At 37.4% G+C, this 72,089-nt stretch overlaps 3 protein-coding genes and 1 long non-coding RNA gene across 10 annotated transcripts; 2 read left to right on the top strand and 2 right to left on the bottom strand.

Annotated features, from left to right (window-relative positions):
- Window positions 1-6,258: 6,258 nt before the first annotated feature.
- Window positions 6,259-11,186, bottom strand: LOC113302069. 7 transcript variants are annotated; one of them, XR_003336640.1, is made up of 8 exons: window positions 10,827-11,179; window positions 10,654-10,723; window positions 10,482-10,537; window positions 10,307-10,347; window positions 9,980-10,118; window positions 9,742-9,784; window positions 8,249-9,525; window positions 6,259-7,179 (listed from the first exon to the last, which is right to left on the bottom strand). It is a non-coding gene; the product is annotated as an uncharacterized LOC113302069 (long non-coding RNA). The 7 variants fall into 7 exon arrangements; XR_003336635.1 differs by having other exon boundaries at window positions 9,980-10,100; XR_003336636.1 differs by lacking the exon at window positions 10,482-10,537 and having other exon boundaries at window positions 9,980-10,100; window positions 10,827-10,959; window positions 11,056-11,168.
- A 5,823-nt stretch (window positions 11,187-17,009) lies between these two features.
- LOC113302068 (pyruvate kinase isozyme G, chloroplastic-like) lies at window positions 17,010-23,202 on the top strand. The gene is made up of 12 exons (XM_026550912.1): window positions 17,010-17,457; window positions 18,270-18,551; window positions 19,074-19,239; window positions 19,426-19,560; window positions 19,741-19,851; window positions 19,944-20,032; window positions 20,845-20,907; window positions 21,162-21,337; window positions 21,746-21,845; window positions 22,123-22,271; window positions 22,650-22,758; window positions 22,863-23,202. The coding sequence occupies exons 1-12, from the start codon at window positions 17,221-17,223 to the stop codon at window positions 22,974-22,976; spliced, it is 1,731 nt and encodes a 576-aa protein (XP_026406697.1). The 5' UTR covers window positions 17,010-17,220; the 3' UTR covers window positions 22,977-23,202.
- A 199-nt stretch (window positions 23,203-23,401) lies between these two features.
- Window positions 23,402-27,504, bottom strand: LOC113302067 (protein NRT1/ PTR FAMILY 7.3-like). The gene is made up of 5 exons (XM_026550911.1): window positions 27,354-27,504; window positions 26,699-26,861; window positions 25,464-25,681; window positions 24,820-25,382; window positions 23,402-24,688 (listed from the first exon to the last, which is right to left on the bottom strand). The coding sequence occupies exons 1-5, from the start codon at window positions 27,387-27,389 to the stop codon at window positions 23,815-23,817; spliced, it is 1,854 nt and encodes a 617-aa protein (XP_026406696.1). The 5' UTR covers window positions 27,390-27,504; the 3' UTR covers window positions 23,402-23,814.
- A 36,631-nt stretch (window positions 27,505-64,135) lies between these two features.
- LOC113305781 (intracellular protein transport protein uso1-like) lies at window positions 64,136-65,623 on the top strand. Its single transcript, XM_026554784.1, has 4 exons — window positions 64,136-64,189; window positions 64,278-64,545; window positions 64,619-65,308; window positions 65,382-65,623. The coding sequence occupies exons 1-4, from the start codon at window positions 64,136-64,138 to the stop codon at window positions 65,621-65,623; spliced, it is 1,254 nt and encodes a 417-aa protein (XP_026410569.1).
- The last annotated feature ends 6,466 nt before the right edge of the window (window positions 65,624-72,089 follow it).

The raw sequence follows: 72,089 nt of genomic DNA, 5'->3' as shown, positions 1-72,089 counted from the left end.
CTCGAAAAATGAAGACTGAAGATCAAACGAAGACATTTAAGAACTTCATCGACAAAGAGGTATGTGAAGACTAAACCATTACTCACGGCATTTATATTTTATCTTATGAGACTTGTCATACAATTTTAGTAGATTTAATTAATAGTGCAAAGAAGAAATTTCAAGCCAAACTTGTCTTGATAAATCTATCTAAATATGATTCAAGTAATGGATGTTCATAGGTCCTTAACAATCTTGGTTAAAAACAATTTATTGTTTATGAATTTTTTTTGTTTCAAGTTGGTCATTTGGAAATTTCCCAGACAATAATATTTATTAACTATGGCGATTGAGAATGTTTTAAATTTATCAAAGAGAATTTTCAGAACTTACTGAAATTATGGACACAAGTAAGTACGCATACCTACCCTAGGGTTATGAGTTCGTGAATGGGAGGAAGGTACGCATACCCAGTACGCGCACCCCTATGATTTAAGTTAGAGAATGACTAAGGGTACATATAACCTCCGCGCGTACCTCAACAACCAGAGTTCACGAAATGGTCCATAGGTATGCATACCCCTATACATACCTCCATAGTACACAACTAAGCATATGCTCATAAACTATTTTTCATAAATACGTTTGGCGTTGCTATAACTCTCATATATAATCTACGACAACTTTGTTCACTAAATCACTTTGTGTTTGAAAATCATGGTTTAAGTCTTGAGTGTTAATGACACGACTTATGCTTGAAAGTTAAAAGGGTATTATTTCCAATACGTACTATTACTATACACAGTTTCAGAACCGTGGACCATAATGTATATAATTTTGTGTAATTTCAAGGAGAACTTCTCACATGCTTAGATGAATTCCTAATAAGAATTTCATGTAAACTGAAAAAGTATTTGCTTGGATGTCAAGTTATCTTAGCTTGAATTCGAAACTACCTAGATCCTTGAAAATATATAAGTAAAGAGACTCATGCAACATGACTTCTTGAACCCTGGTACTTCTGTGTCCTGATTACTTGCTAGAGTCATCCTATAAAAACATAGGTTTCATATGAGAAACACAATTAGGTTAAGAACTAAATATTTTACTTAGGGATTCATGAAGCCCGATCTAACTATCTTTTACCTGATAGTTCGTGTATTCGGATCTTGTTCTTATTGATCTTCGAGATTCTTGTTATCTCAGGTCAAGAACGAGATAGATAGAAATCACATAGGTTCTCTTCGTCTCAAACTTTTGTGATTCCCCAAGATAGATATCTCAACTCTTCTTTGATTTTTTTGGATTATTCTTGAGAAGTCGTTAATAATCCAGGCTCTCAACTAACTGAGTGTAAGTATTTTGGATTCGTGAGGTTTGATAAAATTTGATTATTACAAATAGATTTCCAAACCTAGATCTAAAGATCAAAAAGGAAATCAAATGGGCTTGTTTGTTAAAGTAATGTTGGTATCAAAAGTCTTCACTTGGGTTGGAGAAACTCTTAGGTTGTAAAAGACGTCAACTAAGGGAATCTTGCGAGGTTCAAGAAGCACGACTGCAGTTGAATTAATTGGAGGGTTAACTCGGCTTCCACTACACTCCAATATGAAGTCTGATAGTAGAATATTGTCTGTAGCGGCTTAATACACTTTGGTGTTCAAATCTGAATGAGGTCCTTTTTTTTATTTATGCAGGCGCAGTTTCCTCATTAGCAAGACTTCTGATGTCTCGTGCTTTTCCTTTTCTGCATTATATCGTTTTATCTTTATAATCGTAATAACACAAGTAATAACTATTCAACCTGGGTAGTCTAGTCCTTATTACTTGTGATCAATAATGAGACTTGTTCTTGTTGAATTCATATCTTGAAAGAAATATCGCAAATTTCATACTTGTTAGAATTTGGATCCTCTTGATTTGGATATGACTAGGTTGATCTTGGATATTGATTTGTAAGATCGTCCAAGAATTATTCTGCACAATTAGGTTCATGGATTTGTTAGTCTAGATATATCTATCATGGAAGAGACAAGAAAAAATATATATACACGTATTGTTCCATGATCTTTAAATTAGATCTACTTGCAATTATATTAGGTTTTATTTATACAGGTTGACGAACAAAAAAGTTGGTGGTGCACTGGATAACCTCTTTTTTATCAGGTATGCTCCCATATTAGCTATTGCATCATTAATAAATCATTTGGTCCATATGATGTTTGAATTTTACTTGCATGATATTTTTCATGTACATGGAAGTAGGTGTAAAACCGTATATTCAACCTGGAAGGTAAAACACACTTGTTGTACTCCCGCTTTAAACACTGTACGTAGGTAGTACTTGCCGCATGTTTGATGGGTGTTTACCTCCCTCCATCCGTCTAAACAGTCCAATCTTAAGAAGGTGACCCTAACGTTTATGTTCTCATTCCTCTTTTGGCTGGTAGCACCACTTCGATTTCGTAGGTCAATGTGATAAGTGACTCTCCCTTTATAAAAGATGGGAGAAGAGGTAAATCAATTTTTTTTGTGGACAACGTATTAGTTAGGCATGAATGAGAAAACAAATTTAAATATAATAAATTGTAAATATATCCCAAACACCAATAAAGAAAACAAAATATACCTAAGCAGTTGGTTGACATACAAGACCCTTATATTTACCAATTAATATACTAGAAATAACCCCTATTCCAGCTGGTTCTTGATGCCTAATAAAAAAGAGAAAGAGTAATTTTGCATTCATCTAATTTATTTTTTCTCTAGTGGTAAATAATTGACCCTCTAATGTATCCGTAGAATCTAGTCATGCCGAATTTCACATATTTTGTTTGAAACTTTGGGAATGATGCTGAAAATTCGAGATCATGATAGTCTTATCTAGATAATTTATAAATTTGTTTTAACTGAAGGTAAGTTTATAGAGTAGTTACTGAAATTAAATTGTGCAGTTGTGCTAGCTAGGTTTTCTTTATTTTATTATTATGATTTTTTTTTTGATTTTTATTTTGCAGGAAATCCCCAATCACAGGTCATTTTTGAAACTAATAATTGTTGAGTACGGACCATGCCAGATGAGCAATGAATATAATTTATTCCATTAAGGAATTCTTCCTCAATTACATGTATTATTTTATGTGTTCTTCAGCCATATGGTGATTCCATTTTGGTAATATTTCAATTCAAGTCCACCGTCTTAATTCGTCGAGGCCTCAAACGTATCTTTCATTATTTTCTCGAACCATCAATATTCTGGCGTGCATGTGATGCATGAAATACGATTTTTCCACTGAGTAATTTTTATTTAATGGAGCTTACTCAATTTATTTTGATGTTTCTTACATGTATTTTTTTATTGTATTTTTAACACAGTGAAGCAACCTCTGAAGAGTTAATATTGAGTGACTTTTCAAATCCAATTGTTGTGTAAAGGATCAAATTTTAAATTTTTACGTGATAAAATGCGGGCCTTTGTCCCTCCCAAAGTATATTAATTCTAATGTAAACATATATTGTGGCGGTATTACAACTTTTCATTATTGTTTTTTCTTTTTCCTTCTAGAATCAATTCCATTATTGTTTGGTTTTTGATTTATAATGGTTCCGTAACAATTACAAATCCAACTAAGTAAAAGTGTAAGACTCTTTTCTTTAAATGCATTTTGACGGTGAAATATAACTGAGAAGTCATTCAAAAAATTTATATTTGAAAGCCTCCTCCTACTAAATAGTGTTATCTTATCATTAAGTTTTGTTATGGCATCCATTGATATGTTTGACGGAAGCGGGTAAGCCTTTGTAAACCCTAAGAAATTTTTATAGGCTTCTCTTAAATATAGCCCATGCTTTTGGTCAATAGAAACTGACTGTAACTTTAACTTTGACATTTTTCTATTATTAATGATAGCCCAAAAACTCGGTGAGAAAGTCACTCCATCGATGAGTTCAGAAATCGGTCACGCGTATGAACAATTTAAACTCGAGTGAGATATAAAGCATCAACATCCAGATTATCAACAATACTTATTTAACTTCAGATAGATTTATGATGTCATGAAAATTAACTTGACCCTGTCACACGGAAGAACACTTCGACCATGAATATTTCCCAAACTGAGTTTTGCATCTAATGTCAGCAGTTTAGATAATCAATCGAATATTTATGAATGTATACTAACAGATTTAATAAGTAAGATTAGTGGTGGGTGTATGATGATCAATTGCTTATAAGTGACAGAGAATTTGTCTATGTTTGTTTTGCTATATAACTTAATATTTAAAAGATTTCTTTGGCGTTAATGTTTTCAAGATGAAAAATTCGATCACTGCACTTGCGAATTGCGATGATATCTTGAGAGATCTTGATTTAAATTTTTTAATCGGGGTCATAATATCTTGATTAATTAATTTTAGATCACTGCCCTTGCTATGGTTCTTTTAACCTATCCGGATCTAAAATCGTGATATTTTAGGATTTTTTTTAAAAAACATTTTAGGGTTTATTTGTGTTGGAGAAGAAGAAGAAAGGGAAAAGAAGTTAAATGTTTAAATCGGTTACTCTTGACTCCACTCGCCTAACTGGTTATGGGTCTCCTACAAACTCAGTAAATATATCATGAGTTATGATTTGGGATATGGTTAATAAATCAAGTTTTTTATGTAGGTTATACATAAAATGGGCTATGGTTAATAAAAGCATGGGCTATATTTAAGAGAAGCATTTTTATAATATTTATTATTTTTACCTCGTAATAGACTAACAGGGTGTTTGGATACCAGAAGCGCAATTTTGCTTCTCCAGAAGTAGAAGTCAGAACAACAACATTTTGCTTTACAAAAAGTTAATTTTTTTGCTTCGAGGAGCTATTCTGGAATTGTGTACCAAACTAACTTCTGATTATTATTTTTTGTTTTTAGAAGTCAAAAAGAAACTTCTTAAGTGGAGGTATGTGGTTAATTTTAATTTATTTTATGTTATTTTTGTAACCTCCAGTGATATGGTTGTTGTAGTTTAGCTAGATTTCGTAGATGATCAATCAGTTTTTATGTATTAGATGTTTGATGCTTTGCACCAAATAATTGCTGGAGTTTGGAAAATGTGTACAAAATCCGGAGAAATTTTAATCTATTGAAAAGTTATGCACCAAAAAATATTGTGTAACTTTTTTCATCTTATCCTATAGTCAGTAAATACTTTTAGCGTAGCTTATTGTATGAATAATTATCTTCTTATTGACATCCTTCGGTTGTTATCTTTTCCTCTTTGTGATTTACATGAGTTATGCACATGATTTACCGTCTAACCTCGGTGAATATGTACCTTTAAGACCAGAAAAAATTCATTTGATGAGGTTATTTACTGAATAAATTGTTCATTTATCAATAAATAAATTTATTCAGAGAGTATATTTAGGACTTTACATCATAAATTATTTTAATATTTTTGAACCAAAAATTGGTAATTTAGAAGAAGATATTTAAGATTTAACTGATGTCATTTCTCACTTACACTATAAAAATGTGATGGATGTCAAACATCTTTTGAACTATCCTAACGAGAATCATGCAGTTATGAATCGCCGATGGCCGAATAAGTTATCAAGTCGATATTAAATGATAAAAATAATCCTGAACTAGAAGTTAGTAGTGCCATACTAAAAACATTGAGATTGGTGATCTATTATGGTTTAAGAGGAAGGAAAACAGTGAACTTTAAATGCATATTTTGATAAGAATTGACTTCATATACGAACGCTGTTGATTGGATGAAATATTTTGGTTTAATTATATATGTTGTTTGTGTTAAACTTAGTGATTATTCGTTTATATACTCATAAGGCCTTATAAGGACTCAAAAAAATTGATCTATAAAGGTATTTGGCGAGGTTATTCATTTAGCCCCTTGTGGGATCGAAGAAAATTATTCATTTAACGAGATTACTAATTTACCGAGGTTAGACTATACATGGGCTTTCATAGTTTTTCTTTACATGGTTCTTCAATAACTACAGATAACGATTTAGTTTTAATTTTATTTTATGGATATAAGTAGAGTTTAACCCGTGCCGTAACTACACGACCTCCATAATAAATTACTTTTTCTTGCTTGGTAGTTTTGACCCGTGTCATTCATTTGTTATTATTTTACATACTAGGATATGACCTGTCCCGTAACGGCTCAGGATTTTGTTGGACGCTAGAATATTTACCTCTTTCTGCGCCCAACATGCAAACTTAAGTTAAAGAACCATGAAGCAATATCAAAAAATTCAAAAATTCAAAAAAAAAACCAATAAATCAAAGAATTGCTCAGAAGAAAAATTACATCATATTATTTGTAAAAGATAACTCTGAACAACAAAATCAAAGAACCTATTCATCAAAATACCAAACTGGATACACTTGTATCTGAACAGATATACACTGATCCATTTGAGTCATCATGGCAGCTCTATTTTTGCCTTCCTTACCAAGTAAGTTGTTGCGCTCCGGTTCATGTACTTTTGCCTGTCTTACCAAGTAAGTTGTTGTGTAGACAACTTTGGAAAATACAAACAGCCCATCTTTCATTTTTCTGAATGATTGAGGACGAAAAAAATATTTCAAGGCCTCCGAGTCTTCGGGTAACTTCGTCTTGTAGATAAGTAGGTATCCTCGTACATTATCCAACTTTGGAACAACAAAAGTACACACAAAGCATGACTATGGGCAGAACCTCAAAGGCAAGAACATGCACCTGGTATGAGATAAGTCCTAAAAAACAATAAATAAATACAGTAATGTGTCCTCCTTCGACTTACAAAAAATAAAAGTACTAATCTAATGAAATTCATATTAATCTAGTGTACTTGATCTAAGTGCTTCTTGCACTCTTTCTTAAATCCCATCTAGTCTAGTTATAAATAGCTTATGCTACTCCACAATCCAAAAGTTGGGATTAGGGTATCATTCAGTTTATGTATGACTTTTAGCTCTTCCTGTTAGGGTCAAATAGTGACATACATAGAATGCTATAAACAACTCATGGTGATGCTATAAACAACTCCTGGTGAAAATATTGCTCTATATGGATGAGTGAAGAAAGTTGTCTCACTGATGGAAAATTAACCCCGTGATGTTTTTCGCAGCCAAGAGCCCCACCATATATTAGCTCCTCAACATCATCAGCATACACCTCATACGACACTTCTGTTGCTCCTGGAAAAAAATAAATTGAAATCCCAATTAGTCAAAAATGGAAATTAGTAGATATTATCAAATGAATGGGTAAACAACTTCAACTATTTGGAACCGAAAAAATCCAAACACCCGTCAGATATAACTGATTTCAGACTTTCTTTAGGCATTTTAAGACCCAAGGAGACTGAAGAGAATCACTTTCCATGTCTTGAAGGAGAATAAAATCAAGACCTCTATGTATGGCCATTTGGACATTATAACGGAAATCTATCCCAGAGTGAAGGCTTAAAATTTCAAGATAGATCATTTTCAAATATATCAAGAACCATGATAACTGATTAATTATTGCAATATCACAAAACAGTCTAGGGTAGATGAGATAGATAATCTATGCATAAATTTGAATGAAAACCACTATATTTTCCACACAAAATACAATGTAAAGAAGCAAAATTTCTAGGATGATTTAAGTCGTAAGAACAAAAGCTTGGTCAGTCAAATAATCATATTCAAGTGTTCATGTATTAGAAACCATATTCAAGTAGTGAATCTAGGGATGATGCTAAATATGAATTTTCAGAAAACTGTAGAAACGAAGGCCATCTCCAAGGTCAAATAATCATCCATGTATTTGCTGATAAATTATAATTGTCATGCTAAAGCACTAAATGATACTAACCTGAACAATGATCTGCATTGTTTTTTACAGTGTCAGACCTGAGAAACACTTGGTTGATTCAATTTACCAAATGCCTCCTTCTTTTGATAACTTTAAGAGCTCTTTTTAGACTTTTGGTCATCATTGTTAATTTATAGTTCACTACGTCGCTAATCAATCACTATGAGCCTATCCCAAATTGAGTAGTTTGGTGGCGACTGGATTCTAGATATGCACACATTACTTGGCTAATCAATCTAATAAAGTCGCATGTTCCCTGCAACATGGCATATAAAAACATCTAGTTCGGGTCCTTGAGAGAAAATTTGACCCCATCAAACATGTTAAATTATAACCATGGGACAAAAAGCTATTTTTAGTTTGTGGCTTGTTTTAAATGGAAGCTTGCATGTCGGAATGACTTTTTACCTCTGTCACCTCCTTCAAATTTTCCATATTCGTGACTCATATGCAACAAAAACAGCCTTTCCATTGTAGTCGAGCCATGTACCTGCAAAACATGTTTCACTAATATAGGTTTCTCAACCTATATTAATTCCCTTGGTTATCTGTCTAACCCTGTCATGGGTTTCTCAACCTCCACTTTGCAGGTATACCACCATTTTTGCAACTATGGGTACAAAATTATTTCCGTGTTTTAAGAGGTCATCCGTTAGCTGGTTTGACGCAACCTCCCAAACAGATATCCTTAGAAATATTTCCCAAAGTATTTACTGTTCACTTGTCACAACTGACAACAAAAAATAAGATTAAATCTGTTTTGTTTTCATTTTATCTCTCATTTTTTATGTTTATTTCTCTGATCTTGCATTAGCAATCGTTCTTCTTTCTATTGATTTCATTCTCCAGCATAGATACCCTCCAATCAGGTCTCCATGAACACATGAATTAATAATTGATTTTTAACTTTGCATATATCTATTTCTTTTTAATTTAACTTTGTACTGATATGTGTACTTATCTTAAACATGGAATGCAGATTCCCCAGTCCCACGAATGAGAAATTTGTACCTCAAAAATTTTCTTTGATTGAGAAAATTGTCTGAAAATTTGCTTTGTTTGTCTTTCAACTTGTAATTCTGTCAGCTTGATAGAAAGAATAAATGCAAGTATATCTATTTTAATGCATAACACTCTCAGATTCTGAATAAAAACTTAAAACAGATTACTTATGAGCATAAGACAAATTTTAATTGAAATAGATGCAACTTATAGTCTTATATTTGATAGGAGCTTCAACGCCAATCAAAGAACTCTTTAAAGTGGAAGTATTTGAAAGGCTATCTTCTAAATTCTACAATACGTTTCAGTGAACCACGTAGCAAGACCTATACTACTTGAGGGTAATCAGCATTAGTGTTTACAAAAATTACTAACTTATCTTCTTAAGATTAAAATGGCATCAAGATTCTCGAGGGTGACCAATTGAAAGCCACCATTACCTAGAACAACAGAGTTCAAAACTTGCTCGGGAGACTGAAGTTCATGGAGATAGAACCACTAAATACTTGCCATTCCGAGGTAGAATAGAAAGCCCCATATTAAGTTAACACAACATAAAATTTAAACCCCATATTAAGAGACAATAATGTAATTCTCTAAACACAAATGATAAAGGGGTCACCTTGTAAAACGAAGAGAAAGTATTCAGTCAGACAACACTTTCCATCTTAACCTTCTAGCCTCTGCAGTTATGCAACCAAAATCAAGTCAAGCATGTACAACAATGATTTATACCAAAAGAAAAAATACACTAAAAAATGAAAGGAAAAAAGTTAAAAAAAAACATTAATAGATATATGCTGGATTAAGTTCTTGAGAAAACCTTTCCGAGCTACCAAAGCAATTTCTTATACAATATTGTCTGCCAAAATTGTCGAAATCAGCATATCCATATTTACCTCTTAATGCTTGATCTCCACCACTACAAAATTCTTGGGTGTCCTACACAACACACCCAAAGTATCACGAAACTGAAACAGGCACTCATCCATATATTAGTATGGCAGTTAAAATGAAATTTCACCTCTCACATCTAATAATAGAGAAAACCAATATTTTTAAGCACTACAAATATACCAAGTCTAGCATATATTCATTAGAAAATGACTTAATTAATATCATTACGATGAATCTTACCATATCTAATCCGGTCCATCCTCTTAAATCATGTCTGCCTATCACCATCAATATCATATCCATGTTAGTGGTGCCATGCCATCCAGATGCGTCACTCATTTACCACTGACATCTTGGTAATCTGCAAAGAGCCTCTTGACTGGTAAGAATTTATGGAACAAATGTATTAGACCTTCACATTAAGCCTAAAATTGATCGAGTTTATTAGCTACGACAAATATATACAGTTTTTGTTTAGACAAATACATAAAAAACCAAGAAAAGAAGAGAACCGAAGAGTAATAGAATCAAATAAAAAGAGAACCAAAATTAAATTTTGATATTAACCTTATAAATCTTGCTATTGCTATGATTAACCGCATAAGAATCTGCAAAAATAAAAATAAAAACACATTAGGTTTTGAATCAAATAAAAACATTACTCCTTCTTCCTGCTCCTCTAGTTGCAGAGATTTAACGCCTAAACCCAAAAATCCAACTACCAAGCAACAAAATCACAAACCTAACAAAATTCTTCAGTTCTTCAATTATCTCAATACATTCATCAGCTTTACTTACCTTATTAGAAAAATAAGTTATAAGCATCGGGTTTACTTACCCTATTAGAAAAATAAGTTATAAGCATATAAAAGAAATTATATTTGACAACAAATTAAAAAACAATAGGAACTTACCTGTGTTGTGAAACAACAAAATAATTTTCTACAATCCTCACCAATTTTCACCAATTTTTCCTGGAAAGATCTGTGATTGAAAACAAAAACAATCAAATTGGTTTGAACAAAGCATCACACCATTTCACGTAAACCAAACATGACAGAAAAAACTGAAAAGAAAACTTTGAAACCTAGATTGTTGCTGCTTCAATCACCAATATAATATTCCATTCCACTAATTGCAAATAAAAAGAAACGGCTTCAATTCTATGCCGAGAAATTACTGAGCCTTTAATCCCATTGATGACAAACAATTCGAAACGGCTGGTCTTTTCATCGAGGAAATAATGAGAAACAGTAATGGAAAGTAATTATTATGCCGAGAGAATAATGGAAATCCAAGGTGGATCGATCACGTACGTTGAATTAGAGCACGAAGAACGGAATCATTCTAAGCCCGATTTGTCTCTTGCACTTTCAGACTAATAGGAACCGTCGACAAGTGGAGAAGGCCAATTCAGAGCGATCACACAAAACACATTTGTTTTTGCAAGATAGATATAGTGACGATTATTTCTCATACTTTTATGTTCTTTTTTATACTGTAAAAGAGTTTATTTTAACACTAAAGTAAATCAACCCTACTTCTATAATAATAATATTATGTGTGTTATAAAGATATAGAATAAACTATGCCTGCTACCGCCACCTGAACCACCTATTATCACTACTTTTTCCACCTTCACCGCCCACCATCACTACCTCCACCAGCTCCATCACCACCCTAACCGCCCCCATCTCGCTTTTTTCCATGTGTCCCCTGTCCCACCATTCATGGGATGCCACGACAATTAATGTGACTTCTTTTTTTTTTAACGTCTTAGGGTAAAATAAAATTAAACATTCTAATTAAGAATATTTGTCGAATTTGAAATATACTTTTTGAAAAAAAAAGTTAATTGATTTTTGTCATTTAATTAAAGTGTAGTTTATTTGGAGATGAACCCAGTATTTTGTCTTTAGGTTTATTTTTCTAATCCTCATTTTCTTGTTTAGATTTACAAATAAATTTTAGGTCATCTGAAATTGTCAACGTTTCAAGTCTTTAAAATGAAGATCAAAGATTTGTTTATTCAGATTTAAAAATAAATTTCAGGTTATCTAAAGTGGTCAATGTTTCAACTCTTAGACACGAAGATCAAAAATGTTATTTAGAGATTTAGTAAGAATTAAGAGGATCAACATTGGATTTTGTCAATACTTGAAGAACATAAAAGGAGAGATTTTCTTCCATGATCATCGTCACAAAAGCCGCTCTACGAGGTCGTATCGATTGGTTGAAAGGTATGAAAGAGAACGTTGTTCTGGGTGTGTGTGTGTGTGTGGGGGGGGGGGGGGGGGGGGGGAATGATACCTGTTGGTACCGGATTCAAAGGAAATATGATTTTATTTGTTATTTTAAATGAAATTTTTACTTAAATGAAGTATTAAAAATAAATTTCGGGTCATCTAAAGTGGTCGCGTTTTCAACTCTTGGATATGAAAATCAAAAATATTATTTAGAGATTTAGTAAGAACTAAGAAGATCAATATTGGATTTCGCCAATACTTGAAGAATATAAAAGGAAAGACTATCTTCCATTACCATCATTTTAAATACGATTTTGTTTGTTATTTTAAATAACATTTTTACTTAAATGAAGTTGTAAAATGTAAAAATAACACAAAAAATAAATTATACTGATATCGAACAAAAAAAAACCCAAAAAGGAAATGATAGATTCTCAACTCTCGACAAAGAAGATGATGAGATGAGTTTCGGTTCTAATTTTATTTTAAATTATCAATTAAATAAATAGTAGAGTCGAACATGGGAGAAAAAAAAGATGAAATGCGGCATCCAATAAATGGTTGGGAAATTGGCACAAGGAGAATTTATATTATTAAAATTATAATGAAATAGGCACCCTAAGGTTATTTTATTGAGAAGAAGGATCAAGGTTACAAGAGATGGTGGGTAGCCTAGCCACAAGCTGGGCGCCAGCACATTTTTGAATAACGATCCTAGCCTATGAAAACAACCACAACCTCAGATTTAGCTTAAATTATAAATCTTAACAAAATTATTATTTATTATAAATATTATTATATTATTGGATAACGATTATTACATGAAACTAGTTGGAAGCCTAACAATCTAAGCTCCAACGACATACTACTACATTAATTGAACATGTTGATGTGCTAGCCTACTAGCGACCACAACAACTATTATTGAAATTATATTTATTATGATGATTAATTAAACTTATATCACGAGAAGTTAATAAAACATTTACTAAGAAAAATTAATGAGCCAATAATGAGGTTAATAAATTAAGACCGTTGGATGTGTTTCTAACTTTCAATCACATACCTCATTTATAAAAATTCATGTGCACAACCACAACCTTAGATTTAGATTTTCCAATAATGAATCTAGAGCGTTCATTATCTTTCCTAACTTGTCCAAACTATGTTTTACAAGCTTGACTATAATGTTAGGATTCTTAATTTTAAGAATTTTTGGTGTTTATTTGTAGATGGAGAATACAATATAATAATCGAATGCTCATGTAGTTGTAGTTTGTAATTGTGAAACTGGTAAATCGTAATTGGTCACCCGACCCACCTTTAGTTTTTTGCTCGTTATGGTTCACAGATTATATAAGAGCTATGTTATTATAAGGATTTTATTAACATTTAGGTTTTTAACATGAAGAATGGTTGTTTTTTTATGACCATAATTACGAAGAAATCCAAGATGTTCTCTGTCTGTCCAAAGTTCAAAAAACCATGTTATTTTGTATTTTTGCATTTAACTTTTTTGATGATCCTAATTATCATCATATTTAATATATATTTATAATGAAAAAAGATTACAATTCTTACATCCGACACACGTCTTTGACTGAGATGAGATTAAGATGATCGGATGTGATATTTGTCTCTCGATACCCATCTATTCAAAGGTCAATACACTTTTGTATAATAGATACGCCCAATCCGAATCATTTGGGGGATTTGATCCTAAGACCCAATCCTCCGAAATGCAATATGTGTATATAAGGCGTATATCCAAAATTATTTTAACTAGTTTGATCAAGCGATTAACCTTCCCACAAATGGATATGGATACTATAATATGAAAATCAAACACTCCTTTTGTTTATAGTTGGTGACCGCGAAGCTGGTAACCTGTGGTTGGTTATTTGATCCTACATTTTTTCCCCTCATTATGGTTCACTGGTTATAATTAAGATCTCTATTAGCATAAGGATTTTATTAGCATTTAGGTTTTAGCATAAAGAATGGACTTAGATTTTTTGTGCATTATTTTTTTTTTTGCTATGGTACTAATTATGAGGAAATCAAATCAATGCACATATATAATGAAAAGTAGCAATTTCCATATTTGCCGGATATATTTGACTGGGATGAGACTGAAATGGTTGGATGTAACGTTTCTTTCAAAATATTACCATTCCACCCAGAGCTAATAAAACCATGCTCTTCTATGTATCATTGATTTTTTTTTGAAAACAATCGTGCTACACTGGCCGAGGACTGGATCCACATGACACAGTTCTGAAACCCGTATAGGAAATACATTATGGAGTTGTATAGGTTCCAAATATGTGTTACGCAGAAAACCCGCAAAACCCAACCCTAGGTAAAACTAGCATTTTTATTTTGAATTACAAGATCCTGCATCCCTGCCACAGTGCCACTCAGAATGATTTTCAGCAAAAGAATTTTAATTCTTTCATCATATGAATAACCACAGTTCAAATGTGATCGTCTGAAGGTATTATCTAGAATGTTAAGAGTTCAACGAATCTCAAAAGATGAAAAATACTTGGGAACACCTCTGATTTTTTAATTTAATAGACAAAAGGATTTAAATTTCGAACCTCTACTTGAGAAAGCTTACAAAATTTTACATGAATGGAAAGCTAAACTTTTATCTCAAGATGGACATATAGTTTTGATCAATTCAACTATTTCTGCATATCTTTATATGCAGTGTTTTAATTCCCATCAGCTGTGTTAGACAGGTTTGATAAAATTCAACGAGATTTCTGGTGGAATAAGAGTAATTCCCAAAAGGCATATTATCCAAAGGATTGGTGTACAATTTGCACGCCTAAAACTTGTGGGGGTTTAGGAATACGTAATCCACACAGAATGAATGTCTCATCATTGAGTAAGCTGGCTTGGAGATTGTTAAATAACCCAAATGATATTTGGGTTAGGTTGCTTAAAGAGAAATATTTTTCGAGAAATCATCCTTTTCACAAATCCAGTTACTACAATGCTTCATGGATCTGGAAAAGTATAAGGAAGGGGTTAGAAGTTATCAAATTAAACAATAGCATATGGGAAATTGGTAATGAGAGAAACATACAAATTGCAAAAGACAATTGGATACCAAAAACGGGGATTCTGAATAACTGGCAACATGAGGAATTAGTTTATGTGTCAGATCTCATTTATATTGAGGGTCATTGGAAAAATGACCTCATTGACTCTGTGTTCTCTAGGGATGTAGCTGCTAAAATTAAAACCATATACATAAATACATAGAATCATGATAGATTAAGATGGTTAGGCACAAAAGAGGGGGAATTTTGTACTAGGCCAGCTTATAGAATTTTGTCTCATGAGGAAAGTAACAGTAAGGATAAAGTTTAGAAACAAATTTTGCACTTGAAAACTATTCCCATAGTTACTTTGTTTGTCTGGAAAATGGTAGCCGATGTATTACCATTAAAAGCCAAGATCAATGCGGTCCTAAAACATGTAGAACCTATATGTGTGTTGTGTAGCTCTGCTCAGATGGAACATCTGCTCATCTTTTTACATCATGCAACTTCACGAGAGCTGTGTGGTTTGGGATTGGCATTTCAATGCCGAGATATAATGGAGACTTTTATAATTGGTGGTCAAATCTTGGTTTACATCTGACTTATGTGAGTGAAAAGAAATTTTTAGCATTATATGCTGGAAGATATGGAATCACATGAATGATTTTAATTTTAACAGGGCTAAACCAAATCCCGTGGAATGCATAAAAGACATCCAATCTTTCTTAGAAGAATGGAAAAAGCATTCGGATATAACAGTTTCTAAAAGGAAAAAAATATAAATGTGAAGGACAACAAAATAAGGAGGTTCTTATAGATTTGAAACATGAAATTTTCTTTGTTGACACATCTAATGATGAGGATGATGGATCTTATGGGGTTGAGATAATTTACTGGTTACAAAATTTTAATTCTGATAATTTGTTTTTTTTCTTAAGGATATACAACATGACTAGCAACAACAAAAGCCTTAGCCATTCAAAGAACAATTCAATGGGCTCAGAATTTGAAAAGTAACATAAATATAAGGACGAATTATAAGCAGTAAATTTTCTAAACGACATTTCTGACCGGAGAACAAAGCTTATCTTAAAGGATGTGTCAAATTTTTTGGGTAACAATGTTGATGTAAATATGAAATATGAAATATGTACACAGGGATTATAACGGGAAAGCAACTGGCGAAATAGAGTCGGATAAAACATAAATCTTTTGATGGGAATGACTAATAATATAATTATAAAAGGTTAAATTTTTAACATCATACTGTAAATCGGCCAATAAGTCTAGATTCACCGGGGATGAAATCCCGTGGATCTCACCGCGTGACACAAAAAATTAAAAACCCATCCCCTATTGTTTCCTGGTGGGTCCTAGGAATTTCTCTCTTTCCGTGTTTTTTTATTAATTATAAAGTTAAGGGATATACGTGATACATAATCTACTAAATTAATTTAATCCACTCCCAAGACCAGGAAAGGGCTTCTAAGGCCTTAGTGAGATAGTTAAGCTTAAAGTAGCAGATCTCAAGCAGTGCCTCCTCAGATCCCACTGTCACTGTGTGTCTAGCACAACCGTAAATCGGCAGAATATTTTGGCCTACAATTCCTAGTTTTCTAATAAAACATCAGTTTATTAGAAGAAAAAAATAATGTGACCATCGACTAAACCTCACAAAACCACAGTTCAAATATTCTGAATGGAATTTTTCTTTTTATTTGGGGACACTAAAGGGAAGTCATGTACCTCCACACGTTCCACGTATATTCGAATCCACCTATAATGTATAATAAAATCACAAAAACCAACAAAGGACATATCTGTCCTGATAAGCACATAAGTCATTTCTAGGGCATGTTAGATGACACGTATAGCACGTGCCGTTAAACTTCGATCTAGCAGTCGATCGATCGACATTCACAAGAAAGAATCATAAGCAGTCTCTTCTCCCTGAACAAGGCTCCAAAAACACAAATACTACTTTCTTGCACCACCCGCTTTAGACGGACTGACACCAATAAGAGCCCGTCCACAAATCTCTCCTCTTTTGTATCGAAACACCTCCTATAAGTCGCACCACCTGAATCCAAACCCTTTTCACTCTCTCTCTCCACATAAGCTTTCTCTCGCCCTTCTTTCTCTGACTCTCTATATTATTCTCTCTGTTTTTGGATCTGTAATGGCGACTGCAGGAGGAGCAATCATGGAGTTGATCAATCTACCAATGAAATGTGAGAATAAAGATTTAGGTTGGTTTAGACAGTTGAATGGATTTCCAAATGGAGGTATTATTAAAAGAAGAATGGGAGCTAATAACAATAAAGCTTCTTCTTTTAATACTATTTCCATGAGGGTTTCTGAAACTACTAATAATATTACTAGTAGAAGAGGATCTGATAATGGCTCTCCCAATCTCGTAAGTTCTTCCGTCTCTCCTTCTTTTGTTCTTATAATCATGATTCATCAATCTGTCTGTTGTATATCTGTTTTGGGGTGTTTTTTTTTCTGTGTTGTATGATAATTGATAAAGGTGGGTCCTTTTTTATTTCTTTGATTAGTGCATTATCAAGCCCTTGCTAGTATTAGATTGTATAAAATGTTGAAGATTTTAGTGTATTTAGTAATGAAAAGTGTGTTCTAAGTTTCTAATTGCACGGGGTAATAGGTACGATTAAGTAATTTTAAATCTATTTTGTTATATGATTATTTGCCTACACTTTGCAACCCCATTGTTTTTGACGAACAAGTCGTGGACTCGGGTATAGGTAGTATAATAAATACATTGGAAGATTTTGTACTGTTGAAAATGACAGTTAAGGAAATGGGGTAAATCATGGATTCCATACACTTGACTGATTTCTGAATCCTTCTTATAAAGTTTTTATTGCGGTTTTAAATTGGGGTTGGAAGAACCTATCCTATTGAAGAGAGGGCTTTCTGTTTCATAATTTTAATTATTGTCAGGAATCCCTGTATGATGGGATGGGAAACCATGAGTCCATGACTTCCTCACAAATGAAAGCTTGCTTCTGAAAATTCTCCCCATGGTCTTCTACAAATATTCATTTTGTTATTGTAATTACAATATGCATTCTTGATGCCACATGTAGCTGGAGAATTTTGTTTGTAATTAGCAGAAACATGCTCTAGTTTTACCTTGTATATGTTCCGTCTCTGTATCTCTTTTATTACTACACATTGCCTGACATTCTTTGGTCGTGTAATTAGGTCGATAAGAAGTTTTCTTTTGGTCTTCATGCTACGGATTCAAACTATGAAGACAGAACAGCGTTAATTAATGCTCAAAGAAAAACGAAAATAGTCTGTACAATTGGTCCTTCTACAGATACACGTGAAATGATTTGGAAATTGGCAGAAGCTGGAATGAATGTAGCACGATTAAATATGTCCCATGGAGACCATAGATCACATCAGAAGACTGTCGATCTAGTTAAAGAATACAATGCCCAATTTGAGGACAAGGTTATCGCCATAATGTTGGATACAAAGGTATGCTCGTAACTTATGGTTCTGGTTAGAGTTCTGATTTTATCTCTTTGCTATGCTCTTGTGGTAAAGAACTTCTGTACGACGGGATTCAACTACCGTATCATGAACTCTTACCAACCTTATTCTTGAGTGTTCCTTACATGTCTTTCATTTTTGAATTGTGTGAATGTAGTTCAAGTGTTGTTGTTACTAAGTTTGTACATATACTTATATGTAGGTTTACATGTTGCGCTAGTTAGTGTTGGAAAGATCAGAAGAATACATCTATAACGCTCATAAAAAGAAATTTAGTGATGTTAGAGGTCAAGCGGATTTAGTTATTATTTGCACTATTTTATTTTATGAATTAAATGCTGATTCATTCTGTTGAAGGTTCAATAGACCTGTGTATCTCTAGCTAGTATGAAAATGAGTATAACTTTAAGTTCTTTAGCATCCTATCTATTTTGCTCGACTCGTACGTTTTTCAGTATTTCTTATAAAATAGGTAACCTAATACTAGCTGTGTTTTTATTTATGCAGGGTCCAGAGGTTAGGAGTGGTGATGTTCCTCAGCCTATCTTGTTGAAGGAGGGCCAAGAATTCAATTTTACTATTAACAGAGGAGTGTGCACAGAGGATACTGTCAGTGTAAACTATGATGACTTTGTCACTGATGTGGAAGCGGGAGATATGCTACTTGTTGATGGTAAGCCTGGGTGCCTCTTAAACTGCAGTGATCAGATGCGCTTTTGTATCAGAGGCACATCTTTGTGTACATTATATGTGGAACTTTGAGATGAGTTCACAATTATGTTGTATGACATTCCTCGTTTGATATCTGTGTGTTCTGTTAGGATTTTGCAGTTTTTTGATGTTTTTCGACGTGTAACAGGAGGAATGATGTCATTAGTCGTGAAGTCAAAAACGGCAGACACAGTCAAATGTGAAGTAGTCGACGGCGGAGAACTTAAATCAAGGCGCCATTTGAATGTGCGTGGAAAAAGTGCAACTTTGCCTTCAATTACAGGTTACCTTCTCTCTTCTTTCCTGTATTCCTATAGCACGTTGCCGTAGTATTTTCCTAGTTCTAATTTGGTTCTGTTGATTCAAAAATTAATTTATGGAATTGTCTGTACTTGTGCTATTTTAGCCATTCTCTTATGAAATGAAACCCATAGTTGTTGTTGTCTGTACTTGTGCTATATAGAAAAAGACTGGGAAGATATCAAGTTTGGTGTGGACAACAAAATTGACTTCTATGCTGTTTCCTTCGTTAAAGACGCCCAAGTGATCCATGAATTGAAAGATTATCTCAAAAGTAAAAATCTTCGCTACCTCCCTAATTTTCTACCAGCCTTTTGCATTCACATTGTTTACGGAAAAGCCTGACAACGATGCTTTGTCTTGTAGAGAACAATGCTGACATACATGTGATCCCCAAAATAGAAAGTGCAGATTCGATTCCAAATCTTCAGTCAATTATTGCCGCATCCGATGGGGTAAGTTATGCTTCAAGTTCCTAACATTCCCGATAAAAACCAAAATTGTGCCCCTATTACTTAGTATGAAATTCTTTCTCTCAGACTAAATAGAATCTGTTAGTTAGCAAGGGGTCAGCTGTAGACATTTGATTCCTTACCTCCTTTTCTTGGATCAGTACTATTTCAGATTTGTATAGATTTTCATTTCTGTTTTTGTTTCGGTGCTTGTTAGCTATTTTTATCCTTTGTAAACAATTTGTAATTGATATTGGTGGTTTTGGTAAATAATATTTGATGATTTAGCTAAAAAAGAACAAGATGCCTATAGTAATGCCCTCCAAGAATCGAGTCCTTAGAGTGTCATAATGTTCTTTTGAACGTTCGAGTTAGTAATTACTTGTTGATTGGATTATCAGGTCTTATTTTTTAAATCTCACCGAGAACTATAATTTGGCTATATCATTATATAATTTTGATCTTGTTGACTTCCAAGGTTGGTATCTGCCTTTTCATCATGGTTCAAGCACGAGCATACCTATTTTGAAAAGTTTAATTTGCTAAGGTTCAGAGCTCATTACGAAACTTACTCAAGCTTCTGCTCAACTTATTGTGTAACTCACATAATGATTAATAAATAGTGCAACTTGTTATCCAGACCTCTAAATGAAAGTTCGACCTCTCTCATTAGTACAATTCTTTTAGTCCTTCAAGAATGGTAAACAAAACTTATGCTGGCAAGCGATAAACTATGATCTTTAGTTATTTAGAACCTTTTGATGGGGCTGATTACTGAACTCTGAATGAGATGTTGCTAACCTAAGGTTTGACAGGCAATGGTTGCTCGTGGTGATCTTGGAGCTGAGCTTCCAATTGAGGAAGTTCCTTTACTGCAGGTATTCCCTTTGTCTTTGTTTTGCAGTAAGTAATAAATTGCACATTGGCACACTTATTTTAGTAGAACGTTCCTGTTTTGATGAACTTTTTAAGTGTTCTTCCTTTTCTGTTTCTTTGAAGAGTAGATTATGCCTCACTATTTGCAGCACTTGTAAAACATCAATGGACATAGTACATGATTGCAAAAAGCACTTCCTGAGAATCCTTTGTTAATAATTATTAAGTAACTGGATGCATATTATGACTCAAACAGGAGGAGATAATTAGAAGGTGCCACAGCATGCAGAAGCCAGTGATTGTGGCAACAAATATGTTGGAAAGCATGATAGATCATCCAACACCCACACGAGCAGAAGTTTCTGATATTGCAATTGCGGTACGAGAAGGCGCTGATGCAATTATGCTCTCAGGGGAAACAGCTCATGGAAAGTAAGTTATAGTGGTCATAATTAAAGACCAGACTAACTCTTCTCTCACTGTTGGTCAAACGTCAGATCTTTTGTTGTTGTTTAGCAGTTTGAGTTCTTCTTTGTTGGTCTTCTTCTTCTCTTGTGAAACAGTGGAATCACCAGACTTTCTATTGCGTTAAAGTTGTCATAATTTTATTTGCAAATTAAATACGACTTGCTCTAGAAGGAGAGATAAATAGTATTCCTTACGAAGAAATAATCATGAATCATAATCAGTATTACCTTTACGGTTCTTTACTTGATTAGTTATACATCATATGCAAGCATTACTTTATTAGCCCATGAAGCAATTTTATGAGTTCTTTTATTAATCTCTCATGAACAGAAATTGATCCTTTTCCTCTTCCACAATTATCTTTCTATTTAGGTATCCATTGAAAGCTGTTAAAGTAATGCATACTGTTGCCCTTAAGACTGAATCAGCTCTACCAACCAGCAGTATTCCACCCAATTCGATTGCCCAAAAGGTACATAAACGTATATATTTTCTTCATTTTATGCTGCACTTTTTATACAAAGCGTTTATGAAGTCAAAATGTCGACCTTCATCAGATCTTTCTTGTAAGTTAAAAAGTGGCTTTGTTAGTTTGTTCCAAAGTGGGTTCAGCGGCAAATTGGGACCTTTGACAGTCACTCACCAGGAGTCCCTTCCATTTTATGCATTACTCTTTATTGTCTGTGTATTTAACTGCGTAACATATGTAGCTCTCACTGAACCTGTACTTTGCTTTGGTGTTTGATCAGAGCCATATGAGTGAAATGTTTGCCTTTCATGCTACCACAATGGCGAATACCCTTGAAACACCGATCATCGTCTTTACAAGAACGGGATCCATGGCTGTACAGTTAAGCCATTATCGACCTTCTGCAACAATCTTTGCCTTCACAAATGAGTGAGTGTTTCTATTGACTCGTGGAGTACACCTCTTTCATTTGAAGCTAGTTTTATTTTTGTATTTGATGCTGTCGGACATAATTTGCATACGAGAAGCATACTTGGGAAGTTTGTCATCGTGCACTTGTTGTAGAGTATCTCAATTTATAGTTACTAAACAGAAAATTACTTAAGAGACTGTACATAGTGCAGTACAAGGTTGAGTTGAGTTGTTTTATCATGTAGATTTAAGCAAAGCCAATTGGGTAATATATCAACACTTTTCAGTTTAAAGGCTAATGTAGTTTTTTGGATTTTTTTTTTGTTCATAACCTTGTATCTGCAGTATAAGAAAATTGTGCTAACATATTGGCGTTTCGTCATTCTTGCTTGTCAGGGAAACAGTGAAACAGAGGTTGATACTTTATCACGGTGTGCATCCCATTTACATGAAATTTTCAGATGATGCAGAAGAAACATTCTCTCGAGCGTTGAATCTTTTGATGGTACTCCAACTGATTTCTTGTATTCTTTGATTTACTCTCCACCTTAAACAATGTAAGCAACTACCGTTCTTATTTAACCATTCTAATACGGTTTCATGTACCAGGAAAAACAATTGATTGAGGAAGGAGGACATGTGACGCTCGTTCAGAGTGGAATGCAACCAATCTGGCGCAGAGAGTCTACGCATCACATCCAAGTCCGCAAGGTCCAAAGTTGATTATGTATCAGTTATCTTTTTAGATCTGTCCCTGATTGGTTTTTAATTTAGTTGATTTAAACTGTTATTGCACAGAACTTTGTGATTCCTGAAATGGAAGGTGGAATTATTTCAAGGGTGTGTTTTGTCTATCAATTAGGAAGATAGCTGTAGATCTTGATCTTTTTTTCTTTTTACAAATACTTCATATTTTATTATTTATGCAATTTTGCTTGAGGTTTAATCAGTGGGTTTGGCGATGCCACATATATAATTGCTAAAATGGTCTGTTGACTTAGTTTTTCCTTCTCGTGCCACTTCTACTGTTGACCTATTTTGCTTATCTTCCTGTTATTCATACTCAACTTTCTGAAGGACCTGTTATGCTGCTAGATTCATATGCCTCGGAACCTCGCTGAAAGTGAGGTTTCTAGTTGGCAAACACGAAAACAAATGCATGCATGCATATATATATTCTTTCTCCCGTAGGTCAAGATACAAACTTCCATTTACACCAGAAACATACAAAATATTGAAGTCCCATTTACATTCTGGACTCATTAGATGTTAATTTATTGCCCTAACAGTGGAATCCACAAATGAGAGACACTACTGCTGGAGAAAGACGGAATGACTTTTACTTGCACTCCCCATGCTTGACAATAGCCTAAAGTTACAAAATACAGTTTGGGTCAAGTGTTCTCAAAAGAGGGGCGATGAGCATTCAGAACTGGATAAAAGTCGAGATACTGTTTTACCTCCTTCACCTTTTATTTCTTCTTTCTACTACTACTTATTTATTTAGTCACCACTTGCCAGGTGCGCACACAATGGAATTCATATTAGTAGGCATACGTACTTAAACACACAGTTCCTCGGACTTCTCCTGATGGGTGCCTCTGTTGCTCTCTCGTCCACCCATCTTGATATACTTGTACCATCTTGCACAAACTATATAGAGCAAGAAATCGGCTGTTGTCAGGGCTGCTAAGAGGAAGTAAAACCTATCAAGATGACCTCGGTTAAGATTTCCAGGGATCCAACCGGGCATATCATCTTCTTTAGATATCTTCATTACTATACTGACTAGTAAACTGCTGACGTAGTTTCCAAGTGAAATTGAGGTCATGCAAAGAGCACTGCCGAAACTCTTTAACCCGTCAGGAGCTTGTCCATTGAAGAATTCCAATTGACCGACATACATGAACACCTCAGAGGCTCCTATTAATGCATACTGAGGGACTTGCCAGAATATACTCATACTACTCGAACCTTCACAGTTAAGACAATCTATTGTAGCAGATTTTAGTCTGAAGTTTTCGACAATTCCTGCAGCAACCATTGCCATTATTGCTATAATTAATCCAACTCCCATTCTCTGGAGCTCAGTTAGTCCTTTGCTTCTAAGTCTGCTGACATGAGGATCGAGCACTCGCCTATATAAGAAAATGAAAGCCGCTACACTTAGAATATCAAAACTTGACATGCTTGCAGGTGGGATTTTAAAGTCCCCAATGGTTGTTTTCATTGCTGCTCCTTGCTCAACGAATAGAGATGCCATTTGAGTGAAGACAACTGAATAAAGGATTGTGCAGAGCCATATTGGAAGAAGTCTCAATATGCATTTCACCTCTTCAACTTGTGTGATTGTGCAGATTCTCCATGGGCTGTCCTTCCCTTCATCTTGTAGAGCTAAATCTCTTGAAGTGATGATGGCTGCTCTATCCAAGAATCTGAGTAAAAAGTACATAAAGTTAAGTTAGTTCACGACTTTATTTACTCAAGCCAATAGGAAACAGTTTATGGATTCATTTCTGTATGTGCTGATGTTTATAAAAGAAGGAAGCTCCAGAGAACGACTTACTTGAATCCATTGGTATGGAATATTTTTCTTCCGCCACTAATTGCACACCCCTTCCCTTCAACTTCATACAAATCATCGCCGCTTTCTGGAACCCTAGCGCTCCATTTCTTTGCTGCAGCAACAACAACTTGGCAAAACCTTGCGAGAGGGTTTCCTGTTGCCTTAAAATGACGGTATTTTGGTGTTCCAGCGAGAAACAAGACCAATGCAATGAAGGCAGATCCCGTAGAGCACCAAAACCCTAAAGCCCACATTCCTTCATCCTCAAAGTATCCCAAAATTGTGTTTGAAAAGAGAGAACCAAGGTTTAGAGCCAAGTAGAAGTAGCTAAAAAAAGCCACCTTCTGAAATCCTTCTCTGGAGTCCTCTTCATCAAATTGGTCAGCCCCAAATGTAGCAATATTTGGTTGATATCCTCCATTTCCCAGGGCAACCAAGTAGGTTGATAAGTAAAACAAAGCTATTTCGACCGATGAATGGGTCCTGCATTCTAATGCTTCGACCCCGCAACCATTTGGCTTGACCAGGAATAAGTATGTTGATAATGATAGCAATGCTAAACCCTGTTTGGCAACCACACAATGTTAACGTACGTTTTAGGAAGCAAAACCTAAACACAAATTTAGAAGATATCGTTAAGTTACCACGACGAAGATCATTTGAAAAATGGCACAAGTTTTGTATCGTCCCCAGTATGAGTCGCTGAGGAATGCCCCAACAAGTGAGAAGATGTAAACAGTACCAGTCCATTTGCTGACACTATTAGCTGCCTCAGCGTTGTCTTGTTGCAAAACCCTTGTTAAGAACAACACTAAGTTCACTCCTACTCCAAAAAAGGCCAACGTCGCCAGACCTTGATTAACTGTTTGATCATGTAGAAACAAATATAAGCACACAGTAAAAAAAAAAAGAAGAGTAACTCCTCCAGCAGCCATAAGCAAGTGTGGCGGCTTCAGAGTTTAGACTTGATTGTTGATACCAATTTGTCTACTTTTTCCATCCAAAAAACGTTTTAAAACTAACCAAAGCAATGGATATTTTTAATTAATTAAAATATTTGACCTTCAGTTGATTGGGATCAGTGTATCTGGTCAAGTCTTAAGTCAAGATAGGTGACTTTGGTTAATGGTCGACCAGCTGAAGCACCACTTAATTAACCTCAAATGTAATTCATATTATTTTCACCTGATATGGTCCATCAATCTTTAATACTGGGGATCTCTGAAAATGAACGGGATCTAGTTTTGGGGTATAAAGTATATGGCAAGTATATGTTCTCTAAATTTCAGAAAGAATATGGAACTTGTCCAATCATCTAAATAGAAGGTTTATATGGCATGTATATTCTTTAATATGGATGCAAATCTTCCTTTGTTTTTGTTTTTGGTTAATAAAGAGAAGCCCGTATCACACATGCATGCGTGGTGTTAGATTCCTTTTTTTATACAAATTTGGAACGACTTAAGACGTAGCAGCTAGAGCAGTGAAAGTAAGTAGCACCTCAAATTTGAGGTCGCGACCCTCACCCTCCTTCAAAGGTGGGGATTAAAAAATAAAAATTCTTTTTTTTTTTTTTCCTTTTTTTAAGTTGGTGCTATTCAACTCTCTATTCTCCACCTCCCTACTCAGCTCCCTCCAATCTAAACCCCATATCTGGGAAATGGTGAACTCCACTTGTACCTGAATGTGATTCAAATTCTAGATGTGTGGTGTAGATTGGAGGGAGCAGAGCAGGGAGGTGGAGAATAGAGAGTTAATTATGTAACAAATATACGACAGACACTCTTCGTATACTATTAAATTTTTTAAAATAGTGCAAAATTAAGTGTAAATTTTATTTTAGAGTGGTTATTTTATATAGAACGGTTTAGTTAATTACCAAGGATTATGATTCCTGCGAACCATCCTCCACTCTTTCCTCTAATAGAAGGTCTTCCATGTCTGTCAACAGTTCCATCGAGTGTGTATTCATCATCTGCATCCATCTCTTCTTTTATAACCTTTTTCCTTACTTGTCCTGAACCCATCATTTCATTATTACCCTGCATAATTTTGGTTTTAAAAGAATGTTAATCAGCAGAAATTCTAATTTATTTCTATATTTTTGCGCACAAAAATAAAATAAAATTGCACACAGATAAGTAAGTGATAAACTCACTCTAAATCATCATTTCATGACGACTGATAAAAAAAAAAACCCTTGTGAAGTACTCAGAAAGCAGTACTTAATTAGTAAGTGATAAACTACATGATGTCAGAAATATAATATGTTGACCTTTGGACCAACAATGCATGCAAGAATTTTTGGAGAGAGTTGAGTTGTGCATTCAAGTTTCTACGAATCATGAGTTAGGCTTGGGGTTCAATCAACATGTTAAAAGAAAATTACTGCTTTATTTATGATCTAACGCTGATGTTCAGAGATGAACGAGTAAGTTAAGAGAAGCTTCTGAAGAAGAATAATAAGAAGAAAAAATCTGCATGCAAGGTATTCAAGTAGGGTTGGCAAGTATGCCCATGGGATGAATACTAACCCCCTTAGAGATTTCTAAGCTTGTCGATGATGCCATTGATGACGATCTTCAGATGTTATTTTGTCTCCCTAGACAAAGAGTTAAGGTTTTCTTTGTGAAAGATATAAACACAACTGAGAGAGAAGTGGTGAGAGAAGACAAGGGAGAGTGAGTTTATATAGAAGAAGATGGTGAGAGAGGTCGGTCGATTATAGTGGAGGGTAGAGGTTCATGAGGTAATAAAAAGAGACCCACTCTTGGGGAAAGATTAAACAAAAACAGAAAATTAGGTGTTGTTGGATATGATATGATGGATGAAACAAAGACAAACACTTCCACATTTTCTTTCTAACCCTAACTCTTCTTCTAATTAGTGTTTTGTGACTAGACATTTTAAACTTAGCAGACCCTTAATGGGTTGATCAAATCACGAGACCCTACAAACCAAATAGAGCTTTCTTTTCTTTCTTTTCTTTTTAAAGGATGTGGTCTCCTTAGAAAAATTTTAGTTCTAATTTGCAAGATAATAATAAGAATAAGGGAATTAAGATTAGATTCAGTAATTATTTTAAAACCTAAACATCTCTTTATAGTACTTTGTGCTTGAATTATGAAATGCATATATATAGCATATATTCCACTATTTAGGTATACCCGCCATTTGAGTTGTATTGGACGCGCAGGCCCGAGTTTATGTTACACATATTCCACCCTAATTAACAAAATGTAACTTTTTTTTAGAAGTTTAGAAGTCTAACTAGCTAGCAAGAACATGATGATACATAACAACAATAATAGAGAAGATTAACTGTAGTGCTTTAGTATATATAAATATACAGTTCTTAAATGGAATTTATTTTTGGGTTTGGCAGTGTTGGGTCTGACAGTGGAGCCAGTTCAACTGGCTGGATTCGGATAGGGACTTGGATCCGGCTTTCGCGTATTAAAAATAAAATAAAAATGGAATCCATTTTTTGTTTTTTTTTTTTTTTGTGAAAGAGAAAGGCCGTTGTATTTTAGATTGAGAAAATGTTTACAAAGAGCCTTAGCCAAAGCTCATGTAAATTACATCTGAACAATGACATCTCATTAATTGGATCAATTACTTGATGAGAGATTGAATAGATCCTAAAAGTGTCTTCAGTTGAGCTCCAAGGAAACTGTTTACTTGATGAGAGATTGAATAGATTCTACCCGTAGGAGTCTGGGTAGAATAGGCCAGACTGCTATTAACGTGCCAAGCCACACCAGTTGTTGCTAACTTTACCAGCTTGAACCCAAAATACACCGCAGGACCGAAAGAAATATATATACTTCCAAACTAGATGCGTACACTCACACAGTCGTGTAAGAGCAGATGAGCAATACTTCCAGTTTCCTAATTGGCACACAGCACACACAAGTTAGAGGATACCTCAACTCCTCTGTGTTGAAGCATACTTCTGGCAGGAATAAAGTGATGTAGAGATGTCCGTATAAAAAATCGAACTTTGTGAGGAATTTTAGGGATCATGTGTCTGTCAGTGAAGCCATAAGTTGAGTCTTCTTGAACTAGCTTGTCATATAATTTTACTGCAGTAAATTCACCCACTAAAGAGATACTACTAAAGTCATGCCCGAGCTCCAGTAGGTCAATGCTCTCAACAACAACTAGATATCTCTTGAAATTGAAATGTTATCTAACGGAAGAATATATCTTCATTCCAAAATATGTGTCCAGAAGAAGATGTCATCCCTCTTTTCCCCGTCTTTCTCCCTCTGTGAGGTTTTTATTCTCTATGTCTTTGTTGTGAAGTTTGTCGAGTGGGCAAGTGGTGTAGCATTTTTAGTGCTTGTAGCATGCAGTTTTATCCTCGACATGACTTCACAACAAGGTATTAGTTGTTGGGAAAATTGGTACCGCGAGCGCAGCGAAATCACAGGATCACAAAGGAAAATTGGTTATCTGAACCAAATATGGAAGAAATAATAAGAGAGAGGCAGAAGATAAACAAACACACAACCGCAACACAAGATATACATGGTTCACCTTTACAGGCTACATCCACGGCAAATATCACCAGAAAAACTTCCATTAAATCAAAGACCATTACATGCTCTTTCCGCAACCCAAGACAAGACCCAAAGAGTTAACAAGACATACCCGAGATCACCGTTGAAGAAACCATAGAAACCAGCCTCGTGTCTTCTCTTTTACACCGTCTCACAACTGCTAGTAACAGAAGAGAAACATGAAAACACTAGAAACTTGGTTTAGGGAAAAGACCCAAACCCTAAACACTAGAACACCAAAATCCTCTCTCTACAAGTTTTTCTCTCATAACGATATTGACCTTCACGGTAGCACACGATCCTCCGTAACAAAGAGACCAAAATCTTAAGCACAAGGATTTACCACTCTTCTAGGTTGGATTTTTTCTACACCTCTAATTCTAATCCTTTATATAGAGAAACTAACTTGGCCCTTAAGAAACCCTAACTTTGGGAACAAGTTTTCCTAACTTGGCTCTTAAGATTTCCTAAACTTTAGGAACAAGTTTAGTCAAGATAGAATTTGACCAAACCCGAACTCTCTCCCACCGACTAAACTAACAATTCTCCACCTCGGATCATGCTTTCAAGCATGGGACGATCACAGGAAATCACCTCCATCTTCCAGAGTTTTTCACCATCTCTATATACCCATAGAATTACTTTTGAAGCTTAAACACGAACTTCCATCTTCATAGAACCATATCTTCGATCAAAACATCATGACGTTGATAAAAGTCTTCAAACCATCTTCTTCATGAAGAACACTTGTGAAACTGGCCACGCTTCACAAACACCGTGAAAATCTTCTACCACTATCAACGAATCCTTGCACATACTCCACCATTGATCACCAAGAAAACCATCCAGAAGAATCACCATTAGCTCCACCTAATCAGTAAGCTAATAACATATTGAACTATAATCCAGAAAGGAAGAATTAATTTCAATATCATACTCCAGCACATGCCATGATTACCGTGTATCTGAAACAAACCATCAGACATCTCCACTGTGATTAACAGGCTTAATCCTTTAAGCGATTCTCAACCAATCTGACATACTTTTACCACCATCACACACAACATACTCGATTAAAATATATACCATGTGAATGCCCATATTACCGTGGTACATGCTTTCGAGATCAGGGACATTCTTGATATTACGTGTAAACGATCATGAATACTTTAACATAGACTTAAGAACATAAATCTATAACATCTCATGCATAACTTCGAAACTTTGCTGGACTTGCTTTTACATGAGACCTCGTAGTCCCATCCTTTCTTCGAACTTTGTAACCCATTTTATAATGTATGGTTACTAACACCCTTCAATAAGTATATATGTATTCCACCTCATTCAACCTTATTCTGCATCCCATACTACATCATGAAAACCAAACGAAGAACATATACTTCTACCAAGTTGAACCTTCAGTTTGTAAATCACATCACAAACCCATCTTTGTGTAAACACCGGTTGAAACATTATCTTCAAAACATATTTCTCCACCTGAACAATAAACCATCGTTCAATTCAAAGTTCAATCACACCATCTCGTCCATGGCTCTGGTACCAATTGTTGGGTGGCAGCTCGAGCACAGCGGAATCACATGGTCACAAAGGTAAATTGGTGATTTGAACCAAATATGGGAGAAATAATAAGAGAGAGACAAAAGATAAACAAACACACAACCACAACACAATATATACGTGGTTCACCTTTACAGGCTACATCCACGGCCAACACCACCAGAAAAATTTCCATTAAATCAAAGACCATTACATGCTCTTTCCGCAACCCAAGACAAGACCTAAAGAGTTAACAAGACATACCCGAGGTCACCATTGAGGAAAGCATAGAAACCAACTCTCTAACATTCGCCAAACCAGCCTCGTGTCTTCTCTTTTACACCGTCTCACAGCTGCTAGTAACAGAGGAGAAACATGAAAACACTAGAAACTTGGTTTAGGTCAAAGACCCAAACCCTAAACACTAGAACACCAAAATCCTCTCTCTACAAGTTTTTCTCTCACAACAATATTGACCTCCACGGTAGCACACGATCCTCCCTAAAAAAGAGACCAAAATCTTAAGCACAAAGATTTACCACTCTTCTAGGTTGGATTTTTTCTACACCTCTAATTCTAATCCTCTATATATAGAAACTAACTTGGCCCTTAAGAAGCCCTAACTTTGGGAACAAGTTTTCCTAACCTGGCTCTTAAGATTTCCCAAACTTTAGGAACAAGTTTAGTCAAGATAAAATTTGACCAAACCTGAACTCTCTCCCAAACTAAACTAACATTAGCATCATTCATTTTTTAGGCGTACTGGTGAATTATCGTGTTAAAAATAACTTGATGATCAAGTGAATCTGTCCTCTATATGCTGATTTCAGAATGTTTTATTTTAGTTATCAGAAATTTATTTTAACACCATTATTTTCAGTATTTTATTGTTGCAGTTTCCACAAATACAGCCAATACACCGTAGTTCATGTGTATTTGTTAAAGAATATATTTTGGTTAACCATGGACAATTTTATTTTTTGTTTTTGTCCGTCCTTCTTTCTCTCTAAGAAAAAAAACTGTAGCCTCCATTAATCCCTTGCTCAGATTTCATTTTATTTTTAAGTTTTAATCGAATAAAAGTAGTTTTCTTTTGTTTTTTAATGTCATTTGACATATTTCTTCGTTATTTGGCGCGATTTTTCTTCGCCATTTGGGGCGAGTTTCTCTTCGCTTTGAGGGCGATTTATTCAAACCTTGATCACTGGTTCATGACTTGCTATTCTCGATTCAAGAACATCGATAATCTAACACGGTATTTCTTATAATCCATATTCAATCCAAAGGATTTAGGTCATCCGTGTTCTTTTGGAGTTACAAGATTTTGGGCAAATAACTCCTTTCTTATAGGAGTATCTCTTATTGAAGAAGAAGAAAATCAGATTAAATGGCCGGAATCGATTCCGGATTATACCTTCATCTTTCCTACTACATTTACAAAAATTGGGTATCTTTCCGGTATATGGCTCTTTCTCTTCGCGATGTACTTGTAATTGATATCTTCATTTGTATTAGGGTTCTTATTATCTTGTATTTTGATGTTTTTGTTATCCTTGTAAACGATTATGTAAGCACATTTTAAAAATTGTTGATTGAACAAAAAAAAAAAAATGGACAATTTTATTTTTGCTATGTTAACTGATTTCTATGAACAAAAATCAGCTTCTTTATGCTCACGATTTAGCTCTTCTAATAACAATGATCAAATTTTAACGTTTTTTAATAAACTAGTATATATAAAAAGCCAAAAACTCTGTTTCGTAAAAAAGAGAAAAAAGGAAGAAGCCAGAACTACTTCCTTTCCGAAGGGTCATGTGCTTTCTCTTTTCAATTCAATTTGGTCGTAGTTTTTTATTGAAATGCAAGTGCCCGTATTCAGTTGACTCCTGACTTACCAAGAGCAACCTTAGTTGCCATTTAGGATTTCGCATATATCAACTAAAAGGAAATCAATTTACTAACTTAAACATACTGTATTTGATAACTTAAAAGGAAAAACTGGTAATTGATTAACTCAAACCATATTTGATAACTTAAAACTTAAAAGGAAACCCTGATTATTATTCTAATTATCAACAGCTTATCTATTAACCAAAGTTTATTGAACAAGGTATATGTCGCATCAGTCGACGTGTCCGCTCCCACTAAACCAAAAAATAGGCGTCGGAAAAGCGATTACCCATTCATGGATTCTATTAGTTGATCTCAACTCTCAAGATGTGCTTTGGTTTTTTCAACTAGAATGCACACGCGTACGTTGTTATATCATGATTTGTTTCGTTTTTTAATATTGATTCAGATGAATTTTAGAGGAGAAAACGACTTTATCTATTCATACTTTAACATCCGAAGTATATGTATATATAGATATATATTATTTCTTTTTGTCATTAGTGGGAATTTGAGTTCTCAACTAGTAAAGATCGGAAATAAGCAAATACAAAGTAACAAGAACATATAACAAAAATATAATATCAAAAAATCCGATAAGAAATAGAGAACAACTACCAGAGTAAAATAAATACAAGTATGAATAAGATTCCAATGGTAGAAATTTAGGTATCAGAGGATGAAAACAAAAAACAGAAAAGAATGTTGTATCACTGACTTCAAGGCCTTGTGATTCTTTTCTGCAAATATTTCGATCCTTCCCGAATAGTTGGCGAATAAAATTGGTCAATGAAATAATGCTTTCAGGATACAATGAAGCCCTAATAATGTTGTTGGATTCCAGACTTGTACTCCCTTGAACCGACCAAGAACACACAGTACATTATAACTTCTATAAAATAATAGACTTAGGGCTAAGGAAATTTATTAAATTAAAGAGATAATATATTATCATATTATTATCTTAAAGAATAATTTTTGGTCGGGAAGTTGAATAATAATTGTAGTTGTAAGTAAAATATCGACTAATTACGTGGATATATTATATTATTGATTAATTACAATACAAATACAAGTCTCCAAGTATCAATCACACTTCAACATTTTGTTACAATACGAAAACGTGAATCCGGGTCTTTTGCGTGCGTTACCACTATTAGGGATGAAATACAACCAATATTGAATTATATTTTGAGAAAATTTAATATGTATAAAAATTGTCTTTTCGATTTCTAGTAGCATTGTTATTTTATATGTTTTTTGGACATGTTAATCCTTAAGGGAAACTTTTAAAATGTATGATTTTATCAAATTTATTATTTTAGCACTAAGGGCCCGAGTCGAAACCGGAATATTTACTACTTTAACGAGAATATTGTATTACCGAGTATTACTTAAAGAAGTTACACCGTATTAAGAATCTGATGATGCTTAGAGAGAAAAGAAATCAGATTTTTTGATGTGTTGAAATGGGAGAAGTCTTTCGCAATTTATAGAAGGTTTCATGCCTTTTGGAGAACACATTATGGGAAGAGACGCGTTTGTAGAAATTTCTGGAAAATCGAATTAGGTTTTCAAACTCAAAACCAGAAAAAATTTCAGGTGAGGGTGCCGTCCCCTCGGACCCGCTTTCGTAGCGGCAAACATTTACGATAATATCCAACAATTAAATCGTTTTTCTCGGAATTAAATCATAATCATTTGATTTGTTTTTCTTCTTTAAAAAGATGTGCTCCCAAAATAAGAGTGAGTTGCTCAAATCTCTTGTAACTAGTGATGAAGCTTCCATCGTCAAAAAGAACGCCGATGAAGATTTCTTCGCCAGATAAGTTGATGATGAAGATTTCGTCGCTAGAAACAACAAAGATGAAGATTTCTTCGTCGAAGAGCATCACCATTGATTTTAAAACCCAAACCAATAACCATGAACCGTCGTTAAAGCGAAGATAAACCTCTAAAGAGTAGATAAAATCACCATAATAATAACTAATATAAGTAAAAAACATAATAATAACTAAGTTAAAACTACTAACTATCCTAGAAAGCAAGAAATAGTGAAGGAGCAGAGAAGAGTTCTTGTTGATGGTTTTGTTGAAGAAGAAGAAGTCCTCCAAGCCCTATCTAAAGAAAATCAATTGCATTTAAATCTGGAACTCTGGAGTTTGAACATTGCACAATTTAGCTTGTAGACTTAATATTTCTTTTGTGGTTGTAACTAGAGTATGGGCATGTACGAAAAATTGATGGCAAAATCAAGGATTTTGCGAATAAAATTACTTTTTTGGGGCAAAAATGAAATACCGGCACTGTCTTTTCTTAGTCCTCTATTCCGCACTTTTCAGTTTCTGTTCGTAGTAATATTTTTCATTAAACTATCAAATATATTCTTAATTATCGTATCTCTTTAAATAAAGAAAATCTATTTAATATCTTTCCTATTTATCTTACTTCCGTTTCATAAAAGAAAATATTCATGAGAAGTTAGGGAGAACATATTATTTGATCTTATAATCTAAACATGAAATTATTTGTTTTTATTTTCCTAAGGGTAATTAGTTTTACTAGTCATCCCAGTTCCTCAAAAGTTCATGCGCTCCAGAAGGTCTCAGGTTCGAATCCTCGACGGCGCAATATTGTAGAATTTGACATGGAAGGTAGAGTTAGCTTGCCCCCATACGACATAATCATCCCCCCTATCTGCTTCCGCTCTCTTCGCTGGTTCCTCATTAGGCTCGCTTGTAGGCTAGCACGGCAACCTGTTCAACTAATGTAGTAGTACGCCGTTGGAGCTTAGCTTGTTAGGCTTCCAACTAGATTCATGTAATAGTACTTTTTTTCCCCAAAATAATAAAATTACCAAATATATGTTTTTTTATATTAATATTTATTTTAATTTTAGTAATAATTTAGCATTTATAAAGGTGAATCTGGATATTCCTCCCGTCTCCTTATTATCTTGAATTTGTCAAACCGGAGTAATAAAAAAGGACGGAGGGAATAACAATTGCGATGGCATATAACGTATACTTGGGAAAAAAACTAACATGAAGACTCTTTTTACTAGATGTATATATCGTGGTATTGTTCCTTCTGCTGCCTTAGTAGTCATTGATTCTAATAATATACGGAGATTACTTGTGCCATAACAAAGGTTAAGTACGTGAAAAGGCGAGGGTACCCAAATATACCTCAATCTAAAACTTTCCCTACCTATAAGTCCTTTCTCCGAAAGTGATTGTCCATGGACTGAGTCGAGACAATACAACTAATCGGTTCACACTTCGTGTGATCGTCTATGGATACGAGATCGAGTAAATACAACAACGAAGTATGTTACTTGATAAACAGGTTCAGACTTAACCAAACACAATATGATTCAATTATCAAGTAAATAGAAATTAATATTTGTGTAATTTACTTTAATTATAATAAAACAATTATAATGCGGAAATATAAAGTAAATGACACAGCAAGATTTTGTTAACGAGGAAACCGCAAATGCAGAAAAACCTCGGGACCTTGTCCAGAATTGAATACTCTCAGGATTAAGCCGCTACCCAAAATTACACCTAAATTCGCATAGTTGAGACCAAGAAACTAACCTATAGTTCACCTAGTTCCGTCTGTATTCCCACGCATCCAACTTATAAATAAGTCACGTACTTGGAACGTTCGTATTCCAAACAGTAAAGGAACAACAAATCTGTTTGGTATCAACTCTCTTCAACCAAGTGATATGAGTCGGACAAAGGCTCTTCCGTTTATCTTAACATAAACTCCTTCGTCGGGTCCTTAAATCTATCTTATGTTCAATTACCAAAGTAATCGTTTGAGATTAAGCCAACAACACTCTTAATACAAAGAATTGTGTTGATGCTGATCTACTCAATTCATCAATCCAATCTACCACAAGGATAAACCGATTATTAATTGGATCCTCTTTTACCAAAACAAGTATTGTGCATACCAAAGATTATAAACCCAAGTCAGATCTTCAATATCTTCTTTGTCTTCAAATCTTCTTAAATCTTCAACAAAAACCTGTACACAATCACTTGAGTCTCTTGTGATCAATCACCCACAGAACAGAGTCTGTTAACAATGGATTATCACAAGATCGTCTTTAGAACTAACAATAGTCTAATGATCCCAGTCAAAACTCTGAACTAGTTTGGGTGAATCTTATATCAGAAGAGAATATCCTCAAGCATAAACAAACTAGGTGCAATCAGATTTCAACCACCGTTAGTCAATCAAATCAATTGAAAACAAAAGATAAACCGCAATTATCTAGTTTCTCACCAACGGTACACGCTAGAGCTTCTCAATCCCAAAGAAGACTTTAAACTGAGCGGCCATAAAAGATTTCTCCTAATTAGGTTACTCTCCTCTCCGAATAGGCGGCTACACCAGTAACAACAACAAAATAGGAAGTCTGTTGTTACGAAGGATTAGTTTGCTACAAAGGAAAACTTCAAGTATTTATAAATAAGGAAGTTTGGACACCAAGGAATTTCCAAAACCAAAAATATTCTCAATATATTCATTAAAGCACAAATTCGCTTTCCATAATTCCTGGAAATGCTCTGTACAAAAATAATGATCGAAGTCTCTCGGAAAATCTAATTAGTAAATGCACATTATTAATTCTTATATTTCCCTACAAAATGAAATTAATAATTTTTAATTAAAAGATTCTTAAATTACTTATGTTTCGATCCTGGGATTTTCTTCCTTTAGATATTAAGGAGTAACTTTGAACAATTAAAGAAATAAACATTCACATCACGTGTTCAAAGTATGTCGACATCCTTACTTTGTAAGATCTCTTTCACACTTACAACCTTGAAACCGATTTTCCACACTTCCAAACAAGTTTAGAATTAGTTCATCTGACTTTCAAGAACTATGTGATTGATCAAACAAACATTCAATCACAATCATGGGCTTAACGGTTCTACCAAAACAAGTTTCGGTTCTACCTCCATGTGAGTACTGTGTATAGTCACACTAGCTTTCCAAAGTTCGGTTGACTAGGTACTAGGATCGGTTCCCCACATATATATGGTATCTAACTTATATGTGTTGCACATGTCCATAGGATCGGTTCCTCTTTGCCTAAAAACGTGTTGCACGTGTCCATAGGATCGATTCTCCTTTCTGCTATAAACCTTGCTACACCTCATACAAGGATCGGTTCCCCTTTGTGATGTACTGCACCTCTTACTAGGATCGGTTCCCCTTTCCTAAATTTGGTCATATAACACAAACCCGATCATGCCATCTCAAGTGATTACTTAAGATCGGTTTCACTAATAAAAGTCATACCATTACATAAGTCATCCCTTTGTGAATAGCTCTACCAAGAACACAAACAAGTTGTGAGCGGTTATACTCAATCACACATATTGGTTGTTCATAAGATATGCAATGAATAACAAAACCGATAACACCTGCCAGTTTCCTTTTCGGTTCACAAACAAGGTTATGAACTTACTTCCTTAGAACACACGTAAAACAGTGTCCCTAGGATGAAATCCTCACCTCATACCCATACATAATCACAATAGCATTGAAATGATTATGGCGATGTCTTATCTACAAAGTTTAATGGTTAAGCAATAAACCTCGTATTATATTCCTTAATACTATGTCTATCTAGAGTTCAAATATGCTTCGCAGTTATGTTTTCAATATGCACGACTTGAAAGATACGTTAGGGAATGAAACAGTTCAAGTCAAATATCACTAACCTCAAGCGGAAGGATGATTGTTGTCGTTGTAGCTCCTTGATTCTTCACATCTTCAAGTCTTCGCAATACTTGTAATGTCTCATATCCTAATACTTTCAAGCTAACCTATACGAAGTTGACTCTAGTACATAATCAAACAACCTTAACATGAGTTTTGATTCACTAAAACATGACAACCAAACTTGACATACCAAAAATTGGTGGGTTCAACCGAGCAATGCTCTAACAATCTCCCCCTTTATCAGTTTTAGTGACAAAACTCTTACATCATATGGATAAACAAACTACAAGAATTCATTACACATATACTTGATTCCGGAATCCAACAACACAGTAAAACTTCTTACATTCAATCCTTGAAAATGCAACTGTTGACATTATAATAACAAAGCTAATACCCCCCCTAAGGAAGATAGGTAGATATTCAATCCGCTTGTCTTTGTTATACCAATTCATATGACATGTTACTCCCCCTTATTCTGTGCTTTCACTCTTTCGTTAGATAAACGTTCAAGCACCGCTGTTCTTTTCCTTAGCGATACCAATCAATATAAAATCAATGCCAGTATCACCTGTTTACTCCATATATTTCTCCCCATTTTTGTCACAAAAATGACAAAGAAACGACAAAAAATAAAGGACAACACGAAAAGAATCTTACAAATCTCAATAGACTTGCAACCTGTAGAGTTAGTCACGAGGGTTCCACACATCATGTTCTGATAACCAATATCAAAACCGAAACTATAAGTAGTTTTATTTTGATATGTTACCAAGGAGACAATTGTCCGAAACAATTTTTCCACTTTAGTTTAGCAAAACACAAATTAACTAAGCACCTTAGTGCCTTTGCTAAACCGATTGTTCAAAAACAACCGCTTAATTCGATAAGACCAAAATAAAGATAACTCTATTTTTCTCATCAGGTTCTAATTATCCATAAACTTAGACCTTTTAATTTTAAACAAGACAAGTACTAGGTTAGTTAACTAGCGTTTATTGTTAAGGCATTCGATTAGACTTGAATAACCGAAACCTCACTTCGATAAGTCTAACTAAGATCAGAGTTAACTTAGTTTCTCTTATCCGGAATCGAATTGGAATAAACAACTCATCCCATACACCTTTTATTTCGTTAAGCCATAAATAATTCATACAAACTAACATAAATCAACTTGCATAGTTATTCACCTCAACCAGAAGCAATTGAAACAACATAGACATTTAAAGCACCGCAATTACACCGAAATTTTGTAAGTTTAAACAATTGATACCGTAAAAACGCAAGATAACAATAGTTTTTCTTAACCGGAACCAATTGAATCACACACAACATCAATTGTACCGAAATTTCGTAAGCCTAAACAATTGATACCACACAATAAAGTAAGATAACAATAGTTTTTCTTGACCGGAACTAATTGAATCACACACATCCACACACACATCATGGAATAAACATCAATTGTATCGAAATTTTGTTAAACAAAAGCAATAAATATATATGATATAAACTCAGGCTTTTCTTAAACAGGAAAACAATTAACTAACAAGATTGTTACCTCAAATTTCGCATCCACTTCTCCAATATGTTTGCATCTTGGTCCAGGGAGAATTGATAACGAAATATCATCATGTTGCCATCCTTATGCATAAACAAAATAATAACAACAACCAACCTTTACCAGAGAAAAGTTGAAAATCAGTTTTAACAATTGCAAGCAAAAGTTGAAAACCGTCGAAACACATATGATTTTATGCTAAACCAAAACCGATTCAACATATTGTGACTTTTTCACATGTTGTTTATACCAGAACCCCTCATGATTCTTTGATAAATCCTACCAACATTGGCTAGAACTTAATCCTGCTAAATAAAAAAGTCACCCAAACCACAAGGGTTCAGAACATATGAGATCGAATATTAAGGTCATGAAACCGAAATCAAACATTCCATAAACTGAATATTCAAATCAAGAATATAAAAATTCATTTATATGAATTTGCTTCTAGGAATCGGTCAAACCACAATTCCAAACAAGTTTAGAATTGGTTATAACACACGAATTCATATACAAAACAGTTTTAGACATAACTTTTGCATACCAAGTCCGAATCCAGTGATTTTTTGGCTCGTTTTGACCACAAAAGCAAGAGCTACACAAATATGATCAGTAGATATCAACATCATCAACTCAAAATTACTGTTTCTATCAAAAGCTCAAAAATATATAGAGAAGGTATGCGTAAGGAAAATAAATCTCCCTAAAGATGTTAATTAGTCATATAATAATCGAGAGATCATGTGCTCAGTTTTTTCATGTGCTTCCTCACCTTTAAAAAGATTGATCACTAAAGTGAGCATGCACGTTCTAACACAACTAAGTTGTGTTACGTTGAGCCTTGTCTTGTTCGTCACGAGTGACTAAGACAGACTCATCATTCTTGACCTCTTGCTTGGTTTGTTTTCTCTTGTTCCATCTCTTGTTTTTCTTCTTTGACTTGTGATGAAGAGCGTCATTATCACAATGTCCACTAGTACAAGAGAATTCAGACATGATGTCTTTCTTTAGTCTTTCAAGAAAACTCTTGTAATTATTGTCACCAACAATTAAAAGCTGAGAGATATTCTTGTGACTAACTTTTGGTCCCTTCTTGGCTATGGAGGACTTCGGGACCCATTTAGAGTGGGGTTTCGCAAGAGAAACTTTCTCCTTAATACCATTAGGATCATTTTCCTTTTGAATATTTTGTGAAACACCCTTTCTCCAATTTGGAACATCAGATCTTGTTTTTGCATTTAAAAAGTCATCTCTCTTTTTATAATTGGGTCTTTTATGAAACGACCTTGTCGAGTGATATGCAAAATTTGAACTATCATTATATTAGTTCTTTTTACTAAACTTAGGACAATACCGATCTGAGTTCCTTTGGGGAACAATCTTAGCCAATTCATTTGATACAAAAGAAAGTTTATCTTTTACCTTACGAATATTGCATCCCCATTCCACGTGCCCTTTATTACCATAATAACTACAATGCTTAGTAACATACGAAGTGTGAGTTTTAATGTTACCTTTTTGTGGACTCTTGGATTGGAGTTCGACGAGTTTTCTTCTTCTTATCCTTGTTCTACGTTGCTTCTTTCTTGACATTAGCAGAAGTGCTCTCTTTGATTGCTGTACTTGGTTGAACATGATTCTTAGGCTTGACTGGTTTTACTTCTTTACAAGAAATAGTAGCATTTTTTCCATCAGCAGAAGCCTATGGTTTAGAAGAATTTTTAGCTTTAACAAATTTTACCTCTTTGTTAATATTTGAAGCATCTATTCCCTTATAGCCCAACCCTCGTGTATCACGATGATTTCTAATTTCTTCTAACATTGAGGTTAAATTGGTTGAGCTAGCATTGAACTTTTTAAGGTCCACATTTTCTTCTTCTTCTAACGTCTTGATTTTATCAAGAGCATTAGCTAGATCAGCCTCAAGGCATTTTTCTCGTGAGACATATTCCCCTTCATTCTCTTCGAAACTCTTTTGTTGAGAGTTAATCCTTGCATCAGATTTAGCAAGTTTTTCTTCAAGACCCTGTATTTGTTGAGAAGTATCTTCCCTAAACTTCTTGTGATTTTGATACATCCTTTCACATTCAATTTTAATTGCTTCAAAATCATCCTGATTTTTCTCAATTACCTTTTTGTAAATAAATAATTGTTGTGAGTATTCTTCTTCCAGCAAGTTATGCTCTTCATTGAGATTTTCAAACTTTAAAGTTAAATCTCGTTCTGTTTCAAGTGTTGAAAGAAGATCATTAGAACAACTAAGAAATTGTTTGCTCAATTCCTTTAGTTCAGATGTTTTTACACTTGATATTTCATCAGAAATCTCTAGTATAGAACTCAAAGACATCTCGTTATCAAAAAGAGATTTTTCGGAGTCTGAATCATTGATTGCGAATACATGGCTTAACTTAATCTCCTCTAGAGAACTTTCAGACTTATTCTCAGAAGAGCAAGTAGAACTTGAAGATGCCCCTTTTAAAAATTTATTAAAATCAAAACTTTCAATGTCTTGTGAAACGTTAACTGATTCTTTCTTTAGTTTTTGCTCTCGCTTAACTCTACTTTGACACATGTCTTATAGGTTGGATCGCATCAGACACATATTGTTAGATATTTTCGTGTTTGCCTTCTCTGATACCAAATGAAAATTTGAGGGTACCCAAATATACCTAAAGTTAAAACTTTTCCTACCTATAAGTCCTTTATCCGAAAGTGATTGTCTATGGACTAAGTCGAGACAATACAACTAATCGGTTCACACTTCGTGTGATCGTATATGGATACGAGATCGAGACAATACAAAAACGAAGTATGTTACTTGATAAAAAAGGTACGGACTTAACCAAACACAATAGGATTCACTTATCAAGTAAATAGGAATTAACGTTTGTGTAGTTTACTTTAATTATAATAAAAAAATTATAATGCGGAAACATAAAGTAAATGACACAGCAAGATTTTGTTAACGAGGAAACCGCAAATGCATAAAAACCCCGGGACCTTGTCCAGAATTGAATACTCTCAGGATTAAGCCGCTACACAAAATTACACCTAACTTTGTATAGCTGAGACCAAGCAACTAAACCTATAGTTCACCTAGTTCCATCTGTATTCCCACGCCTCCAACTTATAAATAAGTCACGTACTTGGAACAATTCCTTTGGTTGGTATTCGAGACAGTAAAGGAACAACAAATATGTTTGGTATGAACTCTCTTCAACCAAGTGATATAAGTCGGACAAAGGCTCTTCCGTTTATCTTAACATAAACTCCTTCGTCGGGTCCTTAGATCTATCTTATGTTCAATTACCAAAGTACTCATTTAAGATTAAGCCAACAACACTCTTATTCCAAAAAATTGTGTTGATGTCGATCTACTTAATTAATCAATCCAATCTACCACAAGGATAAACCGATTATTAATTGGATCCTCTTTTACCAAAACAAGTATTGTGCACACCAAAGATTATAAACCCAAGTCAGATCTTCAATATCTTCTTTGTCTTCAAATCTTCTTAAACCTTTAATAAGAAACTTTACACAATCACTTGAGTCTTTTGTGATCAATCATGCACAGAACGGAGTTTGTTAACAACGGATTATCACAAGATCGTCTTTAGAACTAACAACAATCTAAAGATCCCTGTCGAAACTCTGAACTAGTTTGAGTGAATCTTATATCAAAATAGAAGATCCTCAAGCATAAACAAACTAGGTGCAATCAAATTTCAACCACCGTTGGTCAATCAAATCAATCGAAAACAAAAGATAAACCGCAATTATCTAGTTTTCCACCAACGATACACGCTAGAGCTTCTCAATCTCAAAGAAGACTTTAAACTGAGCGAGCGTAAGAGATTTCGCCTAATTGGGTTACTCTCCTCTCCGAATAGGCGGCTACACCAGTAACAACAACAAAAGAGGAAGACTGTTGTTACGAAGGATTAGTTTGCTAGAAAGGCAAGCTTCAAGTATTTATAGACAAGGAAGTTTGGACACCAAGGAATTTCCAACACTGAAAGTATTCTCATAATATTTATTAAAGCACAAATTCGGTTTCCATAATTCCTGGAAATGCTCAGTCCAAAAATAATGATCAAAATCTCTCGAAAAATCTATTTAGTAAATGCACATTAATAATTCTTATATTTCCTTATAAAATGAAATTAATAACCTTAATTAAAAGATTCTTAACTTACTTATGTTTCGATCCTGGGATTTTTTTCCTTTAGCTATTAAGGAATAACTTTGAACAATTAAAGAAATAAAGATTCACAGCACGTGTTCAAAGTATGTTGGCATCTTTACTTTGTAAGTTGTCTTTCACACTTACAACCTTGAAACCGATTTGCCACACTTCCAAACAAGTTTAGAATTGGTTCATCTGACTTTCAAACTATGTGATTGATCAAACAAACATTCATTCACAATCATGGGTTTAACGGTTCTACCAAAACAAGTTTCGATTCTACCTCCATGTGAGTACTGTGTATAGTCACACTAGCTTTCCAAAGTTCGGTTGACTAGGTACTAGGATCGGTTCCCCATATATATATGGTATCTAACTTATATGTGTTGCACATGTCCATAAGATCGGGTCCCCTTTGCCTAAAAACGTGTTGCACATGTCCATAGGATCGGGTCCCCTTTCTGCTATAAACCTCGCTGCACCTCATAAAAGGATCGGTTCCCCTTTGTGATGTACTGCACCTCTTACTAGGATCGGTTCCTCTTTCATAAATTTGGGCAGACATAACACAAACCCGATCATACCATCTCAGGTGATTACTTAATATCGGTTTCACTAATAAAAGTAATACCAATACATAAGTCATCCCTTTGTGAATAGCTCTACCAAGAACACAAAAAAGTTGTGAGCGGTTATACTCAATCACACATATTGGTTGTTCATAAGATACACAATGAATAACAAAACCAATAGCACCTGCCATTTTTCTTTTCGGTTCACTAACAATTTTATGATCTTACTTCCTTAGAACACATGTAAAACATTGTTCCCTAGGATGAAATCCTCACCTCGTACCCATACATAATCACAATAGCATTCAAATGATTATGGCGATGTCTTATCTACAAAGTTTAATGGTTAAGCAATAAACCTCGTATTGTATTCCTTAAAACTATGTCTATCTAGAGTTCAAATATGCTTCACAGTTATGTTTTCAATATGCACGACTTGAAAGATACGTTAGGGAATGAAACAGTTCAAGTCAAATATCATTAACCTTAAGTGGAAGGATGATTGTTGTCGTGGTAGCTCCTTGCTTCTTCACATCTTCAAGTCTTAGAAATACTTGTAATCTCTCATATCCTAATACTTTCAAGCTAACCTATACGAAGTTGACTCTAGTACATAATCAAGCGACTCTTAACATGAGTTTTGATTCACTAAAATATGACAACCAAACTTGACATACCAACGCTTGGTGGGTTCAACCGAGAAATGCTCTAACAGTACGTTTTCTTCACTCGAACTTTTATTTTCAAAGATTTTGAAGAAATCTCTTTATTCATTATGTTTTAGGGTTATAAAGGTTTGTATATCAATATTCCTTCGCTTGCACTTTTTCGTTCCATGTTTTCTAGGACTATTTGTACTCAGGTACCCAGTTAGTTTAAGGTTTGTTCCCATACCAGTTGTTGACTGTCAGAGACTCTACTTGAACAAATCATAATTCACACTTTTCATGATAGATGTTGTGAATTCACATCTTTATTCTTTGAATTTCATTGTATGTAGAAAAACCGAACATTAACATCATAGTCAAACCACTTTCTTCTTCATCTTTATCGTTTTCATGAGATCTCCAATGACTACTACCATTAAATCTATTACCAACTGCGGATCAAAGAAACAACTTTTTTAACAATAACAAATTAAGTTCAAAAACAACGTTAAATCTCTTCATACCTTTCTCATCATTACTCTTCGATGTTCTCCCGAACTCTCAACTTTTTTTTCCTGTTCCGCTCACAATTAACTTGTGTTTTTTCTTTTCTTTTTTGTTATACGATATCATAAAAGATGTCAAATATAACTTATATGTTAGTTTTATGCCATCGAATTAAAACAAAAACGAAAAATGATGATTATGTTTTGATTAAATTTGATTGTTAGGTGATAATAATGCCTCGATTGAGCAATTACAGGTAAAAAACCCATTGAGAATCGTCTACTGTGAAGCTAGATTTATGCATGAGTAGTATTCACCTAAACCAACTCATAACTTCCACTTCTAGGTATATTTTTGGACCATTGTTATGGTCTCAAACCTCTTATCGAGGATCAAAAGAAAGCACTTTTGGTTTATTACCTCTTTTTTGTTTCAAATGCCTGTCAGTGTAGCTAAAGAGATGGACAAAATTATGAGGAATTTTTGTGGGGTTATTCTTTAACTTGTAAGAAAAGGAGTTATTTTGCTTGGTCTAGAGTTACTGTTCCTAGACGCATCGGTGGTCTAAGGATCAAAAAATTGCACCTGGTAAATAAAGCTCTTCATGCCAAGTGGCTTTGGAAATATGGCAATGAAAGTTAGGTTTGATGGAGAAGAATAATAATTAAAAAATTTGGAGGGGTAATTGATTTTCTTTTTCTTAATCAGATTAATAGAGTTGTGTGTTTAAGCTTATGGAATGGAATTTTAAATTTTTTTTTTTCAATTTAGTACAACTTTAGTCCTTGTTGATAAAAGTGGTATTTGTTTCTGGGAGGATTCTTGGATGAAGATCAAACTTTATAAATAGCTTTCAGTGTTATGCAAACTTTCATAGAGGACAAAATACTATTGTAAAAGTTATGGTGTTTGCAGAGGGAGCATGGGATATGCATTTTTCTAGACCTCTTAATGAGAATGAAATCTTGGACGTGATCCAGTTAGTGCAACAAAATAGTGATCCTAGTACTACTCTTTCCAGTGCTTATTTGGGTATGGATGATAGGCACTGGATTTATGGAAGTGGGAAAGGTTTCTAAGTGGATAATGTTTACTGTGCACTGGAAACATATGGTTATCTTACTTTCCCTGATAAACAATAGCAGAATCTTAAAGTTTCCTTGAAAGTTTCTTATTTGGTTTGGACTTTATGTTACAATAGGGCTCCCAATTTTGATATTTTACTTTTTGCAGGTATGATTCAAGATGTCAATTGTTTTGTTAGTACAAAATACACTGAGAATATTTCTCATTTCTTCTTACACTGTAAGAAGCAACATTTGTGGTTTGGTCTTATTTCTTGAGTAGCTTTGGAATCAGTTGGGCATTCTGAAAAAAAGTGGGGGTATAACGACCACACTCAATAATTTGTTCGACAATCTGTATGGACTAACTCCAATATAATTTCGAGAACACCAGCTTAAAAAGAGAGATCAGTTAAGAAATATACCAAAGAGTTATATTTCAATTTAGCAATACAATTTGCAATCGAACAAATAAAAATCCATGAGCCCGATTGATATGAGAAATAACTTGGATGGTATTGAAGACCAATGCACAAGTGCCAATTAATTACACTCCAACAAACAAGGTCGGATTTACCAATTGATTGAACTACGCACAACCTGTGATATTTCAATTATATAAACAAATATAACGCGGAAAAGAAATAACACAGACACCAGAAATTTTGTTAACGAGGAAGCCGCAAATGCAAACCCCGGGACTTAGTCCAGATTTGAACACCACACTGTATTAATCCGCTACAGACACTCGCATACTACAAATTAACTTCGACCTGAAATGTAGTTGAGCCCTAACCAAGTCTCACACCGATTAAGGTACAGTCGCGTTCCTTACGCCTCTTGATCCACGCCGGATTCTGTGCACTTGATTATCTTAGCTGATCTCAGCCATAACTAAGAGTTGCTACGACCCAAATTTGAAGACTTATAAACAAATCTGTCTCCCACAAATAAGTCTATTCTGATAGATAAATATGTCTCCCACAGAAGTACCTATGAAGTTTTTGTCCCGTCTTTTGATAAATCAAGATGAATAGGAACCAATTGATAATCCGGTCTTATACTCCCGAAGAGCAGCCTAAAAATATCAATCACCTCACAATAACTTAACTATATGGTAGTAGAAAAAGTTATTGTGGAATCACAAAGAATGAGACGAGGAGATTTGTGATTACTTTTTATATCTTACCTACCGGAGATAAATCTCGAGTTAATCTTAGAGAATATAGTACTCAATACGATATAACAAGTAAGATCAGATCACACAACTACAGAGAAAATAGTTGGGTCTGGCTTCACGAATCTCAAATGAAGTCTTCAATTCATTAACCTATAATGGTTTTGGAAAAACCTAGGTTAAAGGAGAATCGACTCTAGTTGCAACTAGGACACGGGAAATTGTTGGGATTAGGTTTTCCAGTTCCTAGAGTTCTCCCATATATAGTCTTTCAAATCAGGGTTTGCTTTCAATCAAAGCTAAGATAGCTTAGTAACAAAGCATTCAATATTCAACGTTAGATGAAAACCTGATTTAAGATTCAAGCTAAGTCTGCTTAAAACCAAAGCATTATCTCTCCACAGTTAGATGGTGTTAGAGCATTGCTCGGTCGAACTCGCATGCGTTGCTATCTCAAGCATGTTTGTCAATGTTAGTGATCAAAACTATAAGTCTTGATTTCTAGTCTACTACAGCTAAGTCTCGGACTAGGATATAAAGTGTACTTGAGTTCAAGGACTTCATGGCGATTCATCATACAAGAAGAAGAACTACTCAAGGAACCGATGGAACTTCTCGACAAAAAGGTATGTGAAGACTTGAACTTATCTGTCACTCAAAAGTCTATCTAATCTATCTCCTACTTCTTGAGACAAAAAGTCGTATGCTATTTATAGACTTAGATTATACACATTTGGTATTTCGATCCGAGTATACCTCGCCTATCTATATCTCGAAATATGTGTTGGTAAGCATTTCGCTTCGACCATGTTTATCTTTACCTAGTGACGTAAGTCATGATATGTTTCAATCACTTTGAAAATTGCTTTGACGAGAAATGGTGTAACAACTGTATAACGTCCTCTAAGAATGTTTCAATGGTTGGAATGAGAGTTTAGATTACATAACCAATGATGGACATAAGTATTGTTGTGGAAACACATATGTCCATAAGTCCTATCCCTTGAACCAAAGTTTTCAAACTTTGTTGATCAAGAGAAACCCGAAGAATGGCTTGTTTCCAAGTCCGCGAACTCATTCCGCAAACTTCCGAACTTCTCATCCCGAGAAATTCTGCTGGAGTTGACAAATTTGTTGCGTGAGTACCAGTCTGCAAACCCAGTTCGCGAACCGGCGGAAAGTCTTTGCCGAGATTTTCTGCTGGAGTTTGTAAACTCTACCCGGTTGCTTAAGTCCGCGAACCTAGTGTGCGAACTTAATAAGGTTATATATCTGAAGATGATTTCTGAACTTAAACTTATAAAGACTAAGGAATGCAATTTGCAAACCGTGTCTATAAAGTTCATGAACCGATTCGAGTGAATCAAATCATCTTTGCTTCAATTGTGTCTTGTGTAGTACATAAGATTTTCTTGCAATTGAACAACTCTCTAACTAGTTCATTTGAGTCATTTGAACTAGTTATGGTGAAAAAGAATATGGTTGGCATAAAATGCTCATATGGCTAACCTTTTGGTTAACTATTGTTGAACCAACAATGTACACGTTTGGGTATGGTTAACAAACCTACAAGCGTGCATTTCATTTGTATATAACAAGCTAAGTTTTTGATCTAACGGTTGAGAAATATTAGATTGAATCTAAATCAGGTTTTCATCTAACGGTGGATATTGTTTGCTTTGTGACCAAGGAGAAACCCTGACTTGAAAGATTATATAAGGGGACATCTAGCAACTCATCAAAACTAATCCCCACACCTCACGTGTGATACTAGTTTGCTAGATAGATTCGTGTATCCTTTAACCTTTGGTTTTCTTCTTCTAAAACCAGGTTAACGACTTAAAGACATCATTGGGATTGTGAAGCCAGACCGATACTACTTTTATCGTAGTTGTGTGATCTGATCTTGCATCTTCTATCGTACGAGTACAATCAGATTGATTGGCTTGAGATTAATATCTCCGATAGGCAAGATATAAAAAGTTGTCACAAACATCTTAGTCTCATTGTTTGTGATTCCGCAACATCTTGTTTCGCTACCATACGATTAAGATTGTTGTGAGGTGATTGATTTATCTAGGCTGTTCTTCGGGAATATAAGACCGGATTATCAATTGGTTCCTGTTCATCTTGATTATTATCAAAAGACGGAACAAAAACTTTAGGGTTTTTCTGTGGGAGACGGATTGATCTTTTGATAGACTTTTCTGTGTGAGACAAATTTGTTTATTGTCAAAGCCTGCGTTTTTGGGTCGTAGAAACTCTTAGTTATGGGTGAGATCAGCTAAGGGAATCAAGTGCGCAGTATCCTCCTGGGATCAGAGGCGTAGGGAGTAGAACTGTACCTTGGATCAGTGGGAGACTGGTTGGGGTTCAACTACAGTCCAGTCTGAAGTTAGTTTGGAGTAGGCTAGTGTCTGTAGCGGCTTAATACAGTGTGTGTTCAATCTGGACTAGGTCCCGAGTTTTTTTTGCATTTGCGGTTTCCTCGTTAACAAAATTTCTGGTGTCTGTGTTATTTCAGTTTCCACATTATATTGTTTTATCTTTATAATTGAAATAATACACGTTGTGCTTTAGATCATCAATTAGAGTAATCCAACCTTTGGTTGTTGATTGTCATTGATTGATCCTTGGATATTGGTCTTTGGTACCATCCAAGTTATTCCTTGTGTTTGATTAAAGACTCGCTGATTTATATTATCTCGAGTAAATCAAAACAAGAGAGATATATTAACTCTTTGAGATACTTTTACCTAGATTGAGTCTGACTGTCTAGTTGATTCTCTAAAAAGAATTTCGGAGTTAGTCCATACAGATTGCTAAGCGAAATATTGGGTGGTGTTGTTAGACCCCCGCTCTTTCAGATGGTCTTAGCTTTTTACCCACAAATGAAATATACTTTCATTTAGATATGGGTAACCGGACCTAAACGTGTATATTGAGTTGTCTCAATAATAGTTAACCGAAGTTAGCCATATGAACACTTTTTTCTTAACCACATTCATCTAACACTTCTAGATCAACTATGATGATCAATCAACCATGAAAGTAATCAAATGAATCTAATTGTGTTTCCAATAGAGTTGTTCAATTGTTCACTATTTCACAGAAATATATATGAAGCAATTGAATCAAAATCGGATTGATTCATGAGAATCAATTCATGAACATTAAGCCACAATTTGCAAAGATTGCATTCCTTAACTCATAAATATATTTGTTCATGAGTATGAAAATATACTTAACCGATTTTAGAACTTTAACCACTAAGTTTGCAAACGGGTACGCAAACTATAGCTTCCGGACTTTGGTCTTGTCCAACAGTTTGCAAATCAGTATGCATACTGTTGTCCCGGACCTTAACTCAAGTAGAACCATTCCCATACTGGTATACAAACTTGGTTCCCGGACTTTAACAGTTAAAACCGTTCACATACCGGTACGCAAACAAGGTTTCCTGATCTGAATCATACCATAACAGTTTGCATATTGGTACGCATACTGTGCTGCATCCAGACAAAGGTTAATTGTTCTAAACTCCCATTTCAATCATTGAAACATCCTTAGAAGACGACAATAGCTGTCTCACATAAACTATTAGCTTATAAGTAATTTTCAAGTGATTGAATGATCAGTCCGAAACTTTCCGATTCGACATCAAATGATTGTCTAACACAAATCATGTAAGATGTTTCAAGGCGATTTTTACATGATCATCTTTTGACTTATTATTTAATTTCCAACAAATTAATTGTTTCCAACTAAACTCGTCAAGAATATGATAAACATAGCTAAAGCAAAAAGCTTCCAACACATATTTGGAGAAATAGGTAACCGAGTTAAACTCAGCTCGAAATACCAAATGTGTATAATATAAAAGCCTATATAGCTATACGACTTAGTCTCATTAGGAGATACAATATAATAGACTTCTAGGTGATAAATAAGTTTTAGTCTCCACATACCTTTTGTTGATGAAGTTCCTCCAAGATCTCCTCAGTAGATCTTCGTCTCCAATCGATGAACGCTGTGAAATCTAAATCTCAACTACACTTTCTATCCTAATCTGAGACATAGTTATAAGTAGACTAGAAATCAAGACTTATAGTTTTGATCAACTAAACTTCACAAACAAGCTTGATATAGCAACACTTGCGAGTTCGACCGAGCAATGCTCTAACACATTCTCAAGTGATGTTAGTTGTATGAAAATATAGTAATAAGAAGAGCAAGAACACGCTTAAAAATCTTTGGGGGTTGTTTGACTTTTGTTTAATCAATTTGTGTTGTGGTGAACAACAATTTTTCCACCATTTTCCTCTAGAGAGGAATCCTCAGACTTCTGTCTGTCAAGGATATTTGACCATACTTTCTTCTCTAATGGTCTTATTTTGTCTTTGGAAACCAACTTCTTAGACGAAGATAAAATCCTACATACCTCAGCAGTCTTCTGAGCAAGTTTAAGCTTCCTTGCCAAACGATTTGATATTCGTTGAAGTTTGTTGGCGTGCCTCACTTGATGTTTGTACTTGTAACATCTTGATAGTTCATGACCCTTATGAGAAAAAAACGAGCACGTCAAACTTGGATAGTATTCAGGCATCTGTGGTGTGAACGTAGCTAGACACATAGTGGATCCTGAAACATTACAACCAGAGTTTCCAAAGGATGGGTCAATTGATTCTTCCAGCTTGATTGGATTCTCTTCTTAACCGAAACCATCAAGTTGGATATATGTATTGATACAATTATCAAAATCAATGTTTTCATATAGAAGACCAACACTTGATTTCCTATCTTCATAAGAATCATAGATCTCAAACATCTCATCAAGTGTTACAGCAAGACCTTTGTTCCCAGTGTATTTTCTATGATTTGGGCACTCGTTTGCAAAATGACCAAAACCTTTACACTTAAATCACTATGGCATATCCTCGTCATCAGCCTCGTCAACATCCCTGTTTTTAGGAGGAACGCGATTGTGAGGTTTATCTGACGACCTAGGTTTGTCTCTTGAAAACCATTTACTTCTCTTCAGTAGAAGATCCCTAAACTGTCTTGTAATCAAGGAGACTGATTTGTCAAGATCTTCATCCGAAAAATCACCCTCAGACTGATCATCCTCAGAGACATAAACACTTTTACTTTTATCAAGTAACTTAGTGTTCTTCTGTGTTTTAAAGGCAACATCCTTTCCGATTTTGGATGTATGCTCATGATCAAAGATCTTTAGCTTTCCAACCAATGTATTTCTGGAAAGATTATCAAGGTTATTTCCCTCAACGATGGCATGATTCTTAGACTCGTATCTAGATGGCAGCGATCTGAGAATTTTCATCACAATGTCCTTTTCAGAAATAGTCTTACCCAATGCAAAAGATGCATTAACAATTTCAGACACTCTGTGATTAAACTCATCAAATGTATCTTCATCTGTCATACGAAGGTTCTCCCAATCGGAATTAAGGTTTTGAAGCCTAGCTCCCTTTTCACTGGAGTTTTCTTCAAATACGGTCTCTAAGATATCCCAAGCATCTTTAGACCTAGTGCAATTTGACACATGGTGCTGAAGATTTGGGGTAATGGCATGTATGATGACATTTAAACCGTCGTAATTTTGCTTTGCAGCAAGTATCTCGACAGGATTATATTCACCAATATTCTTGGGAACGTTTACATCTCCAACTGCCACAGCGGGAGCATCATAGCCATTAAAAACATATACCCATGATTGAAAATCACGCGCTTGAAGAAAAGCTCGCATAGAAATTTTCCACCATAAGTAATTAGAGCCATCGAAGACTGGTGGTACGTTAATAGAGATAGCACCTCTGTCCATAGAGTCAGATCGCTACAAACACAAACTTGTAAGGTCTTGAAAGTGTTTGCCTGCTCTGACACCAATTGAAAAAGCGGGGGTCTAACAACACCACCCAATATTTTTCTTAGCAATCTGTATGGACTAACTTCGAAATACTTTCTAGAGAATCAACTAGACAGTTAGACTCAATATAGGTAAAAGTATCTTAAGGAGTTAATATCTATCTCATATTTTGATTTACTCGAGCTAATAAAAATCAGCGAGTCTTCAATCAAACACAAGGAATAACTTGGATGGTACCAAAGACCAATATCCAAAGATCAATCAATGACAATCAATAACCAAAGGTTGGATTACTCTAATTGATGATCTAAAGCACAACGTGTATTATTTCAATTATAAAGATAAAACAATATAATGCGGAAACTGAAATAACACAGACACCAGAGATTTTGTTAACGAGGAAACCGCAAATGCAAAAAAACCCCGGGACCTAGTCCATATTGAACACACACTGTATTAAGCCGCTACAGACACTAGCCTACTCCAAACTAACTTCAGACTGGACTGTAGTTGAACCCCAACCAGTCTCCCACTGATCCAAGGTACAGTTCTACTCCCTACGCCTCTGATCCCAGCAGGATACTGCGCACTTGATTCCCTTAGCTGATCTCACCCATAACTAAGAGTTTCTACGACCCAAAATCGCAGGCTTTGACAATAAACAAATTTGTCTCACACAGACAAGTCTATCAAAGGATCAATCTGTCTCCCACAGAAAAACTCTAAAGTTTTTGTTCCGTCTTTTGATAATAATCAAGGTGAACAAGAACCAATTTATAATCCGGTCTTATATTCCCGAAGAACAGCCTAGATAAATCAATCACCTCACAACAATCTTAATCGTATGGTAGCGAAAAAGATGTTGCGGAATCACAAACAATGAGACGAAGATGTTTGTGACTACTTTTTATATCTTGCCTATCGGAGATATTAATCTCAAGCCAATCAATCTGATTGTACTTGTACGATAGATGATGTAAGATCAGATCACACAACTACGATAAAAGTAGTATCGATTTGGCTTCACAATCCCAATGAATTCTTTAAGTCGTTAACCTGGTGTTGATGGTGGTTTTTAGCTTAAGGTTAAAATCGTAAAACCGCACATCTGACATGACGCCACTATGACCATTAGCAAATTTATTGAATCGATCAGCATACCTATGTAAGATTATCAGGGTACCTTTTTTTATTTTTATGTGTCATGTTCCATGGCAGAACCCTTAACATTGACCGACGTCATCTATGCCAAACCCTAATTCTCATTTTACCGCGCCAAGGCATGCCAACCATGCCAGCCGCACCACTGTGCTAATGGAAAATCATGCCAGCCACATCTCCGCACCAAGGCATGCCAACCATGCTAGCCGCACCACTGTGCCAATGACAAACCATGCCAGCCACATCTCCGCGCCAAGGCATGCCAACCATGCCAGCCGCACCACTGTGCCAATGGAAAACCATGCCAGGAACATCTTCGCGCCAAGGCATGCCAGCCGCACCACTGTGCCAATGGCAAACCATGCCAGCCACATCTCCGCGCCAAGGAATGCCAACCATGCTAGCCGCACCACTGTGCCAATGGCAAACCATGCCAGCCACATCTTCGCGCCAAGGCATGCCAACCATGCCAGCCGCACCACTGTGCCAATGGAAAAACATGCCAGGAACATCTTCGCGCCAAGGCATGCCAGCCGCACCACTGTGCCAATGGCAAACCATGCCATCCACATCTCCGCGCCAAGGCATGCCAGTTGCACCACTGTACCAATGGAAAACCATGCCAGCCACATCTCCGTGCCAAGGCATCCCAACCATGCCAGCCGCACCACTGTGCCAATGGCAAACCATTCCAGCCACATCTCCGCGCCAAGGCATGCCAACCATGCCAGCCGCACCGCTGTGCCAATGGCAAACCATGCCAACGATGCTAGCCGCACCATGCTCCAATGGCATGCCAAACCCTTGACCCCACCATGGCAAGCCAACCGCACCTTGCCTTGGCCCCAACCATGCTAGCCGCACCATGCGCCAATGACATGCCAAACCCTTGGCCCCACCATGCCAAGCCAACCGCGCCTTGCCTTGGCCCCACCATGCCAAGCCAACTGCCGTCCCAATGGCAAACCATGCCAACCATGCTAGCCGCACCATGCTCCAATAGCATGCCAAACCCTTGGCCCCACCATGCCAAGCCAACCGCACCTTGCCTTGGCCCCAACCATGCTAGCCGCACCATGCGCCAATGGCATGCCAAACCCTTGGCCCCACCATGCCAAGCCAACCACGCCTTTCCTTGGTCCCAACCATGCTAGTTGCACCATGCGCCAATGGCATGCCAAACCTTTGGACCCACCATGCCAAGCCAACCGCACCTCTCCTTGACCCCACCATGCCAATCCGTCCGTGCCAAACCCTTGGCCCCACTATGCCAAGCCATCCGCGTCATTGGCCTTGGCCCCACCATGCCGACCTTCCCTGTGCGGCTACCAAAACGAAGGCGTGCGACGATCAACAACCACCCTTCCATCCTAGATGCAAATCCTAGATGTCCCAGGTCGCCAAACAACGCATGGTAACCTTTTGCCCAAAACCCTAGTTTTGGTCACGCCAAACCACGCCAAGGAATGCCATGTCACATGTGCCAATGGCATGCCAACCACCTTGCCGCACCATACCATGCCGGACTTCCCTATCCGGCTACCAAAACGAAGGCGTGCGACGATCAATGGCCACCCTTCTATCCTAGATGCAAATCCTAGCCGTCCAAGGTCGCCAAACAACGCATGGTAACCTTTGGCCAAAAACCCTAGTTTTGTCCACGCCAAACCGCGCCAAGGCATGCCATGCCACATGTGCCAATGGTATGCCAACCACCTTGCCGCGCCATAGCATGTCGTCCTTCCCCATGCGGCTACCAAAACGAAGGCGTGCGACGATCAACGGCCACCCTTCCATCCTAGATGCAAATCCTAGCCATCCAAGGTCGCCAAACAACGCATGGTAACCTTTGGCCCAAAACCCTAGTTTTGGCCACACCAAACCGCGCCAAGGCATGCCATGCCACATGTGCCAATGGCATGCCAACCACCTTGCCGCGCCATACCATGCCGGCCTTCCCCATGCGGCTACTAAAACGAAGGCGTGCGACGATCAACGGACACCCTTCTACCCTATATGCAAATCCTATCCGTCCAAGGTCGCCAAACAACGCATGGTAAACTTTGGCCACGCCAAACCGCGCCAATGCATGCCATGCCACATGTTCCAATGGCATGCCAACTACCTTGTCGCGTCATACCATGCCAGCCTTCCCTATGCAGCTACCAAAACGAAGGCCTGTATCAATCAACGACCACTTTTTCATCTAAGATGTAGATCTTAGCCGTCCAAGGTTACCATCTAACGCATGACAACCTTTGGCCCTAGTTTGATCGCGCCTAAACAAAGCCAAAACCCTAACTTTTGTCCGCGCTTAAACTGGGCCATGTTAAAGCCATACTGATCATACTTTCATGCCACTGGCTACCAAAAGAAAGGTTGCAATAATCAACGGCTACCTTCCTCTTAAGATGCAAAATCTCGTCCTCAAAGCATCACGAGTACATATTAACAGCAACCGAATATTTCACCATGTGGGTCGAAGCCATACCTTTACGAGGGACGAATAGAACCACAATCGCGGCATTCATTAAGGAGTACATTATCTACCGATTTGGCGTGCCTAAACATATCATCACCGACAACGACACTCCTTTCGCAAACAAGCAAGTACGGGAGTTACTCGAAGAATCGGAAGTAATCAAGTCTTCTCCACCGTGTACTACCCCCAAGGGAATGGACAGGCTGAAAGCACCAACAAAACTCTGATCCGAATCCTCAGTCGGACAGTGCATGATAATCCTCGGACATGGCATGAGCAATTTCCAGTAGCGCTCTGGGCGTACCGGAAATCACCAAGAAGTTCCACCGGGGCCTCTCCCTACTCCCTTGTTTACGGCGCAGACGCCATCCTCCCAGCAGAAGTTAAAATCCCATCGGCTAGGATTGCCGAAGCAAGCGGAGTTCGATGGAATGAAGCTGAAGCATTGAGCGCAAGATTCGCAAAATTGGACACTATAGATTCCAGAAGATCCAAGGCGGAAGAACACGCACAAGTATACAGAAATAGGGTTTCCAGGGAATATAACAAAACCTTGAAGCCTCGGTTTTTTCAAGTGGGATATTTGGTACTGAAGACTGCCAAACACATTCAGCAAGACGCGTCCGCACCAAAATTCTCCGCAAAGTGGGAAGGGCCTCATATAGTCAAGAAAGAGTACAATAGTGCGTACTACAATGTCATTAAAGAAGACGGAGGAAAACTGGAAGCAATCATCAAAGGAAAGTGGCTTAAGGCATACCACGCCTGACCACCACCTTGCGCCCGCCGTATCACAAACACGGATAGCGAGGCATCTTTCCACTTTTCTTCCACATCTCAAATATCAAGTTTCTTTTCCTTTGTTTGATTGAAGTAAATCAATAAAATTCACTTATTCTTTCAAAAAAAAATACAAAAAGAAAAAAGAGAGAGCAAAAACATGCTTAAAACCTAGAAATAAACCAAACATCTCACAACCACATAACTCAGAAAAGCCCATCCAACAGATTGTAATCCCTCGAAAGCATCATCTTTAACCGACTTTGATACCTTTTAGTCCTACTCTTCAAGTTCCGGATTTACTCTTTCACCTTCTGTGACTCCATGTCCAGAGCTTTCTCCTCTTCCATAATAGCTTTCTTTGCAGGGACCACGCCAGCAAGAATACCGTCTCTGTCGACTTTCACAATATCAAGACGATGTCGCAACCAACTAACGTTGAAATTCAGAGATTCACAGGTAGACACCATGTTCTCCCACTTTTGAATAGTTTATTCCGCGATAGCACGGATAGACATACTCTCCATTTCGGCGACCATCGGCAAGAGACAATTCACTATGGAAACTAAAGCGGACGAACAATATTGCACCATGCTCCTGGTGGCGATGTGGCCATATATCCTCCATATATTTGTGTAAAGAGTCACGAATTATTTCCGCACCAGAAACCCACCGACGTTCCGGTAGTTAGAGGAAAGACACCTCATGCGGGTTCCGAACGACAAACCTGCATTGGGATACTCATGACAAGAAATTCCTAATTTGGCGTTCTCCAGATGTGCAGCAGCTGGTGGGATCGGGCTTAAAGGAAAAAGGGTAACCAAATCATCTTCATCAGTGATGGTAACGCACGCTCCGACAGGATATCTCTACACAGAAGAAAACTTTTGTCATTCATCGGTAAACAATGAAACACATGTTGATCAATAAAAACATACCGGTATAATCTTCTTGACTCGAATAACCCGGATGGGGGAATTTTTGCAAGAGTCAGGCCTCACGCGTTTGACTGGAGAATCTAGCTGGCTCGAGGATGATTCACTTCTGATCGACATGATGAAGAGAGGTGGACTCAACAAGAGGAAATCTTTGTTGTAAAACTGGGAAGGCGATGCAACTTCACCGGCATAAATATTTTGGAAACCCTAAAGTAAGAAAGAGAAACACAGACTGAATAAGCGGAACGTGATTACATCACGACTAGGAAATCTGCCTCAAACGAAACCCCTCATCAAAAACCCTAATGAAAGCCAAACGAGACAGGAGTGCGTGATACTTTGACATTTGAATGAGAAGAGGACTTCCTATTCGAGGTGAAGTAAGGAAAAGAGGCAATCGGGCCGCAAAGACAAATCACCACCATTCCAAGCCGTCCGCGCATGCTTTGCCTCACCAAACTGTGTCATTCCTTGCACCAACGTCCGCGCATGCTTTGCCTCACCAAACCGTGTCATGCCTTGCAACACCGTACGCGCATGCTTTGCCTCACCAAACCGTGTCATGCCTTGTACCACCGGCCGCGCCAACACCAACAAACTTTCCAATCCAGCGTCACGATGTTCCCTAACCCAGCTAAGGTGATGCATGGCCAGACTAAGACGACAATTTTCATCTCACCACTCCACGGTCTGCACCACCAGTACAATTTATGCAAGGCCGCCAACACGGGAAGCACAAACGCTCTTTACCTCTCGAAAAAGGTTAGTCGGACCTTCCTGAATATATTTTCATGACTTGTTGTTTCGATTTTGTCCTAGCCTGTCACCATCTTATGCTTACCTCGCAACGATGCTCCCGTTCCGAGCTAAGAAGGGGACTTAATGTTGATGGTGGTTTTTAGCTTAGGGTTAAAATCATAAAACCTCACATCTGACATGACGTCACTATGACCATTAGCACATTTATTGAATCGATCAGCATGCCTATGTAATAATTACCAGGGTACCTTTTTTTTATGTGTCATGTTCCACGGCAGAACCCTTAACATCGACCAACGTCATCTATGAAAAACCCTAATTCTCATGCTACCGCGCCAAGGCATGACAACCATGCCAGCCGCACCACTGTGCCAATGGAAAACCATGCCAGCCACATCTCCGTGCCAAGGCATGCCAACCATGCCAGCCGCACCATTGTGCCAATGACAAACCATGCCAGCCACATCTCCGCGCCAAGGCATGCCAACCATGCCATCCGCACCACTGTGCCAATGGAAAACCATGCCAGCCACATCTCCGCGCCAAGGCATGTCAACCATGCTGGCCGCACCACTGTGCCAATGGCAAACCATGCCATCCACACCTCCGCCCCAAGGCATGCCAACCATGCCAGCCGCACCGCTGTGCCAATGGAAAACCATGCCAACCATGATATCCGCACCATGCTCCAATGACATGCCAAACCCTTGGCCCCACCATGCCAAGCCAACCGCACCTTTCCTTGGCCCCAACCATGCTAGCCGCACCATGCGCTAATGGCATGCCAAACCCTTGTCCCCACCATGCCAAGCCAGCCGCGCCTTGCCTTGGCCCCAACCATGCTAGCCGCACCATGCGTCAATGGCATGCCAAACCCTTGGCCCCACCATGCCAAGCTAACCGCATCTTGCCTTGGCCAAACCATGCCAAGCCGGCCATGCCAAACCCTTGGCCCCATTATGCCAAGCCATCCGCGTCATTGGCCTTGGCCCCACTATGTCGGCGTTCCCTATGCGGCTACCAAAACAAAGGCATGCGACGATCAACGACCACCCTTCCATCCTAGATGCAAATCATAGCCGTCCACGGTCGCCAAACAATGCATGGTAACCTTTGGCACAAAACCCTAGTTTTGGCCACGCCAAATCACGCTACGCCATGCCATGCCACATGTGCCAATGGCATGCCAACCACCTTGCCGCGCCATACCATGCCGCCCTTCCCTATGCGGATACCAAACCGAAGGCGTGCGAAGATCAACGGCCACCCTTCCATCCTAGATGCAAATCCTAGCCGTCCAAGGTCGCCAAAAAACGCATGGTAACCTTTGGCCCAAAACCCTAGTTTTGGCCACGCCAAACCGCGCCAAGGCATGCCATGCCCCATGTGCCAATGGCATGCCAACCACCTTGTCGCGCCATACCATGCCATCCTTCCCTATGCGGCTACCAAAACGAAGGCATGTATCAATCAACGACCACTTTTTCATCTAAGATGCAGATCTTAGCCGTCCAAGGTTACCATCTAACGCATGACAACCTTTGGCCCTAGTTTGATCGCGCCTAAACAAAGCCAAAACCCTAACTTTTGGCCGCGCCTAAACTGGGCCATGCTAAATCCATACTGATCATACTTTCATGCCACTGGATACCAAAAGAAAGGTTGCAATAATCAACGGCTACCTTCCTCTTAAGATGCAAAATCTCGACCGTTGAAGGTCACCACCGAGACGACAAGTCTCCCAAGCTCAACTTTCCAGACAACATGCTACATGTTTTCCACAAAAACACTCGAGACATCAACACATGTCACAAACTGGGGGATGCTCATTGGGTATTGGTTTGGAGGCTTACAACGTGTGGCGTACACTACGCTCATTTTAAGAAAGTGTCATAAGGATGAGGCGGTTAGTAAATACAGGGAGTAATGGTGAAACGCTTTCTTTTATGGAACATCAATTCCAAGCGTTACCAGTTACCACCTCCTCCCATTTACTCACCCGTTTTCCATTTCTTAATGAGTATGTTTCACTTCGACTTGTATAAATATGCATTACCTATTTCCACCGAATAACAAGTTCTGGTCAGGAGCATACAACACTCAGAAAATGTTTGCTAGCTTTCCCATCTGTTAGCTTCCCACTTTCTGATACAAGTCACAAAACAACTACTCTTCCAGAATCAACTATTCTGGTCTCAACACTCTCTTAGCTTCCCTCCCCAAAACCAACCCTTCTCCTCGTCTTTGTGATCGAAGCAAGTCTGGAGCGGCCATTTCTTGGTTTAGGCCGGATTTGTACAGATTGATCTCTCGAATCTAAAGTACTCCCCTGTAGTACATTCTTTAGGGTTTAGACTCGTTTCTCACCCACACACCGGGAATTACCGAAATCAGCGGAAACCGTTTTCACCCTCAAACACCTGGTTTTAGAAGAAGAAGACCAAAGGTTAAAGGAGAAACGACTCTAGACGCAAACTAGTATCACACGTGAGGTGTGGGGATTCGTTTTGCAGAGTTGCTCGATTTCCCCTTATATAGTATTTCAAATCAGGGTTTCTCCTTGGTCACAAAGAAAACAATATCCACCGTTAGATGAAAACCTGATTTAGATTCAAGCTAATATTTCTCAACCGTTAGATCGAAAACTTAGCTTGTTATACACAAATGAACTGCACGCTTCTAGGTTTGTTAACCATACCCATACGTGTACATTGTTGGTTCGACAATAGTTAACCAAAAGGTTAGCCGTATGAGCATTTCATACCAACCATATTCTTTTTCACCATAACTAGTTCAAATGACTTAAATGAACTAGTTAGAGAGTTGTTCAATTGCAAGGAAATCTTATGTACTTCACAAGACGCAATTGAAACAAAAATGATTTGATTCACTCGAATCGGTTCATGAACTTTATAGCCACGGTTTGCAAATTGCATTCCCTAGTCTTATAAGTTTAAGTTCAGAAATCATCTTCAGATATATAACCTTCTTAAGTTCGCACACTAGGTTCACGGACTTAAGCAACCGGGAAGAGTTTACAAACTCCAGCAGAAAATCTCAGCAAAGACTTTCCGTCGGTTCGCGGACTGGGTTCACAGATGCATCTAGTTTGTCAACTCCAGCAGAATTTCTCGGGATGAGAAGTTCGGCAGTTCGCGGACTGAGTTCGCGGACTTGGCAATAAGCCATTCTTCCGATTTATCTTGATCAATAAAGTTCGCAAATTTTGGTTCAAAGGATAGGACTTATGCACATATGTGTTTCCACAACAATACTTATGTCCATCATTGGTTATGTAATCTAAACTCTCATTCCAACCATTGAAACATTCTTAGAGGACGTTATATAATTGTTACACCATTTCTCGTCAAATCAATTTTCAAAGTGATTGAAACATATCATGACTTACGTCACTAGGTAAAGATAAACATGGTCGAAGCGAAACGCTTACCAACATATATTTCGAGATATAGATAAGCGAGGTATACTTGGCTCGAAGTACCAAATGTGTATAATCTAAGTCTATATATAGCATACGACTTTTTGTCTCAAGAAGTAGGAGATAGAGTAGATAAACTTTTGAGTGACAGATAAGTTCAAGTCTTCACATACTTTTTTGTCGAGAAGTTCCACCAGTTCCTTGAGTAGTTCTTCTTCTTGTATGATGAATCTCCATGAAGTCCTTGAGCTCAACTACACTTTCTATCCTAGTCCGAGACTTAGCTATAGTAGACTAGAAATCAATACTTATAGTTTTGATCACTAACATTGACAAACATGCTTGAGATAGCAACGCATGCGAGTTCGACCGAGCAATGCTCTAACAATGGTAATTGTCGATGGGTACCAATACGATTTCCCTCAGCAGCGGATTCTTGAGGTAAGGCGTCGAAAATTTCCTCTGAGCCGGATGATCTAATGTTGTGGGCTTTTTTCTTACAGTTATAGCTTGTCTTTCATTAACGCAGATGATGATAAGCGATCATTGTAATCATACCTTGTACCAGTTCTTCAAGGCGAAGGCCCTTAAGTTGGAGGCAAATCTTCGTCACAGAGAAGGTGAATTGACCGCTGCTGAGGCGCTCATCGCTGCTAAGGACGAGGAGATATTGGATTTAAAGAATCGGCTGAAGGGGAAAGAGCGGATTGGTGCTGAAGAAGAGAAGCTTCGTCTTGAAATTGCACTTGCTCGTAGTGAGTTGGAGACGGCTCGTAATGATGCTTCATCTTCTAAAGGTTTGTTTTCTTCTCTTCGTCGCTACCTTTCGTCATCTTAGTGTGCTGTCTGAGTCTCCCGGCCTATCTTCAGCAATCGATATCCGAGAGTTAACATGGCTTCGGAATGAGAAGACTCGTCAAGCTTCTCGGATTAGGGAACTAATGGAGAAAATCAAAGATGAGGCTGATAAGTGGAATGCTCGGGCAGATGAGCATAATGAGTTGATGGCTCAGTATCGACAACGACGGGAGCAGATGGTTGATATACAGAATCGTTATAACTATGATCGCCTCCAGTTTGATGGTGCTTTTTTATGGACTCGTGAGAATCTACGTGAGGCTCGTGAGGGTATTTATCGTTTAGAAACCAGGATGGCAAGCTTGGAAGAGGAGCTGCGTCAATATCGTTCATCTCATGATCCTGAAGTTCGTGATTATATACAGCAGCTCGTTCGGGAGAGGGATGATGCCAGAGCCGAGGCCCATGCACTTAGTAATGCTTTAGCTGCTTCTCGGTCCGATGTCGCTCGTTTAGTGGACTCTGAGAAGGACCTTGAAATAAATATGTACAAGCGTACTAAAGGGATAGAAGAGATGAGTAATAAATTCAATCACCTTCGACATTTAGACTCCATGAAGCAGATAGAGTTGGATGAGTGTCAGTTTGCCCTTACAAATCTTCGGTTGGATTATAAGAAAATTTCGGACGAGTATGATTTTCTTGACGAAGCCTGGGTCGCTGTAGTTAATGAATATGAAATAGCTTCGGCTAGGGTCGAAGGTATACACTTGTTTGGTCGTGAGTAGTCTTCGTAATTTAGATTTTCTAACCCATTTGTGTTTTTCCTTTTCAGATCTCGAGGGACAGCTTAACCTCGCAAATGAAAATCTTGAAAAGGCTCAATCTTCCCTAGCGTACCAAGAGTGTCAAGCCCAGTATTTCGAAGGGCTAGCAGGATCTAGGGATACAGCGGCGAAGGAAGCAGCCAAGGAGGTGGCTCGATTGACATCTTTGTTGTTGCAATCTGAGCTCAAGGCCACCGTTATTACTCATAAGTCTCATTGCAGCTGGCCGAGGAGATTAACAAGACCTTAACCAAGATCGAACAGAACCTCCTGAAGGAACATGATATTGTTAAGAAGTATCCTCGTCGTCCTATGACTTGTCCCTTAACTTACTCTTCAGGTCCTTCTTAGGGGAGAAGTGTTCCTTTGTCTCAACCGAAGAATCCTTCGGAGGGGAAGTAGATTTTTTTGTTCGTTATAGAAAGTTGATGTTTGTTGATTACTTGGCTTTGGGCCATTTTTTGTGTATCTTGTTTTACCTTAGTTTATCCCTTGCTTAATTTTCCTGCTTTGTAATCAACTTTTATGAAATGGATCATCGTTTGTTTGGATATGTACAACTCTGCTTTACCTGCATCATTAGTTTACTTGATTTTTAGGCAGGGAGTAAGTAAATATTGAAAATTAGGTAAATAATAAAAAGTGTTTGACGGCAGTAACAAAGGTGAACCGTCGTTATTGACTTTATACCTGTCACCCCGCCGGCTAACCCTTGGCCAGAGGATCACCGAACGGTGGGGATTGATGCAGCGTTCCCGGATATGTGATGTGTTTATTAAAAATATTTACATGCACCCATTCCGCTAAATCGTTGTCTTATCGATCATTTGGGTATCTCTTTCTGCTGGAAGCCTTCCCCATGGCCGGGCACTTATAGACGCTGATAGGGGAGTCCTGAGAGATTGTACATGGTTACTTTCCCCAGTAGAGTTATTTTGCAAAAAAATTGTTCAATTGATAAGGTGAGGTCTGCTATTCCTCGTCCAGAGAGAGAAACACGTCGAGCGGGTACGCTGTCTTCTTCTTCTGATACTCTTTACACAGATGCAGAACTTCGCTGCTTTATGGATAGTATGGCTTGAGATATTTAGCGTTCCATGGGTGCCTGAGGACTTATCCTTTCATATTACGCAGGTAGTAAGATCCATTCCCGGCGGTGTCATGTATTATAAACGGTCCTCCCCATGTTGGTGCTAACTTGCCTCACTTTTTCTCTCGCTGGTATTGTGGTATGGTTCTCAGCACATACTGTCCTTCTACAAAGTTTCTAAGCTTAACCTTCTTGTTGTATTCTCTGGCTAGCCTTCGTTGGTAGTTTTCCATCCTTTGCAATGCTGTCTCCCTCCTTTCTTATAGATCGTCGAGACTTTCCAGCATCATATCTACCGTGAGATTCTTCTCCCATGCTTCGGTCTTTGTGGTTGGCATGATAATTTCTGTCGGGATGACTGCTTCGGCTCCGTAAGTGAGGAGGAACGGTGATTCACCCTTGGAGGACCTTCGTGTTGTTCGGTATGCCCATATCACGTTGTGTAATTGTTCACACCATCATCCTTTGTGTTCGTCCAATTGTTTCTTGAGGATAATACCAAGGGTCTTATTTTTAGCTTCAGACTGGCTGTTACTCTGGGGGTAAATGGGGGTTGATTTTTTCTTCCTTATCTTGAAAGTATCAAAGAGCATATCTATGTTCTTCCCGTGTAATTGCTTGCCATTGTCAGAGACAATTTCTGCGGGAATTCCAAACCTGCAAATGATGTTCTGAAAGATGAATGTGAAAACGTCCATGTCTCGGATTCTATCTAGGGCTTTGGCCTCCACCCATTTGCTGAAGTAGTTTGTGGCTACGATTAAGAATCGCCTTTTCCCTGACCCTTCGATCAGGGGTCCAACGATGTTTATGCGCCGTTTCGAGAATATGCAAGGACTATCTACAGAATTTAGCTTTGTCACAGGTGCATAAATCTTCTTAGCAAACCGCTGGCATTCCTCGCATCTTCTGGACATCCTTGCGGCATCTTGTATCATCTATGGCCAATAGTACCCCTACATTTTTGCTTTATCCGCCAATGATCTCATTCCGCTGTGGTTACCTGCGTCCCCTCTATGGATATCTTTCAAAATACGACGCCCTTCCTCTCTTGATAAATATCGTAGTAGTGGTCCGAGGAAGTATCTTTTGTACATGACTCCATCACGAAGATCGTATCTCCCTGCCTTTGATTGTATCTTTCTGGCTTGCTTCAAGTCTGCAGGTAGCGTACCTTCTTCAAGGTAGCGGTGAATCTCGGTTCTCCAGTCTTCTTCGTTGCTGAAGTCCTCATATTCGTTCTCCTCGTCATGATATCATCTTCGATGAAGTCTTCAGCAATATCCTCCCCTATGTTGTCGTCATCAATGTCCTCTCCTACACCGTCTTCACGATTCGTAACGAAGGACTGTTGTGGGGCGATCGAGGTTCGTATACTCTTGTTACTTTTATGGCTTTAACGCTCTCATCTTTTAGCATGGATGATATGTATGCCAAGGCGTCGGCATGCATGAGATCTTTTCTGCACAGGTGTCGGAACTTGATGCTTGGTATCTGGAAGGCTAAGGTCTGAACCAAAGCCATGTATGCGGAGAGGGTGTCATCGTAGACATTGTATTCTAGTTCTATTTACCGAATGACCAACTGAGAATCACTTGTTAGGCGTACATACGTTATCCCCATTTCTATTATTAACCGGAGGGCATGTACTAAAACTTCGTACTCTACGATGTTGTTGGTATGCCCCTTGAATTCCAATCTTAGTGCATGCACAATCCTGTCTCCGGTGGGAGAGGGTAATCACGATGCCTATGTCTGCGCCTTCTCTATTCCTCGATCCATCGACGAAGATTTACCATCTTCTTTGGCTTGAGGGTTCGAGTATATCGACTGGATCTTTCCCGTCCTCTTCTGCTTCTGGTATGTCCTTCACTTCTTCTTCGTTACCCAGAGGTAAGTCCGCCAAAAAATCCGCCAATACTTGTGACTTTTGGGCAGTTTGGATCTCGTGGATAATGTTGAATTAATCCAGATGAGTGTTCCATTTTGCTATCATTCCTAATTTCCCTACGCTCTTAAGGAAATCTTCCAACGGTGCTTTACATGGGACCCGAACATGATGAGTCAATAAATAGGTTCTTAGATTTTGGGTTGCCCATACTAATGCTAGTATAGAGCTGCTCAATCTTCGTGTAGTTTCTTTCCGCCAGGTTGAGAGTCTTGCTGACGTAGTAGATTGGTTGCTCAACCTTCGTGTTGGTTTTGACAAGGACCATGCTGACGGAATCTTCAGTTACTTCTATGTACAGGGCCAACACCTCATCAGGATCGAGCTTTTGGAGGATCGGGATCGTGGACAGGTATTCTTTTATCTTCTGGAAGGATTCACCGCATTCGGCGGTCCATTCGAATTTGCTCCCTTTTTTGAGAATGTTGAAGAAATGTTTGCATTTGTCTGATGACCTGGCGATGAATCTTCCCAGAGCCGCTAGGGATCTGTTGATCTTCTGGAATTCTTTCAGGTTCCTTGGGAACGACATTTCCACGATGTCCTGGATCTTGGAGGGATCCACTTCGATGCCTCTCTTCGTTACGAGATATCCGAGGAATTTCCCTGAGGTGACGCCGAATGTGCATTTTTCTGGGTTCACTTTCATGTTGTATTTCCTCATGGATTGGAAGATATCCCTCAAGTCTCGATGTTGGTCTTTGCGCAGCTTAATTTTGACGAGCATATCATCGACGTAGACTTCTAGAGTGTTCCCAATTCATAGTTTGAAGATACCATCAACCATCCTTTGGTATGTTGCCCATGCATTTCTAAGTCCAAAGGGCATCCTTATGTAATACTAGAGGCCGTGTGGGGTGTAAAATGTTGTGTGTTGTTGATCTTCTTGGGAGGGGGTAACTATCCTTCGGACAAGCCTTATTGAGGTTGGTGAAGACGATGCATATTCTTACTCCTCCATTCTTCTTCGGTACGATGACCATGTTCGAGATCCATGTTGGATACTTCACTTCCTTGATAAACCCTGCTTCTAACAGTTTGTGGAGCTCTTTCTCAATTGCTTGGTGGCACTCCGGCGCTACTTTTCGTACTTTCTTCCTGAAGGGGACCGTGCCCGGCTTTATACGGAGTTCGTGCTGAATTATCTTCGTATCAATTCCTGGCATGTCTCCTAATTTCCACGCAAAGATATCCGCGTACTCCATGAGTAGCTTGATTAGATCCATCTCTCTTTCTTTGTCCATTAAAGTTCCTATTTTGATCATCATCGGGTTATCTTCGGTCCATATATTGATCTCCTTCAAGGGTTCCACAGATGTGAATGTAGGCTTTGGTTCCCCTAGGCGAGGACGTTCTTTAGTTGCTATTTGGTAGGCTCTTCAGCCTCCTTAGATGTGGAGGTACCTGCTTCGGTGTTTAGAACGATGCTCTCATTCATTAGACTTCTTCCGGAGATCTCTTCGAGATAAAGGTCAATCGCTTTCTCCTTGGAAGCTTATTTGTTTCGGTTTTTTCGGGATTTACGCTGCTCATCTTGCTCTTTATTGAGATGATTTTGTATATCATGACATTCTCGAGCGGTTACCTGATCTCCATTTATTTCCATTAGCCCTTCGGGTGTTGGGAATCTAAGGTACTGATGATAGGTCGCTGCTACCCCTTTGAGCTTGTGTACCCATCTTCGACCGATGATGGGATTTTAAGGAGAAGGAGCATCCACTACGCTGAATCGTGTATCAGCCTTCACTGGTCCTGCGTTTACTTGTAACACAATGTATCCCAAAGGCTTCGTTGGGGCCCCATTGAATCCGTATATGGTGTAGTACGAAGACATCAATTGTTCGTCATTCAGCTCCATTCGTTTGAACGTGTCATAGAACAGTACATTGACAGAACTCCCTCCATCGATGAGGACCTTCCTGGTATTGCACCCCGCGATGGGTAATGTGAGAATCAAGGGGTCGTTTTGATTCTCTATGTCATCCTCTACATCCTCAGCACCGAAAGTTATTGGAGCGTTCATCCATTGTTCATGTTCCTCCACTTCTACTTCATCGATTTTGTACAACTCACAGTAATCTTCAAATTTCTTCTTTAAACTTTTGCTTATTTGGGAAGTTAGTGATGGTCCAGTGGTTTCAAAGCATGAGATAGTGTTGAGCGTTCGATTACCCTCGGGTAGATGGACTTGCTTGCTTCGCTTAGCCCTTTCTTAGGTGTCGGCCTTCTGTAAGTATTTCTTGAGGTCACCAGCGTCAATCAGCTTTTGAATCATTATCTTGAGGTTCTTGTACTGTTCAGTCTGATGCCCGTTGAAGCAGTGGTACTCACAGTAGTCTCTAGATTTCTCGGATCGTGGTGGCTGCTTCCCTTTGGACCAAGGCCACTCTAAGTTTTCTCGATCCTTAATCTCCCTTAGGATGCGAGTGTATTTGGTGTAGAGCTTCGTAAAGACTTGGTCTTCGAATTTTCGGTCGTCGCGTCGACGATCATCCCTTCGTCCTCTCTTATCTTCGTTAGGATGTTCAGTTGAACCGACCCTCTTTGATCCGCTAGCTTGCTCTACTGAGTTCGTTCGATGAGATCTTTGAGTTTGGGCTCTGGGATTCTCCCGCTGGATTTCTTCTAACCCGACGTGCTTTCCGATGATTACCCGAAGGTCTCCTTCAATCGTAGGTACACTTCCGTGAATCTCCACAAATAGTGGGATCATTCTGTCTAATCCCCATTTATAATAGTTGATGCTGACCACTGGGTCTACGTTCCCTATAACTTGACGAATTTTGTGCCATCTGTCGGTATATTCCCTGATCGTTTCCTTGTAAGTTATAGCTAATGAGAAGAGCTTGTCCATTCCGGCGTTGACAGCCTTGTTGTACATGTATATGTCCCTAAGAATTTCTCAGTGAGCTGGTTGTAGGAATCGATGGAGTTTGGCGGTCGGTTGTCGAACCAAGATAGTGCTGATCCCTTTAGACTTGAAGGAAAATATCTGCAGAGGACTGCATCGTTTTGATCCCATTGGGGTAAAATGCGATTATAGTATCGAAGATGAGCTGCAGGGTCGCTGGATCCATCGTAACATTCGAACGCTGGAATGAGACACTTTTGAGGGATAAGCGCTTTGGACAAGTGGTGAGTCAGCGGCGTGGTGTTAGCTTCTCTCATCACTTCCTCTAGTCTCCCCCTCTTGTCTAGATTTCAACTGCTTGATTTCAGCCATCATCTCCGCACGAAGGTCCTCCATCGCCCGTTGGTGATCGCATTTTGTCGTGGATCGTCTGATCTTTGGTTTTCACTATCGAAATAATCCGAATCTTCGGGGACGTAGTCTGGGTCTGATGGTCTACTTTATCTGGAAGGTCTTTGATCTAACAGTTCCGGATTGTTGGAGTTTGTCAAGATGATTCTTCGATCACGATTGGGCTCCGGTGCCCTTGAGTTTGCTTCTTCATGTTGGCGCTTCGCTCATATGATATGGGCGATCCTATCCTTGAGCTCCTGATTTTCTCGAGCTAGCAGTGCCACTGCTTCTGCATACACCTTCTGGTTCTTCTTTAACTCTTCGAGCTCTGCCATCAGTTGGGGGTATGGTTCGATCCTTGATTGGGGGTTCCAGTTCGCGCCTTCCCTCCAATGGCCATCGAGTGACCTTCGTCCACTGTATGGATTAGAGGG

This window comes from Papaver somniferum, chromosome 8, assembly GCF_003573695.1.
Source record: "Papaver somniferum cultivar HN1 chromosome 8, ASM357369v1, whole genome shotgun sequence".
In the NCBI taxonomy this organism is placed as follows: Eukaryota; Viridiplantae; Streptophyta; class Magnoliopsida; order Ranunculales; family Papaveraceae; genus Papaver; species Papaver somniferum.
The sequence above is the reverse complement of the archived record's forward strand: the minus strand, read 5'-3'. Positions and strand labels throughout refer to the sequence as shown.

Excerpts from the sequence above, each read along its gene's own strand:
- LOC113302068 (XM_026550912.1), top strand. The coding sequence starts at position 17,221 with ATGGCGACTGCAGGAGGAGCAATCATGGAGTTGATCAATCTACCAATG. Across the intron at positions 19,852-19,943 it reads ATTGAAAGATTATCTCAAAA|AGAACAATGCTGACATACAT; the intron begins GTAAAAATCTTC and ends TTTGTCTTGTAG. Across the intron at positions 22,759-22,862 it reads GAGCGTTGAATCTTTTGATG|GAAAAACAATTGATTGAGGA; the intron begins GTACTCCAACTG and ends TTCATGTACCAG.
- LOC113302067 (XM_026550911.1), bottom strand. The coding sequence starts at position 27,389 with ATGGCATCATCGACAAGCTTAGAAATCTCTAAGGGG. Across the intron at positions 25,682-26,698 it reads CGCAGGAATCATAATCCTTG|TTAATCAAGGTCTGGCGACG; the intron begins GTAATTAACTAA and ends ATGATCAAACAG. Across the intron at positions 24,689-24,819 it reads TTCCATACCAATGGATTCAA|ATTCTTGGATAGAGCAGCCA; the intron begins GTAAGTCGTTCT and ends CTTTTTACTCAG.
- LOC113305781 (XM_026554784.1), top strand. The coding sequence starts at position 64,136 with ATGGTAATTGTCGATGGGTACCAATACGATTTCCCTCAGCAGCGGATT. Across the intron at positions 64,190-64,277 it reads CTCAGCAGCGGATTCTTGAG|ATGATGATAAGCGATCATTG; the intron begins GTAAGGCGTCGA and ends TCATTAACGCAG. Across the intron at positions 65,309-65,381 it reads AGCTTCGGCTAGGGTCGAAG|ATCTCGAGGGACAGCTTAAC; the intron begins GTATACACTTGT and ends TTTCCTTTTCAG.